The 72,089-nt window shown below is 37.6% G+C and overlaps 1 protein-coding gene and 1 long non-coding RNA gene across 2 annotated transcripts; one reads left to right on the top strand and one right to left on the bottom strand.

Annotated features, from left to right (window-relative positions):
• Positions 1-3,506: 3,506 nt before the first annotated feature.
• Positions 3,507-41,513, bottom strand: LOC128499920 (uncharacterized). Its single transcript, XR_008354837.1, has 3 exons — positions 41,383-41,513; positions 32,117-32,197; positions 3,507-3,843 (listed from the first exon to the last, which is right to left on the bottom strand). It is a non-coding gene; the product is annotated as an uncharacterized LOC128499920 (long non-coding RNA).
• Positions 41,073-51,651, top strand: TBX3 (T-box transcription factor 3). The gene is made up of 7 exons (XM_053468894.1): positions 41,073-42,114; positions 43,320-43,587; positions 44,580-44,726; positions 45,734-45,810; positions 47,035-47,192; positions 48,342-48,988; positions 49,850-51,651. The coding sequence occupies exons 1-7, from the start codon at positions 41,723-41,725 to the stop codon at positions 50,273-50,275; spliced, it is 2,115 nt and encodes a 704-aa protein (XP_053324869.1). The 5' UTR covers positions 41,073-41,722; the 3' UTR covers positions 50,276-51,651.
• Positions 51,652-72,089: the final 20,438 nt, after the last annotated feature.

Here is a 72,089-nt window from a genome sequence, read left to right on the forward strand (position 1 = left end):
CTCCATAAAATTGGTACTATACAAACTGCCAATCCAGTACAATGGATTCTGCTGAGCAATAAAGTGGTAGAGCTACATATAAAGCCAGTGTGTTGTGAATACGCTTGTTTCCTTGTTTCTATTACATAGGAGTTACGTGATGACTTCCAGACTGACTGGCACCACTGGCCATCTCTGTAGGCTATAGTGCTGTCAATTTAAGATGTGGGACAGGTGTAAATCTGTTCTAACATTCCACCCTTCCAGCACTCCTCACCTGAAGCAATCTCATTTATTACACAGAAAGCAAATAGGCAACACAATTGCCCTGCCTCAGAAAACACACCAAGCAGTTAAACATCTTTGGCTCTGAATTTACTGGTCTTAAAGAAAATGCTGTCAGCTGTTTGTTAAAGAAAAGCAAACAAAGGCAACTCCACTTGACAAAAAAATCCATTTATTTGATGTATCTAAAATCTTGTGGTTTTCTTTTTTTTTTCCCCCAGCGCCACACTCCCAACCAAAGTCTGTATCAAATAAAAGCCAAGACAGGAGTACAAGAAAACACGTTGTTATCCTAAATCCCTAGATGTATATTTTGTAATGTTGATTTTGCTTTCTTTGATGTCATTTCAATTACACAATGTTATCAAAACAGTTTACTCATAGAAAAAGTAGGCATCTATAAATACCGCCAAAATCACTTAGAATGTCCCCATATGATACTAATTATTACATTAATGCCCCTTTCCTCTATAACTCAGGTCAAGCTATACCTTTACTTGGTAATTTTCTGATTGGCAATATGAAATGGATTGCTTAAAACTAACAAACATAAATGTATTTGAATGAACATATCAAAGCTTGATTGTTTCAATGGATGTACCACTGACGTCTGTGCAGCGCACAGTCATGCGCAAGGAACAACTAACATTGGGATACTTACTGAAACAGTTTTTGTCAGTGTATGGTAGGATGGATGTGCTTTAATTCTCTTAGGGATGGTGATGAAATTATACCGGTCTCTAGAAACATAAACTTCTACCTTGGCTATTGCAACTCAAGTCTTAGCTGGTGTCCCTCATACGTGTCTGGTTCTTTTACATTCCGTCATGAATGCCGCGGCCAGGCTTATCTTTCCTATCTATTTCTCTAGTAACGCCTCCTGTCTCTGTCAGTCTCTTCACTAGTTGCCTTTTCACATTGTAACTCTTACCAGAGTGGTTCACCTACTAACATCTCCAGGCACAGTGAAAGGCCAATGGTAGGCCTCATTTCAATTAAGGCTTACAATCAAGCATCTCCTAGCCAATGTAAAAGGCACACATGGTTTACCTGGATCTCTTTACCGGCTAAGCAATTAAAACTAAATATCTGAATTAAACTGACTCTTTTGAGCTGAATAAATAGATCTTTTAAATTGAGTCTGTCACACCCATCTACAGTATATGACTGAACAGCTTTTTAGAATCCAACATGGCTACAACGACAATCAAATTGGCCTTCACTAGGCAACATACTGTTTGGTTTTCAAATTACTGAGCGCAATTACCAATAGGGCTCTCCAGTTTAAAAAAGAATAATAGATACAAGTTTAGATGACTATAATGTCACAAACATGCTGAAGAGCATTTAATTACTCTCTAAACAAATTTGCCCTAGCAAACTCGATATTTTCTTTGCTTTTACTACAAATGATCTGCCTGAATCTATACAATAGTAGCTTAAAATGCATTTAAAAATATGTAACAATGCAATTTTTGCCCCTAGTGCATGCATAATAGAAGTACATTTTTTTTAATTTATATTATTACTGCCTTTTTAATTTTACAATAGCTTACATTTACAATAAATTACAAAATAAACTTAAGATAGAATTTGACAAGGGAAAATAAGTTAGACAGAAACAAAATAGTTAAGTCTCACATTAGAAGTCAGTAAAGTCCTAAGAAGGGATTGACAGGCATTGTTTAAGATTCGGAAGCTACCCAGGGGTTTGTCTGGTCTTTACGAACAGGGTGATTTGATTGGCTATTTTAATGTTTTTAATGCAGCTGGCATCTGGATACACATGGCCACATGTTAAGTTTTTATGCTCATGTAGTGTGCTGAGGATATATATATATATATCCTGATGTCCTGATGAAAGTCAGCAATGACTGAAACATCGACTTGACTTTGAATAAAATGAAATTGTCAATTTAAAGACCTGGAGTGCTGACCATCTTTTGAAAATGTTTTATATATATATATATATATATATATATATATATATATATATACATTCAATATAAAAACTAATGAATCTCTTTGTATCAATATTGATGAGTTAACAATTAGGATATAAATATATAGTTTAAATAGCTAGTTTTAGTGAGTATGTTAACATCTTCTTGAGTTTCGCTTTTGCTTTCAGATGTTCAGGTGGACAGCTGTACGGAAGAATGTCAAGGTTGTAAATGTCTCTGGCTGTCAGGGCCTATGTGCTGTATGATAAAAAATGTGTGTATCGACTTCCTAGTTAGGATTTGTTCTACTTCAATCTTCACAAAGAGATAATTTAAAATAGAAAAATATGTACTGCCCTGTCTGACTCATTCTTGTAGGCAACAAAATAGCAACAACACAAGAAATAAATGGGTTTAGTTGTGGATTCATCTATGATTTTATCTTAGATATGAAGAACTGTCATCTTCACAGCTTTCAGCATCTAATTTCATTTATCTGAAAAACTTTTTATGATTGAAAATGTATGAAGCTTCAATGGTAGAGGGAAGAACAACCATTATTTTGTGGTGCAGTGGCCTTGTGGAAAGACAATCTTCCTTTCCAGCAGGTAAGTATGTAAGAGATAAGTGCACGTGCTTCTATTACAGTGGGTTCAAGTTATTGTTAAAATTGTATAGTGTTAATTTTAATATTATTGTTAAACTTGTATTCACCCAAAGTAATAGCACTATGGAATCTGTTGGCAATCTATAAATACAATGTAATAATAAAGATAAAGTGGAAGAATGTATTTTATGTATCTGTGAATTAAATGGTACAGATTAATTAATAGTAAGATGACCAGATTTTCAAAATGAAATCCAGAGAAATGTTTGTTTTACTTTTATGGTTTAATCAGATTATAAAGGAGCAGTATTGCAGTATACTGCTGTATTGTATATTCTCTCAACAGGCAACGAGACAGGGTTCGGCCATGCTAGCCCTGCCCCTACACGTGACTAGCCCAGAAGAGGCAGAGCTCTGGCTAACCTATCTCAGAAAGTTCCCGTATATGTACTTATTTGTTGTATGATTTGCATTAAAACATGTTTTCGGTATGGAAGGTGCTGTAACAGGTTGGTTAGCTCACAAGGTTTCAAGTCATGACTGTATATGCACACTGAACTATGTTGAGTTTCAAGCACATTGTAGATATCACTTTGATGTTATAGCACCATCATATTTCACAGTGTCATGGGGCATTACAAGTATCGCGTCACTTCATTTGGAATTACATACAGAAAAGGTGAGGGGGGCCCTTGTCCAAATGGTTATACTCGTGATGGGGGCAATGTCAATATGGTCGTTAAATTATATTAAAATAAACACACAGACTCTGAGGCATGTAAATAAAAGGCCACAATGTAGCTGAGATCTTGATGACTGGCTGGGGTCCATGATTCGAGATACAAAGGCATAGCCACCGACGTAACATCCCTGTGTTATGGACACGATGCTTGCAAGTCACCAGGGATTCAGCCTACGGTGAGTCTTGCAATTAGCTACTTGTTCTAGTGCCACTCGAATTATCCATACCTCAGACAGACATTTCCGCACGCTTACCAGAGTGGGGCCTCCAGTGCTGATCTTCATGACCTGAAATGCAGAAAAAAAGAAGCAAATCCTTGTGACAGATTTATCCAAAGTCATTGAAGCTCTCCTTTTTAAAAAAATATCATTCTTGCTCATAAGCAACTCCCCTTCATATGTCTAATTTCTTCTGCCCAATCCACAGACCTAAATCCTGGGCACCAGTAGCGTACCTAAAGGGGGATGAGAGGGGCGTGGGGGGGCGGTACACCCCGGGTATCACTCATGATGGCCGCCTAATGCAGGCCCACAGCTTACTGCTCTTGTGTGCCTGTGCACTGTATGAGGAAACTCTTTCCCCGCCCAGGAGCCTATAATTTATTTATGAGTTAATTTATTTTTCCAGATTTCTATTCTTTTCCAGTTGACATACAGATAAAAATTTGTTAAATAAATATTCTGGACAACATTCTTTTTTTTTTGTGTGTGTGGGGGTGCCACATACAGGATCTGCCCCGGGTGCCAAATACTCTAGGTACGCCCATGCTGGGCACTGTGTATGTTAATGATATTCCACACCCAGTCAAGCAGCCCTTCCACTAACCCAGAATCATGGGTTTCTATGTAAACTCAAGAGCCCCTATTGTAAACCGGTAACTTAATGAATTCCCAGTACTCAAGCACACTCATTAATGCTAACTCCTGGGCACAATACCCAGCAAGCTCTAACTACCCCCAAGACATTATATTTACCTGTAAATTATTAAAATGCAGTTGGGCAACCATTTCTTGGTGCTGCCTACTGGTCTATTCTAAGCGTACTGATCCAACCTACCTAACCTGTCCCTACACGGTCAATCCCACTGGGCGCCGATACAGAATTATTGAAGCCTACCTAGTAAGATATCCTGATCATTCTATGCGCTGTCATGCAGTCTTTACATCAATTCTTAATTCAAGAATATTAGGATGACCAAGCAAATGACCCAATTCCTATCATAAATAAAGTATTTTTTTTTACATGCACAAGGTGAGTGATGTTACAATTGTGGAAAGCCTGGCATAATGCTGACCAATATTGCATCACCTGGAATGTTTTGCATAAAAGACAGAAACTACTTTTAACCCTTTCAATACCTTTCTGTTACTCGTCATGCCGGTTCTTGGTTCTTGCTAAGCCAAGAACTTTTATGTGGCTTTATCCAGCACCGTAGTTTCTTTACAGAACATATCATACGGATGCAGGGACTATTAAATGCTATTAAAATAATTGAATTTGGCAGGCTATGTTGTGTGTAGGTGTGATTATAATAACCTTGTATGTTTGCAAAAAACACCCTGAGTCCCTCCTCAAAGAACAGGACCTCCATTGTTCTGCCAGGCAGACTCAAACGGTTGGAGGCCTGAGTTTTGTTTTACAACTAGTGAAGTGTCTGAATCCTTGGAATTCCGCCTTGGTAAGGAGGATTAATCTTCATTCACATTTATATGGTGAGCAAACTAGGAGCATCTGAAAAGCATTGAGGTAGTGCTCATTAAAAGCACGTTCATGATGTCTTCTAAGATATTACATTAGCATAATAGCCAATTGGGCAGAAAGTGGATCCAGCTGTTTTGTGACATTAAGATATAGACTCTTCCATGCAGTCAGTTAATATATACTGTATACACAATTATATTTCACATAAAAAAAACAGATATCTGTGAGAATAGAACAGAAATATACATTTTCATTATATGCCTGTATTCCCATTTATAGACACGGACACATTAATTTGTATGAGTAACTTGTACCTCATCTTCACACCGTTTTCTGTTTTCTCATCTCCTGAAGCCCATGGAGCAGCGCAGATTAGTGGAGTGGGTCCTGACAGAGCTAGTGGGTGTGCACGAAGGAGTGATTTAATTTAATTGGTGCAAGTTTGTTATGGGTGGGGTTAAAACTAAGGGTATATAAGTGGGAGCCATTTTGTAAAGGCTCACTTAACTGTTTTTCCAAATCTGGTTTGTCCCACCCTCCCTCCCTTTGTTAGTGGGTTGTGGAGGTGTCTATCCCGTTATTTCACAGCGGCGGGGATAGTTGGAATAATCTTTTTGGTACACAGGGTTATGGTTTGGTTTTACTAATTATTTTGGTACACTGGGTTTTGGTTTGGTTTTACTAATTTGACTCGGTTCAAGTTAGTTTGGTAGGTTTCGAGCTGGCCTGTTGCTCAGAACCTAGGGTGGTGTAGGGGTGTCTCGGCATGCCCTTGCATGGGTTATTATTTGGTTAACTGGTATGGTGTGGGGGTGTCGTGGTATGCCCCTACAGTAATCAAGGGTTAAGGTGTAGGCACCTGGTATGTGGTGGTGCCCAATGTTATACGGTTAATATGTTTATAATGAGGGGTCATTGTTTATGAAGGGGAAATATGTTATCTCTGTTTAATTGTGATGGTCTGATTTGACGATGACCTTTAAATATTGTAAATGTTAATAAAGAAATTATATTTGCACTCAATAGGGATATCTGTGTCTTTTTTGGGGGAAAGGTGTTGGGAGTTATGGGTACGGTCATCCAGGGGGCACATTCGATTATGTGCCTGTCATAGTATTCATTCTATTGAATGAACATTGAACATATTTACATATTTACCATCCCAATGATTTACTGATTTACATGTAAATTATGTTTTTCTTTGTTAGATTATTCCTAATGTCTTAGACTGCAAACTGTTAAAATACAGGGCAGGTTCTAGGCCCTGTGTAAATTAATTAGAAAAATCATATTCCTTTCCCCTGGCACAAACCCTCTCCAGTCATATTTTATATTCCTCCTAGCTATTCATAACTTTGCTAATCTGTTTGGTGTCATTTAACACATACCTTTCCTTTGGAGAAGGGAAAGCACACCGTGCTACTATAGAGCAGCAAGTAAATATAACTGCTTCATCAAGCCACAACTTTAGCTACTTGTAACAATAAAAAGTCACCTGAGTTTTACCTAAGACCAGCTTACTTGTGGTAGGTGAGCAAGGTAGACATTCTCAAAGTTGGCCAACATTTTGATGACTTTCTGTGACCATGCGCGAAGGTGTGATTCTGGTAATTGTTTAGTAATACACTAGTGTTTGGCATCAGTAATGTTTTTTTATATCTATTGGACTGTTTGGGGAATTTTGTTTTTCTACATTGCTAACAGGAATCTGTGCTCCTATAAATAAAGCAGCAACAAAAGAAACGTTTAAAACAGCATCTGAATAACAATTAAAATCCTGTGAGATTGCTTCAATGATCCCTGAAATGAAAACAGAGAATCAGACATTTTATTTTTATTTTTTCTATACAAGGATATAGTAATTGCAGGAGCCCATGTTATCAATCTAATGAAAATGCTTATTCTAGGCATATAGGGAACATCCCAGGAAAAGGATAGCCTGTAATTTACAAAAAAAGAACTGTTGCAACACTGTGAATTTATATTCTTTTTAGTTTTTTTTTTCTTGGGGGGGGTGAAGAGTGAATGATTGATGTATATTTTTCTTTGTCAAGAAACTGTTGGTTTTGATCGTAGTACAGCGAAAATTGTTAAAGAGAGAGCAATTGTTGGCAAGAGAGGACCCTCCTCATGTACAAATCAATAAATACAATGTCAACATTTTTTATTTTATAATATCTAATGTGTAATGGAGGAGGCTTACAATTGCAGATGTAATCGCTCTATTTTAAGGGACCATGCAGTCTAACCGAGAATGCATATTCTTTTAAGTCACTTTATCTACAGCTCCAACTGAGAACCACAAGTCTTGTTTTGAATGAGCACGTGGTTATTAATTAATCATTTTTTGGTCATTTACAGCTTTTATATGGGATCTTTATGCAAGATGATACAAACATAATTTTGGACTCTATTTCCCTCTCTCTCTTGAAAATTGTCATCCTGCCCTAATAAACCATTACTTCTATTGTGTTGTTTAGATGAAGAGGCTGGAAGTTCATGTCCTTCTATGTTAGTACAAGCAACAATTGGTTTTATAGAAACGCCTTATAAAAATAAGTGTGTATCCTTTTAACTGATTGACTCGTAATATTTTCATATTGACATAGTCATTTTTAGTGAATTCAGAAGCTCTTTCACTTTTCTAATAGAATGAACTTGCAAACCAATCACAGTTTAGCTTATTATAGAGCCCTTTTCGTTTTTTAGCTTGGAAATTTTTCTTCAAGCTCTTAAAATACTAAGGACAACATTGCCTACTATTATGTTCCATAGACAGGAACAGCATGGGCTCTGTCTTCGTATGGTAAAATAAGTAGCCTAAGCCATAGACATTACCCACCAGAGGTCTAATCGTGGTCACAAAAGTTGTGGTTTGGAAAACGGCAACACATCATCATCATTAATACAGAATATACTTACAGTATATATTTCAATTTATTTTTTCTTTTAACCGTACCCATTATTGCTGGTATTTCTCTCAAAGAAACCTTGCTCTCTTATTAAGAAAATCTCCCTGCAAAGTTTTTGTCCAGTTGTAGGGTGCCTAAATAAGCACAAAAAAATTATTACCAATTCATTTTGCTTTTTCACAGCCAAAAGCAGTGCGGAAACATGTTTCTGGCAGAAGTGAGGTTTATAAAGTCCCTTCTTTTTTGCAGTTGCTATTTGTGGGCTGTGTGTAAAAGCCAGTTTTATACGGAAGGCTGTTGTGTTTTCCATATAAATAACTCCATATATTTCCCCTTTGAAGTGACTCTTTTTGCTTTCAAAATGAGGTCATAAAACAGGATAAGTAATGGGTTTTGAAACCAGATGTAGTAAAACATAAAATTTAAACCTACTCAGTTTGGGATTTATGACTTATAGCGAGGCTAATCATTATGGCATGAAACACGGAGAGCTCTTGCAAAAATGTCAGGCATTAGCCAAGGAGTATGCGGTGTAATATTATAGATACTCACGTCCTAGAGGACACAATGCTCCAAATTAAAATGCTTCTGGTATTGTATGATTTTAGAAAATGTTGATCTGGCTATTATTATTGTTATTTCTATGGGTAATAAACCAACCCTCAATGCATATTAATTTAGTTATTGAGAGCTGACACGCTGCTTGTCTACCTGACTGATGTGTCAGATTGTGTCTCATTTTTTTCTAAAGTTTTGGAGTATGTAAATGTTTTTGAGCAATGTGCAGTATTATTATTTATCGGTTTATATACTACCATTATCAAAGACCTGCATCGGTATAAAAAGTTGCACGTTATAGTAAATCAGTTACATAAATCATTAGTACAGGTTCGTAAAAACCTGCCCCCAAACATTTTCTCCATCCCAGTCCCCAAAAAAGAAAAGTGTAATGGGTGCGGGCATGGAGGGAAAACTGATTGCTTAATAAACAGGCTGAGTCAGTTCCACTGTGGTTTTCAGAGCCATAATAATAATTGTTATTATTATTAGTATTGCCTGGTGGATGTGTGACATTAGTAGCTGATGTGGGCAGAATGTGAAGACACACCCAACCTCATTCATCCATAATGGAGATTCACAAGGATGAAAATATTCACCTGGAGAAATATACACCAAGGCCACACAAACATATAACATAATGCAGACTATCTATAGCTTTTATAATTCACAAAACAATATGTACTTCAGTGGTCTAAATGCAGACAGATCATGTCAGTAAGTGCACCCAGAGTCTCTGTTTTGGGGAATGAGTATAGGGCAAGCAAACCCTTGATGGTGTCATCTATTAAAGCTTTCAAATATTTCATCATACCTTAGAGTCCTCCAAGTTGTACGTTGGCAATATCAGTAAGATCAGTCCTAATGATAATTAGACAAGAAGAGGATCCATGATGAGGCTTCAAGGTGGAAAGTATTGATGCACACGTTGTCTATTGAGTATGCATATGAATTATTTTTATGTTATATACATATTAAATGAATAAAGCTATACATATGTAATAGCCCATTACTTTTTTGTCATATGAATAGACCACAAAGAAAGGTCGAGGCGAGGACCCACAAACACAAGGGTTTTGAAAAATGGAAGATGTATACTTTTACATGAATGGCAGAACATTGTTTATACTGGCTTGTCATAGCCTTTAGTTCATCAAGTTCTATACCTGTCATAAAATAGTATATGTATGCATTTATGTATACGTTTATTTTGATTGTTCTGAAATGAGATGCTACATCTCATTTCAGAATATCCTTATGCTCTCTTATCCCTTTATTGCTATAGGCCCTTGAATCCTACAGCACACATACTAGGTACCTGGTTTATGTATGGCTTTGGCAGTCATTTTTTTCTTTCTCACAAAAGAGAGATCTGCAGTTTGTTCCCACGGTTGTCATGAAAGGGTGTATAAGTCAGGTTTAACATATTTAAGTGTCAAAGGGATCAGGAATAGGATTACTGCTTCAGTTAAGTCATTAAGTCTTCTATCTGAAGAAGAGATCTGTGGGGTACAGAAAGCTTATGTAACAGCATATTTTCTGTGTTGGCCCAATAAAAGGTATCAACGTTGGCTACAAGACTCCATTTTCTCTTGGGTTTATATGGCTATATTCTGTTCTCTCCTGTGGTAAACTATCTTTGTTTTATAATCCAACATTCTAGATGCTCTGTAACAACTTTTTTGTGTATCTTTCAGACAAAACCGAGGAAAAGCTTCTAGTAATTTCAGTCAGTACTGACTTTGCTTTATGGCTTCTATGATTGAGTTTAACAGAAATCGCATATGGATGTATCATGCCATGTCTGCAACAGCCTTAGGTTTCTAGAGTGTGGGTGTTACAGGAAAGTGCAACAATCTGTGGTAAATTATTACATGGCCGTTGCCTTGTTATCCAAGCTGCCATCAAACTATATTAAATGTTGTGCTTCCTTTAAAACAGTCCCCAATCTCCATGGATTAACATTTGGACAATTAAGATTTACCCCTGCATAATACACCAATGCTTTCGCCAACCAGAGACATCAGTGGTTTCTTCTTTAGATGGACTCAAAAGTTATGGCATAAACATGTTTGACTAAACATTACAGTAATGATTTTTTTTCATGCGATTTTTATGGAGTGGGGTGTTTGTATTTGCATGACAATTTATGTTCTACTGTAGTTAATGTGCTTTAGGTCAGAGCTGGCTCTTTAACATTTCAAGACAAAGAGACTATGAGCAGGTTACGCTATATGTAAGTTAACATATTTTAAGAAATAACGAACTTAGTTTAGGGGCATTCATTAGGTTGCCTCGTACACAATCTACGGCTATAATAACCTCTAAAATATTCTAACTAGAATTATTATTATTTCCTTTGATCCAAAGAGGAGAGTTTACAGTAGTTTTAATGTGCATAAAAGCTAATGTGCCTATTCTTTGAATGATAATAGCTGTCAGATCTTAGTATCCAACCTCTATCTCTTTTGAAATCAATATATTCTAAATTGCCATAATCATCTATAACTGCATATTTGTTTCTGGACGGCAAAACCGCTGGTGTATTTTGCAGGAGTAAATCTTCATTGTCTAAATGTTAATTTATGGAGATTGGAACTCTTTTAAAAGAAATACAATGTATCTGTGTCTGGATAAAAAAAAATACACATCAACAAGGAATACTTGCCAGATATTGTATCCTTGTTCAATGAAGTCAGCCCTTTTTGAGCAGTGGAAAAAAATATCATATCTAATTTAACCCAATGTTATGTACATGCACGACCTAGTTGCAGGCATTAGGTTCCTTAAAAACTCTATGAAAACAGAAATCCACCAATACGGAATCACTGACCTTATGGAGAAAGGGGGGTCAGGTTCTTGTGGGACCCTGATCACCGTACTCATCGCTTCTGTACCCTTTTTGTGAAAAAAAGACCCCAAACAGGTTATTTATATACTGAGGATTTTGTCATTAAGTACTATTTTTGTTATAGTACAATAGTTACATTTTTTGATGTACCTCACTCACCTATTCCCTCATTTATTTTTTATCATTTCACAAAATGAGTGAACAGACAAAAAATAATTTCAATATTTGTTGTGACCGCCCTTTGCCTTCAAAACAGAATCAATTCTTCTAGGTACACTTGCACAGAGTTTTTTTTTAAAAAAAGTTTGGCAGATAGATTTTCAAAACATCTTGGAGAACTTACCACAGTTCTTCTGTGGATTTAGGCAGCCTCAGTGATCAGGGCTATGTGGGACCCATACCATCGCTTCCAGGACTCCTTGTTCTTCTTTACAGTGAAGATAGTTCTAAATAGACTTGGGCGCCGGCCAACTCTTCGTGTTCGTCTTTGTGGGGGAAAAGATCTTCGTATTCCAGATAGCAGAGGAGGCCATCAACCAATGAAGTACACCTATACTCAGGGCCGGCCCAAGACATAATGTCGACTAGGGCGAAGTTTAAAATGCCCCCCCCCCGGCGGCGGCATTTTAAATTTCGCCCCATTAGTCATTATCTACCCTTCCTCTCCGTCTCTCCTATTATCTACCCTTCCTCTCCCTCTCCCCTATTATCTACCCTTCCTCTTCCTCCCCCCTATTATCCACCCCCCCCTTTGTACTTACCTTGCAGCAGTCCAGCGGTGAGTCTCCCTGCTCTGCCACGGTGCGCACTGCTTTACTGCTGAGCGCCGGAAATTACATCATTTACCGGCGCTCAGCATTACAAGCCGGCACCGAGACCGAGGTGGAGGGCTCGCAGAGGAGAGGGGCGCTGAGTGGTTAAGAGAAAACCACTCGGCGCCCCTCTCTCTCCTCCACTAAATAGCGCTTGGGGCGGCAAAGTGCCTCTTCAAAAGTGCCGCCTGGGGCAATTACCCCACTCTGCTCCATTGTAGGGCCGGCCCTGCCTATACTTCATTGGTTGATGGCAGACGAGCCCCCTGCTGGTGACCAATAGAGTCGCTCACACAGACTTTTAAAATCCTGGTGCAGCAACTTGGCCGGCAGAGACCACTGGTCTCCCCGCTCCAACAGTAAAAGGTCCATACAAGCGACTTTATTGGTCATTTGTACAGACTTTTAACTGTTGGAACAGCCCTGATAGCGAACCTATGGATTTCCGCTCCTGTTACGCAGCATTGCAGGGGTTAACGGGAACGGAAATCCGTAGGTTCTCCGTCAGGAGTTAAAAAGGCTGTGCGAGTGAGCCTATTGGTCGCCTGCAGGGGCCTCCTCTGGGATCAACCAATTTGTTGATGCCAGAGGAGGCCCCTACAGGCTACCAATAGAGTGGTTCGCACGGCCCTTTAACCGAACCAAAACCGAAAATGATCCCCCCTCCTTAAAAAAAAGATAACCACACTTTAAAAGTAATTATTAAAAGTTAGCAACACACAAAAATGGGGCAATAAATGCAGAAACAATATTCATTAATGGGTGGGATGGGCTGTAGAATTTCTGGGTCCCCTTGGATTCTGCCCTGGTTGAACCTGCACTATGAATCCCCATTAATACATCTGTATAGGATCCCTCAGGTCCGGGTTTATGCCTTATGTATAGGCAACCTGTTTTGGTTTAAAAAGCATAATATATTTCCCCGGAACTCCTAGAAAATTGAGTACTTAGCCTTTGGAATTTGCACTTGGCTAAGAGGTTGATGTATCTTCCCTGTATAAACTATCCATGCAGAGATATGTGAAAAAAGTTACACCTACGTAATTCCCAAGCAGCTGTAAAGTCAGTGCTAGCTAATTACCAAACAAACACTAAAAAAACCCAACAGTGCTAAGAAAAATTTTACTAAGCCTTGAAATGTACCAAACACCACAGTAAAAACCTCAACTTTAATTGAACCGGAGACACACAAACACTTCTGCCCAGAAAACTGTGAACAAACTCCTCTAACAGCAGCACATGTTTGATAACCTGGAACTAAGCAACTTTAACAATGAAGGTCCATGATACCTAGTAGTTATTGAAGGAACTACTAAAAAGGGAACATTAGATTTAGGCCAGTAAATTAGACTTTTTAAATATTTGCTTTGTGAAAACAGTTATCTTACAACTTCTGCATAGTATTTCAGTATAAGTCCATCAATTTCAACTTTTCAAACTACCTCCATTTGTTGATTGTTGGTTGTTAATATATCAATTTAGTGGCTACTGCTATGTATGGTTCTACTGAAAATATAGCAAACCTTTTTTTTTTAAAGTACTTTAAGAATTTACCAACAAAACTTATATTCTGAGTAACTCTATATTTTATGTAACTTTACTAATAGGTCTTCATTAGACACACTCCAATCTTTTGCAATCAGTGGATCATGAAGTAATCTAAAGCTCTAGTGGACCTGCACCCAAACCATGGTCTTTTTTGTATAACCAAGACTCCTGACAATTTCAAGTGTTGAAATGTGTACCAATGATAATTACAGCTTCCGTGAGGTTAACAAGAAAAAGTTTTTATCCCTTGAGCATTAAATACAGTGCTTTAATTATTTTCCAATCATTTCCATTTATCTTCAGATCCAGAGGCTGCCATAGTTGTTGCTCATATCATCATTTGGGTGGCCTACCTTGCTCAAGAACCACACTAAGCTGATTCTTTACAGCAATCCTAATGAAGTCTGTTACTCCATATACTTTCATTAGTCAGAACAAAGAGGCAGCTGCCTGAGAACATTATATTAAGTTTAAAAAAACAAAACAGCACACTCTTTTTTAAAACTTGTTTTCAATTTGTCACTAGTAATAATAGAGTGGTGAAAGATCCCCTATAACATCTCCAAAAACAACTACACTGAGTGAACCCCCCCCCACCATCAATAATTTCTGGAGGGTCCTGTATGCACCGATAAAGAATATATATATAAATATATATTGCTGTACTTGTGTCTGAAATAATATATGGAAACTATGTCAATAGCCATTTTCAGTCATTTTCCAGTCAATACTACAAAGAAAACACGGAACAATTAAATAGGAATCCAGGCATAATACAAATAGATTTTTTTGTTAATAATCAGGTGTCATCAACAGAATCAACAGTGTATATCAGAGCTACTGTGAACCAGTGTCAGCTGTCAAACATATAGCACATACTTTCCTGGTTACTGCAACTTATTTCCACTTATTTCAAGAAATGGAAATAAATGTTTGGACAGAAGCTTTGTCTGATCTTCCTGTTGATCTTGATTGTGGTTTTAACTCAAAAAGGAGCATCTGTTGGTGAAGATGTCTGCACAGGTGTGTGGATAAAGTACTTGTATGGGTGTGGATTTTAACATTAATAACTTTCTTAAATGTCTGAAATCATGTCATGAATTATTTCAAGCCTAACATATTCGCATTGTTTGACATTTCAATGCCCTTTTTTTTAATACCATAGTTTGGTGCTTTGTGATTTTTTTTTTTTTTTTTAAATAAATGCAAGTTTAATGAAGTTTATTGAATGTAAAAACACTAAACAGAATAATGACAAAAGAATGAGATAAGAGAGGGGGGCAAAATAAACAAGTATTCTCAATTTGCATTGTATTCACCATTTTCTAAGATAACATTTTTTAGTTGTTGATTCTGTATTTGAAAAGAGAAATCGGTGTTTTAGAATACATTAAATGAACACGGTATTGAGTTAAATGTAGGATTAGAATTTAAGTTAAAATTCTTACATTATAAGTGTAGGGAGCAATGAAGGGAAGTAGAGACATATGGCAGAAGATGGCAAGGCTATCAAACTAATTACTTTCTTTAGCTAACAATTCTCTTTTCCTTAGTTCGACCTTACATAGACTACCAGAGCCAATCACTTTCCAATACCAGAAGTGGATGACTTGATGGTGTCCCAAATCCCTCCATTCCTCTTTCATCCCACGATGGCCCTCTTTTACTATTATCTCAATTTTCTTGGGAATGTATCCCAGTGTGCTAAAGCCCTAAACATTACAATAATGTGTATAGAAAAAGCAGCAATTGGGTTTGTGAGTGAAATGGTGTAAATAAAATACATTATTATTCTTCCAAATGCCTTACTCAGTTAAATAAATAACCGAAATCTAGAGATCACAAAGCCACATAAAGAGTTTTGTTAAAGCCCTGCCCCAGCTACATCCGGAACCGCATTCTCTAAAAAACAGGCCCATCTTTGACCAGTTGAAATGGAGAGTATGGTACTGAACATGTAGGTTTTGAGTAGCTTAATTCAAAATGAATTATTACCTCTGAGGGGAGTCCCTTCCTGGTAGCAGAGCCTCTCAAAGGGGGGCAGCTCCCTCAATAGTACTCGGCTGCATGGGACGCGTGCCTACGAAATGGGACACTTGCACAGAATGAAACCTCTCCAATCCTGTAGGGCATAAGTCTGGAAGCAACTGCTGTAGGGAAAGCACCATGTGAGACAACATGAGAGACCCTTACTGAACGGGGTATCTGCAAAAAAGTCTATCGACCTCTGTTTTATACCCATCAGAAAGTTCAGATTCTGGGTGAGAGAAGCATCGTCAAGGGGTAGGTTAAAAGATGCCCCCCACCTCTCACCAAATGCCAAATGCAAAGTGTAGCCCCCCCAAAATGGGTATGCAGAGAACCACCAACCTAAATGCTTGATCCACAGGCAGTTTTCCAATGTGATCACGGGCCGAAATTATTCTAGTCCACTCCATGATCTGAAGCTAATTAGAGGCCCAATAATATTTCTGTATGTCTGGAAGAGCTAGATCACCATTCTGCTTAGGGAGAGTTAGTACCTTGAAACACAACATAGGGGAAGAGCCTTGCCAGACAAATTTAAGCATTGTCAAATTAAGATCATGGAAGAAGGTAGGCGGAAAGTAGATAGGAATTGTTTGGAATAGGTAAAGGAATCTGGGTAATAAATTCCTTTTAAGAGCATTAATGCACCCATACCATGGGAGATGAGGGATTACCCTGGACTAATGTCTTGTTCGTGAGTGGAAGCCAAGACCCCAAGATTTACTTGAGAACCAGCTGCCCAAATTCCTTGTCCAGATGCCCAGGTACTTTAGTTTCTCCTGGCACCACCTGAAGGGAAAAGAAGAAAGGTAGAAACAGACCAAGGAGAGGTTTAACGTTTCTGATTTGTCCCAATTAGTTTTATAATTTGAAAGGTTCCTGTATTGATCCAATTCAGCCATTGTATTTGGCTTGGAAAGCAGCGGCCGTGATTTTATGATGTTGGTTCCATTCCATTTTTGATAAAATATTTTGCAGGGATTGATATGGTGTGGAATACGTGTATAATGTAAAGCTGTGATGTCCTTAGTTATGTGGTCTATAACACATTATTAGTACTGTTGAATTCTATCCTCAAAAACGTAATTGTCATGTGACACAAAAGACACATGAGAACTGAATAAACGTAAAAAGAACGGTGTTCTTCAGAGGAAGACTGAATAGTGCTGTTAGTGTCTTAATATATCAGATTTATTGGCAGATCAATGACACTTTAGCTTGGGATGCTGAATCTACCAATTTAAAATTCCACTGATGATAGCATTAGTAAATATCAGAAACAAAGCAGAACATGGCTAACTTACCAGCGAGGTCACCTTTGGAAACAGTCATATGCATATGAACCTCTTTTTGTACATGTTTCGGCTCTGTATACAGTTAGCTTTATTTGTGTAACTCTTTTTAAATATCTATTTTAATATTTGTTTAGTCATAATACAATAAGTTAGACAATTAATTGACCAGTAAAGTCAAATTTCCTCATTTTAAATATATTAAAATTACAGAAAAATGCTTTGGAACACATTTCTTTTGCTCCTAATGTCACACCATAAGCATACTGGCAAAATGGTGACTGCTGAGCTTATGCATCAGGTTGGTCAACTGAAAGCATTTAAGCGTGATATCTTTTTTTTTTTTTTACTTAAAATGTTTTGTAGCTTTACATAAATTTTTTCATTTTATGTTTTTCCAATGTAAGGTATAGAACATTTCACATTTCTCATACAGGGATGTGTCCGCTGTCCCACATCACTTGATGACAACTTTTTACATACCCATGCCTATGGCAAAGAAAGAAGACGTTGTATGGAAGGACTCAAGAAGTGTTTGTTTTCTATGATTGTTTATTCACTGGGAATTTAACTCAGTGTTGGCTTTCCAAGTTTCTCATTCACATTATTTATTTTTGTATTAAATTCACAAACTGTGAGTTAGAGCAAGCATACAACTTTGGCTGTTTGCATCAATGTAACTTTTTTTTATAAATATTTAGTTTAAATGTTTATATTAAATGTGTATATTAGTATGTGTGCATGTGTGTTAGTGTTGAGTGTCTCGATGTGTGTGTTAGTGTTGAGTGTCTAGTTGTGATGGTGTGAATGTGTGCGTGTGTTAGTGCAAGTGTCTGGATATGTGTGTCTGGGTGTGTGTTAGTGTGAGTGCCCGTCCCAAGGCCAGGCCCTGGATCCACACCTGGCTCAGCAGGGAAGCTGCGTGTACCGCCACAGAGCAGTGAGAGTGAGGCCTCGCACTCCCACCACAAAACCTCTGCAAGGTAAGTGATGGGGGGCAAAGACAGTGAGAAAGGAGAGAGATAGTAGGAAATTAAGTGTGCAATCTGGGTGCTGGGCACGTCTTATATGTGCAATATGGGTGCCGGGGCTGGCTTTGGGGTGTGCGACCTTTAATCTATGTCTGCAATGTAGGCACCATCAACACAGAAAGGCGGGTCATGTGTATGATGGGTGGTATACAAGGGGCAGCAAAATGAGGGTGGCAAAAATCCTTGCATCAGCCCTGGTGGGATGTTAATATTGCTTATTTTAATCCTTACTGTAGACACTGTTATGTAGGTTTATTTAATGTGTAGTAACTAAAATCTTAGAATTGGGAAAAATGACAGATTTGCTTTAATTTTCTCTGTGATGTTTGGTTAAATAAGTGTAATCATATTTTATTGTGTTTATAATTTGCCTAAGGTCCCAAGGAGCTAACACAGGAATTAGAGCAGTCTCACATTCAGAATGTCAGTCAAATTAGTTATTCCCTCTATACCAGAGGGTCAGGCTGCCAAAAGCCTTGGCAAGGAACACGGTTTACTTTATTTTAATTGCAATACAAATTGGGTCATGGGACATCAGCATTCATGAAATTGTATCAGTTAAATCCAAATTAAATGGCAGGAATATGTTGAGGGATAGTGGGTTAGTGGTCAGCCCAAACCATTATAAAGGATAAACAGAATCAATGTAATTTACCAGAACATGTATAAATCAAAGGTAACAACTGAAAAGATTTTAAGACATTTCATCACCACAATTCCAGAAAGTCATCAGTGAACATTTATTTAAATGACAAACTTGGATTCCAGTGGTTGTGGCCTTGGGCCCAATGGTTTCCTATTTAGGGGCCCAAACGCCTCAGTAATCTGGCTGAAGAACTTCTGTGGTGTGTGCTCCTTGGTTACGGCAGTTATGACGCTAAGGGCTTGTGAGTAAATAATTATTCTGGATTAGTAAAACAAGTCACAACAAAGTATATGATTCTGATTGCATTCAGTGCATTCAGCCTTTTGTATGCAACCGCTAGCATTGGTCTACACTCAATACCATTGGTAAGCTGGACATGGACAGGTCCCTTACTAACATTTGTAATATGTCAAAAACTATTGTGTTGAAGAATAAGAATTCCATGAGATGTAATAATTGTGATCTGCTTTAGATCAGCTTTATGTCGTATAGCAAAATAAATTATTATTTTTACGTTATAAATGAATAGTGTCTTCTGCAATGGAGGGCCTCATACAGGTCATGGACAACTCTCAGGTCTTCCTGTTGACTCTGGAATGGTGGACATATCATGAGTTAGGTGCTACAAAAACATTGGTAAACAGGAAAAGTGTAAAATTATTTTTTTAGACAATTAATTAGAATGTTAGCATTTGCTGTGTTGGTGCTATTGGCAGTTTGATGGCATGTTCATCTTATACTTGGGCGGATCTATTTACTTCACTTATATTGACATGAGTTCATGGACTCTGAAATATGCTTGCATTACATCGAGCCTTTAATGGTGTATATAAAGATATATGGATTAACACCTAGATTGTAAATTCCTGCGGGAACAGGGCCCTTCATTCCTCTTGTATCTGTATGTCAATTGTTGTATTGTATCTGTAACCTTTTCACCTTGTACAGCGCTGTGGAATCTGTCAGCGCTTTAGAAATAAATAATAATAATAATAACACTAAATGGACCATAGCTGGGGCAAGTGGCAGATCTGGTGGTCAACATACAGCTGCCGCAACTAAATGCACATTGAAAATTCCAACACACAATGACACTCGCCAAAGCGAAGTAGATCACAAAAGGACAAAGAAAAAAGGTCAAATTGCCATTGCCCTCCAAGTTTTACTTTTACTCCAAAGCTGTAATTGGAGGGCTATTTAACCCCTCAGAACATAGAGAAACATTGCCTGTGATGGTGCCTTGTGCATTGTGGCATCCATATTTGATTATCATGTTTGTCTGACCTTTGACTTGTTTGTGACCTCCCGCTTTCTCCAGTCCCTAACCTCGGCTGCGTTTTGACCTCGAGACATCTCTACCTGCTACCCGGCTATTGACCTTGGCTACATTTTCACCTTAAGAGATCTCTACCTACTACCCAGCTTCTGACCTCGGCTGCGTTTGACTTCTCCTGCTTTCTCCAGCCCAAGACCTCCACCATACTTAACCTGATGGTCTATCTTGTCCCTGGCTTCAACCAGAGAGTATTTTGTATTTTGCCATGTTATTTCCACCAGGTTGGCTGATGAACATTTACTCTACCCTTCCGTTACAAGATGGTTCTACCCACTACCAACCTCTGGTTACATCACCCTATTGTCTAGGAGACATATACACCTGTCCACAACTAAATGATATAGACAACGAAGGGGCATCTGCGGAAATTGTTCCTATTTTCAAATCTCTACCCACCATTGTCATCTAATGCTATCAGTAAGACTTGCCCGAACAACCTCCAGTCTTCCCTTACAGCTGACCTGTTACCTTTGGCTGTCTCGAGCTCCAAACGGACAGTGACTACACTTTCTCCCAGGATCCTGCATTGTTGGTCCTCCTAGTGTGACAAAATGTTTCTGCTTCTGCTCAAACCTAAAAAGGCTACTTCTGATGGCCATAATCTTCAAATCGTAGCAACTCTCTTGTCAATCACGCCCTCCTCCCTTCTCAACAATGTGCCAGAAAACAGCCAGCTACCATACTTTGTTGACATTCTATGCCACATACTGTACAACCTATAATGTAGACAGCAAATCTTTATAAATAACACCTTTTGGAAACCATAGCTAAGCAAACCTTCAGGCTGCACTGCAATGCTACCACAGGCATACCTTGTTGTTATTTGGTAGTGGCAGTGCTTTAAACTGATGTGTGTCAATATCATCAATGATGCCATAAACTAGAGTGATTTGCCATAGTCGGGTTGGACTGGAACCTTTCCACATAGCACAACTGAAACCATTGATTTCCTGGCAGTGCTAAGAACATGTACTCTTAGGGTTATATATTAAGAATTCCCACAAGACAGGGCGATATTTTTGTCAACTACTACAATATATTTTTTTGAAAAAACGCATTTATTCCACCGCTATTTCTCTTGAAAGAAAATCTCCCAATAAAGGAAATGTTGTAGTTAATTTACTAAGAGGTAGAAAACATCACTTGTTTCTATAAAGTGTATATATACTGAAACTGAATAGGTTCTGTAAACTAGCAGAATCGTTTTCAATTGAACTGTCAATCCTCAGGGTTTTTTTGCCTCTTAGCAAATCAACCACAATATCTCTCAATGGACAAAAGAAGGATTATTAGAAGATCTTGTGGGTGTAGGAAAGGGGGGAGAGACAGTGCTTAGTATTATGATTCCCTGCTAGATCTGTGCGTATATATATATATATAAGTACACACAACACAGGGTTTTTAACCATTTCAGTACCTAAGCTAAATGCTTCTGGCAATAATTTAGAAGATTCAAATGTAGCTTCTCAACTGGCAAGGTGGCAAAAGCCAACAGTGGTAGGGTTAACAAAATAGAGACGTCGGCTTCTTTGAGCCCTCCCTCCCTCCACCAATAGGATAAGACATGAGATAATGAGGCCACAACAGGTTCCTTTGCGGCAATTCTCTCCCTTTTTCCCATGCACCAATTCCGTATCCAGTGTAGAGAGACACTGTGCCGCCCTACTCAAATCCAATTTACCCCAAACAAAAGATGATCGACCAAATCCCCCAGTAACAAACCGGTCACCATAGACAATTCGTATAATGTTTGGTTTTTATTCATTTCGAGACTAATTAACTTGAATCCCCCACTCTTCCCTGTACAGTGCCCAATTAATTTGCAATGCATGTCAAAGGGCTTCGGCCTTTCTGAGTCTCTCAAAAGCTTTGTTGAGAATTGTATTGATCTAACTACAGTTTCCTTCTTAAATTTCCTTTTTTTTTTCTCCTGCATGGACCAAGCTTGAAATTTCTCTGTTAAAAGCTCTGCTTTTCAAACCTTAATAGGATTTTAAAGCCACCGTTTTCCCTCCCCATTTATGTTTGTTTCTAGTGCTCTCCATACACAAACTCCTAAAGGGTCTTAAGAAACCATTGAATTAAACGTATTTATATATGGGAAATCTCTTGATAGAGAGGTGTAAGTATTGTGTCATTTTAAACCTCAATACATTGAAAAGAAACACAAATTATTGATGTATTTAATTCCAAAAGGGATTAGGCCATTTCCTTTAAACTTTTTTTTGCTGCCTAGTAACCCACAGAATCTATTCAGCTTTACCTCCTGGTTATTAAAGCGTTAAAAGTGTACTAGTTATTTTCAGTCTAAAACAACTGAATAGTTAGTGTACATGTATTGATTTTAATAAATAAATATCCAATGTGTTTCTGAACCATGCAATAAACTACAAACATTTTTATCACGTTATGTTGTTGTTTAGGTGTGACATCATCAGAGTTAGAATGTCTCTATGATGTCCATTTGCAGCATTTGTTTTTTTTTTCATTTAGCCATTCGCAGTGTGATAGTTTTAATATTTGTACAAATGCTCTTTAGTGCACAAATCTGCTAGATAAACATGCCAAGGCTCCATCTTCCTGCATTGTGGTAATGTTTTGGTATGGCCTATGGGGAAACAGTAAACATAAAATGTCGTGTTTTTGGGGGGACCCTGGAGGAACCTTTGTCAGATGGAATCCAAAGCATTACATCTAATGTAGGGGCTTCAGATCTAATTTGCCTTTGTGACACTATGTTGGCCAAATAACAATGGACACACAATATTTCTTAATAAATAAATGCTTGCATTTGATGATTAAGTAAGACATTATCAAAAAATGACACAGGAAAATGACGATGGTGCAAATTAAAGAGAAGCCAATATATTGATGAAATAATATCTGCCTTTGTCTCTATATGCGCCCTGTTAATGTCCCATAATGCATGCCATGGTGGATCATTTTCCTGGCGGGCTGAGAATCTGGTGCCTTTTAAGAACAACCTGGCAAGGGTTACATTTGACGGACCCTTTCAGTAGCTTTTCCAGCAACCCAGCTAGAGATTCACGTTCCTATCTCATCATTCATCAGGCGTCAGTGAGCAAGCCAGGACCCTCGGCTTATATAAGACTGTGACCTGGCAAATGCCCTTGGATGATGCCAAGAACTTTATGGGTATAAAGAGAAATAATTATAACTGAAGAGAGAAAATTGTAAGTAAGGGCATAATTTGACCTATTGGGATAGAATAGTAAATCCTATCTGAACTTTCTGGCATACTCACCATTTAATGTATGAGTGTTTGTTTTGTCAAAGCAATATACTGGAAATTGATAGCCATGTAGGGAATTTGTACATATTTTCCATTATGGTGGAAAAGTCACCCAGTGGAAGTATTTAAGGTTAATATAGTAAGGGAATTTAAACATGAATGGTAAAGGCATATACCTATCCTAAATCTGACCAAGGACCGATTAGGGTTTGGGTCTGTAAAGCAATAAAAATGGACAAATTCAACTAGCCTCTAATTGTTTTGATTATTATGATGGTAATATTATTAAAATTACTAGTGATATAAGGGCTGGATTTATGTGTTGTGAGTGAGAGTAAAAACACAAAATAAGGTGGAAAATTCTGGATCTTTAGAGAAGGTGCTCATATATTAGCTCTCAACTGGGAATTAATGAATATTGATTTTACTGACCCAAGTAGGATGTCAGTGACCTTTTGCATAGATCTAGCAAATGAGAGCATAAAGAAGAAAGGTGGGTGGGGAAAGTTGTGGGTTTTCTATGTTTCTAATAGATAGATAGATAGATAGATAGATAGATAGATAGATAGATAGATAGATAGATAGATAGATATAGATAGATAGATAGATAGATAGATAGATAGATAGATAGATAGATAGATACTCTACCTTACAATACAACTGCAAACATTGATAAAAAAGCTTAACAAAACAGAACTTTTAACAGAATAAATGCAATCTGCACAGATGAACAGATTTAAATTAAACATTAGTGGGGATGAAGTATATAAAAAGCCTTTAACTTTTCAATCTGAGTTGCTAATAAATATATCAACCCTTGAGTACAAATTTTAATAGCTTTTTTTTCTCATGCTGTGTTCTGGAAAACCAGTTACCTTGTTTATAGCATATTAGAATTCACAAACTGTTGAATCACTGTAAGAATTGTATCTGCTTTATTTCGTTGGTGGTATTGATGGACTTCTGAGAAGAGTAGGGGGATGTGACACTACATTAATTATTCCGCATCAGGTCTGGGTGGAAGCACTCTCATTAAAAAGTTACTGCCTGAGTATGCATTCTGTGTGTGTGGACATGCAAAGCTGATGGATGGCACCTTAACGCTTTGTCATTTTAATCAATATGAAGTTTTCATTTAGTTGTCTCTCAGATTAACCAGCATTCACTTATAAAAATATAAATGTCACTTAATTATGTATAAAATTATAGCACTGATATAATTAATGTAAAAGGTAGGTTTGTATGAATAACACAAAGGAATAAATCAGCACCTACCCAGTGAATACCATTCATAAAACACCTAAGGCATAAATATGGGGGATTCCGTCAAACTATATGGTCATATATTGCTTAGCTTGCCACTACATCGAAGTCCCTCAAGTGTGGCAAGTCCTTTATAATTTTTCATGGCTATATACAACCTTAGGTTGTGTGCTTACCCTTTTAGTATATTCTTTTTGTGGTGTGCTTTTTTGCAGGTTCTGACCAAACCTTAGGGTTCAACAGCCCCTCCTGCCATACAGGTACCTCATTAATGGTGTCCAGAGTAGCCTATAAATTGGTTGAGAGTCATATTTGGGTTAAAATGCACTGCAGACCCACTGATTCAGCATCTTAGTAAACAATATAGCCGTGAGAATTTAGACTCATCAAACTTGGGATTGTTTGACATAGTGGCGGACTTAGTAATGCATGGCCATATAGTGTAACGGAATGCCCAATATTGATGCCTTGGATTGTTGTGTTTTGAATGGTAATCACTGGGTATGTGATAAATCCACGCTTTGTTTTGTGTATTTATTGGTCATTGTTATTCTAGCAGCAACAAGCAGGGCTCTCTCCACCTAATGTATCGGTTTGTCTTAGTCTGTCAATTCCTGTCTTGTCATATCCCTTGAATTTATGTATTGTATTAAGCGCTGTGTAAACTGTTGGCGCTATATAAATAAAAGATAATAATAATAACCTGGGAATCTGGATGTGTATGACTTTTATGCTTTCTCAGTTGCACGCGCCCCCTTTTTTTGTGTATGCATACCGCCAATGAATTTCTATAGGTTGAAGCATTAAACCTTATGAACATCCGTCATGTCTTAGCATCTAGTACTATATAGTACTATAGCAGTCTAATAGGGTTATGTTTCTTGAAAGGATGCAGATGTTTCTTGAAGAAGAGATGTTTAAAGTTCTGAGAATAATAGAAAAATAAGGTGGATTGTTGTATTAAAAATAGCTTTTACTGTTCTTTTGAAAAAAATACTATTTAAAATTCTAGTGTGAACTAGAGGAATTGATAATATAAGTACTTTGAAGTACTTTGTTAACCTATATTTTACCTTTTCATTATAGTCTGACACTATTAACAGCTCAACAACACTAAATGTGTGAAATGTGACACTCTAATTAGAGAAACAATCTAATTACCCACATGAACAAACACAGCTCTCCTTGGTATTCCTCACGGTACTTTAAAAACAGCCACACAATCACAAAAGAGCAGTGCTGGATAACATAAACACACAAAATAGTGTACTATGCCAATGAAACAGTGAATACATACTGTATACATATATATATATATATATATATATATATATATCTGTATAAAAGCAACACAAGATGATACAATATAGCCCACAAAATGAGAGCCACTTACAATTTAGACAAAAAAGACAAAAGAGTCCACACAGAATAAGTTCTAAGTAGCCAGTAGAGCTAAGGAAATAATATGTAATGCCTCTCAACAGTTTAGCGTCTAGATGCCCCAGCTTCTTCAGGTTTTACATGTGAGACTTTTATTGGGGTCATAACTGACCACCAGGCACACAGGGTAAATTGGGGGCTGGGTACCAGGCCAGAAGGTGTTCATATATACTTGTCATATGTTTAGTTAGATGGGTATGCAGGCTGACATCAAACAATCTAGATCAGTTTCCATGGGGAAGTATAATTCGATTCAATTTAAATTTGGTTATATTATTTACATTATTTGCATTACACAAGTTGAACACCTACATTGACGATCTTTCTGACATTAACAATAGTAATAGTATATATATATACTGTTTTTGCTTTGGACTTTGTAGCAAGTTGAGTAATTACATTTGAAGGTAGGGTGCCATTTTTTCTAAGTAGCCAATGTGTAGACAGGATATTCATTTGTTTAAAAATATGTAGCTCAGATTCATTTATGCAGTATCCTTTTTTAATCTTTTTCCATTGCAGTCTATGTAAAAATACTTGTAATAGATTTATAGCTGGCATTGAATTATATTGAGCAGGGATACCCAAATATATTCAGGTACTCTTAAAGATCTTGCTGAGCAGTTATTTTAAATAGGATCTGTTAACTGCCACAAGCAAGATGTACGTTTTCCAGTGAACTTTCATTATTATAACTGTTCTCTCCAGAAGGTATAATGTGATGCCCAGTCTATCAGGACTATATTTGCCCTTCTCTGGAATAATTATTTGGCTTCCATTTTCCCCCTGAAAAGGGTGTGCAATGTTTCAAAAATGTAAATATGTGTAAATCAGCCTGTACTAAAACATTGCACCTGTATTTCCACCACTATTTTACTATGTTTTGAGAAAAGCAAGGACACAGTTTTCAAGTGTGGCTTTTATTGGCTGGACCCATCACTCATTACCTGTAATCCTTGCTTATGATCAAGGCACTAGATCTGCATTTGGGAGTTTTCTCTGTTGATGTTTACATAGGATTAAAATGCATTACATTTGAGCATAGAGGTCAAAGGTGTTGCTCAGAAGCTCCCATGATGTCTTTTTGGGAGAGGACATAAGACTGTCTGGTATTTAAGGTGATATGGAAAAGTGATAGTATGTGGCCAGGTTTGTATTGCTATAAGTAATGACCTAGGTGTTTAAGCCAGGGATCTGCAACCCGAAATGCTGCTTGGCAGGTCTTCTATGGAATGTGGTACAAATATGAAATTTAAGCTGGAATTTTAATGACAGATAAGTGTTCTCAGCCACCTAAACGTAACAGGTTGCTACTTTTTCTGTAGCATAGTTAACCTTTGAGGTGATTATTAATTATGTTACACTAATATTTTGTGTATATATAATTTAGTGTAACATGGCTCAGAGTGCTGTTTGAAAAGAAATTCCAGATTACAATCTGCTTCCATCCTGTCCCTTTAGCATGTAATATCACAGTTCTATATGGAAAGAAGCAGATTCCAGGAAGCCAACACTTTACCAAATGATATATCCCATGGAAATATATTGATTATCAAAGTATGTCTGCATTTATAAGGGGTAAATGTGCTTCGTCCAATAAAGGCACTGCTTAAATTGTAAAGTTAAAGTTTGTGCTTCATTGATAATGTGTTCAATGCGGATGATATCCCTGGAAAATGAAATCCCATGCTATTAAGAACACATAAAAAAAGTAAAAAGGGTCACTTCTAATATGACTAAATAAACATCCCATTAAATGTGTAACTTGTAGGTTTTGAAAACATATAGAGCGCTACAATGTGTATCCCGTCCATCAAAGCCCTTTATGTAAAGATGTATTGACTCATTACATAGACTTGCCAGACAGGTCCCTCTGTTTGAGGTCATTTGCAACCTTGTTGTCAACAGGTATTGAGATGAATTGTGTGTGGTGGAGTTTGCAGCGAGCCTGACCACAAAGCCTGATACTCCTGTGCAACAACACAGGGCCATTTAACAGTCGGAATCTTGGCTAAATACACCAACACAAAGCAAACAACAGTAAAATAGTATTCATTTCATTTTTTCCTTCCCACATAAGAATATAAGTGATCAAAAATGATTCATAGTATTAAGTGTATAGTACAAAGCCTCTTGGTTGGTTGGATCTATTAAAACCTTAACAACATAATAATAATAATAATAATAATAATAATAATAATAATAATAATATGAGGTCCAGATGTTTAACACTCCCAGCTGTATAGTGTCCCCAATAGACAGATGTCTACTAGCGCAGCAACCCTTTACTTGATGGCCTTTCAATCTGGTATAAGCTTTCTATCTATATGTGTGTGCCTTAAAAGTGAATAGAAAACAATGCCTTTCTATTTACACTTCATAATTCTGTTTATTAATTATACTTCTGTTTGACATCCCAAACCTAGATTTCCCATATATGTACCTCCTCCTTGTGCGATCGATAGAACATTTTGATGATATTGGTGTTTTTTTTTCTATTTTTAATTTTTGACAAACTAGTAATCAGAAAAAAAAATTAAAAGATTGGCAGAAAACCAAAAATCATTGTTATATGAAACGGCAATAATCACCTAGCTACAAAAAAAGTCTCATATACCTTAGTGAAACCGTTTATGTTAGGAACAGATACATTTTAAAACATAGGAAACATTTTAATCCTAATTAAATAATAATACATTTAAAGGTTATGTTTTATATAATATTTTAATGTATGGTTAAGACATTAACCATTAGTATGACTCTAATCATCGTCACAAAATGATATTGCTATGTAGACACAATGTATCGACTGGTATTTAATATCAAATATATCAAATATTTTCACACAATTGTTTTATTTTTAGTTGGCAGGGAAAAAGAATATATGTATATTTCACTCTCTCCGTATTTCATATCTATCTAGCTATCTCGAATAAGCAGAAATATACTTTTTCAGAGCCCTATAATTTCAGGATAGGTCCAGTGCATGTTTAAAGTGTGTAAATTAACTCGTTAATGGCCAGTGAATGAATGCAACAACATGTGTGGGGGACAACAGGGATTGCCTATGTGACAGGCTTGGGATTTTTTTTTAGGAAATACTTAATACTATGTTTTCCCTTCTGTTTAGTTATTTATTAGAATTCACGTGTATTATCAGTTCCTGTGTGACAGACGGGATTATGAATATGTGTATCAGAATGCCATAATGTTAGTGAAGTGGTAAATGCATAAAACATATGTATTTTCCTTCTTAGAAAGGCCTTTAATAGCTTAACAATCACAAACGTCTACTCTTACTGTGTTTAAAAGTTAATTCATACATTATAATAATTTTTCAGACATTAAAAAAATATTTGGAAAAAGTTTTTTTAAAGAAAAAATAGGGATCTACAAACACTTTCATGTGTACTAAAAAAACTGAAAACGGAGAATTTCATGACCACTATAAATGCAGGTCAATATCTCCGGTTTTTTTAGGTAATAGTACCAGATTTATTTATTTTTTTAGTAACCCCCCTCCCTCTCTAAACCTTTCTCTAGTGTCGCCTCCACTGATTCAGTCATGTGAGTCAAGATCCCCCATTAATGGAGCCCAGATCACAAACACGTCACATTATTTGCTTTCTTTAAAGGGCCTGAAAGCTTATATATTGCTGGAATTTTATAGCCTTAGCTGTCATCGCTTGGTCAGGGAAAAATGAGAAAAAAAAATTCGAAAGAATTCATTGTTAATTTATTGACTTCAAAATGTGTGTATATACCGTATATATATATATATATATATATATATATATATATATATATATATATATATATATATATATATATATATATATACATACATAATCGCACACGATTTCCAAATATATATGTATGGATCAGGCTGTTTGCAGAACATATTATTTATTAAATATAATGTGGTGTCTACATATATTATTGTATGTGGGAGTACGAATTGATTATTTCGTAAAAGAGAAATGCAGCAACGTTCTACAACTATATAGTACATAATAAAAAAACATAATTACCATACTTAAATTCTGCATGACAAATGTGCTCATTATATTAATTTACCAAAACTTTAGTAAACCGTATGGACCTCATATCAGCTTAAGAACAACCTTCTCAAATAAATAAATTTGCCTGCCTCTGCCTATTTGTCTCTTTAATAAAGGAAACTTAAAAGAAAAATATAAAAGATCTACAGACGTTTGGCATCGTTGCCTTTTACATTTATCTCTTTTTACTTTAATGAAAAAACGCAATATTTGCCCTAATGCAAGCAGTACAATATTTATCCAAAGAAAACTGATAGGGTTTGTACCTTTCTTTGTTTTTCTTTCGTGAAAGTGAAAGTTCTATTAACGTTTTCCTTCTCGGAACAACCAGCAATGGGGTATTTTTCTTTAAAATAAATAAATAAATACCGATTATTAAGCGCATTATAACCGATTATGGGTTCTGTTTTGTGCTTTTCAGCATTGATTCCAAAAAAATAGATTTTGTTTCGAATGTCCCATGCACTAAAACAGAGCAGCAAAAGCATAACTATTTTCATGTTGTTTGTTTTGTTGTGTTTGTGGTGAACTTAAAATGGAATCCCCTTACTTGTGCTGTTTGTGTGATAAATTACCTTTATCTGGAGAGGTTTGAAAAATTCGGGAATAATGTAAACCAGGTCAATAGAAGGGGAATCTGCTTATTATTTGCAGTGCCTTTTTACAGATTGGAGTCACTGATTACACTCATCAGACATTTATATTAGCTTATTAGCCAGAAATAGATAATCAGATGACAAAATAGGTCTGTCTCACTGCGCTAAAAATCGATTGGAAGTATCACTAAAACATATGGCCAGTTAGTAACTGCGACAGATAGAATTACAAGCCTGAGGAACGGTGAAATAAAACGTATCAATAAGGATTGGTTTAGCTGCTGGAAAGAATTTAAGACGGTCTAAAAGTGTATTTGGGGTGTAATAAACTCTTTAGTCAGACGATCCTTTCTAAAGCTAGAATGCATCACATGGTATCAATGATATGCCTTATTTCGCTACGATACTAGCGTCAACTGGATTTTAATAATGTCAATTATATTTTTGGAATATGTATTACTTATAGAACCCCCCTTTTATTATACACGAATATATATATATATATATATATATATATATATATATATATATATATATATATATATACATAGAAAGATAACTATATATATGTAAAGAGAGAGAAGGAGAGAGGGAAATCTGCACATTGTAATTGTGATCGCTGGTTTTCATTGCTAACTTTAAACAGGATTATGTGTCAGTGCATACTGGCCATTTAGCATGAGAGCCCTCCTTGTGTCAGCCCCTTCTCCAGCCTGATCCCCATTACACATGTTTGTGTCTCTCTAGATGAAACTCAGCAGGAAACTGATATTGGCACCAAATCGAGAAAACGTGTCCAGGGCAACATTATGAGTGTTAGTTCAGCAGTTTTCTAAGAGACCATACTTCTTGTCCCTGTCATCTTCCCATTGACAGCTTGCAGTATTACGTTCTTCATGCCCTTCTGCTAGTGATGGCCCTTTAACCTTTTTTTCTGCACTGCTCCTATGTTCTTCTAAGGTATCAATCGATTGCTTACACAATATGGCATGTGAAACTCTCTTTAAGAACCCATCATCTGCCACAGGATCAAATACCTACTTACCTACTTACTCTGACTACAGGGCAGACTGCTATTAAATAGTATTTCTTTGTGAATGTTAGTGAGGGTCTTAGTCTATTCCCACAGTGCCAGACAAATATGGTTCCAAAAAAGGTGCTGCCCCTCCTGCTCCATAAACGGATAGGGTTAAATCAGAAAGAAATCAAGGAGAATAATATTAAACACTTACCTTGTTACTGCACAAGCCTTGGTCTGTGAGATTGCTTAAATACTTGAGATACAAGATCTGGGCTTTGATCTTCCACTGTGTCTGGAATAGGACAAAAATGTTATCTTTATCTGTTCATGTTAGAGGTGCATAATTTTAGATAACTTTCTACCCTCCCTCTGTCTACTAAAAAAGACTCATACAAATGAGGTAATTTAATATAAATATGAAAAGCGGCACCAGACCACAATTAAGTCATCCTCCTGAAGCATAAAGTCTATTCTTGTGGACTTAGAAGCTGTATGTGCTTACTCAGGGCTAGTGCTGGATGTACTTACATGTGTTCCACTGCTAGCTAGATTGCCCGTGTCCGCTTAAAAGGCACTTGTAAAAAGATGGGAATTGGAGAAAAGAGTGGGTTAAATCGTTTAGTTAAGGAGCAGCCTAAACCTTCTGGCGCCTGTTTCTATAGTCTAAAAATATTGCAGCCTTCATCTAGGCAATTTTGACAATCTGCTGTAAAAATATGCTGGCTGTTGCTGTAAATTGCCTCTGATCAATAATTCAGAGCTTGTCAGAAGCCCATATCACTAAGTTCCAGGAAAAAATGAGTTCTGGCTGAGAGTGTGGGGTTAAACGTGGGTTCTACTGTCATAGATGCAAGTATATATATATATATATATATATATATACACACACACATATAAATATGTGTGTTTATATATATATATACACACATATAAATATGTGTGTGTATATATATATATATATATATATAATATAAATTTATATTTAATAATCTGAAAGTTTTACTTCTTCGAATTCGTTCATATATCTCAATTGTGAAATTATTATAGAACATTTTAATCCTAATTAAATCTCAGATCGCAGTAGCAACCATCTTTAGCTTCAAAGGAGACTATTACTTAACCCTTACGTGCCAATGTCTTTTTGTCACTTATAACGTTATGATGCATTAAGCTGAGACTGCAATAAAAATCTTACATCGTGGACCCTCGTGGAAGCTTATATTGCATGTTTTCAAAATGAATTAATGAATGGGGAAGACATTGTCAGGCAGATGAGATGTTGGTTAGCCTTTCAGATGTGCAATCTCCTGGCCTGTTTGTTTAATTGGTAAGTGGACGTTTTGGAGACACTATCGACAGACACATTGCCATTCTGGGAAATAAAGAGACTTTCTGCTTTCTAGAGAGCTGTATAACTGATTGAGAAGTGTCAATCCATTACATATGGGAAAGTTAATCATTACTTCAAATAACAAGTACACCATCCCCTTTGTCTTCTGATAGAGAGGGGTTTCTAATTATTTTCTGTACGGTATAGTTTCTTTCAGTAGTGCACTAATCCCCTTTAACCCATTGTCTCACAATTAGGGCAATGCATGGTTAACCTAAATCACGTTTCCGTCTATCATCTATCTATCTATCTATCTATCTATCATCTATCTATCTATCTATCTATCTATCTATCTATCTATCATCTATCTATCTATCTATCTATCTATCTATCTATCTATCTATCTATCTATCTATCATCTATCTATCTATCTATCTATCTATCTATCTATCTATCCATCTATCTATCATCTATCTATCTATCTATCTATCTATCTATCTATCATCTATCTATCTATCTATCTATCTATCTATCTATCTATCTATCTATCTATCTATCTATCTATCATGTATACATACTAGAATGGCCAATGATCTTATGCTCCGTTCACTTTAAGGCAATATGGTTGTCTTCTAACAATGAATATCTGATTGTAATCATAAGACAAAGCCGAATTATGGTATGTGATTGTATATAGTAAGCAGAAGTAATGGAGTTTCAATGATCTGTTCATTTTCTCACACAAACATAACCCAATGGATCTTTGTGCATGTATATGGAAACAGACAGTACCTTGAAGCGAAGGCGTTATTTAGTAAATTAACATTGGGACCCTGTAAGAGAAAATGGGGTGGTTGTGTCAACACTGGTTCTTATTTAGTGTCAGCTTCGGTTGAAAAGGAAAGGGTTTGCGAATGGGGTGAGTGTTTAAGAAGAAATAAGCGTGTAATAGACACTGTGCAGACCTCACACACACACACACTGCTGGGTATTTACTGTCCTTCTGCCAAAGTAAACCTGCCCCTCCTTCCACTTGTTCAGATAAAGCACCATCTAACCACCAGGAATGATTGTGGGCAGTAATATGATGTGCCCGTTACAGAAATACCACATACATGCTGGGGAAACACGAGCATTACATATATATATATATATATATATATATATATATATATATATATATATATATATATATATATATATATATATATATATATATATATATAATGTGTGTGTAGAATAAAGTTATACACATTCTTCAGTATTTAACATCCTCAGTATGAACGAATGAGTTATTCTTTCTTATCTCGTGTGTCAAATAATGTATATTTATGGTTTAGAAACCTACACTACATGTGTACTACGGATTTTGATGATAATAATAATAATAATAATAATAATACCTTTTTGTTAAGTTAGTGCTCTTTTCTGGTGTCAACTGATTCGTTTCCACAGGCTTTGTATGCTTATTTTTTTGGCATAGATCTCAGATTTCTAAAACAATTGCAATTTAAAAAAGCACCAGCTATGGGTGTTTTTTGTACATGAATTAAGTTATGCTGACATCTGCCAGGTGACATCTCCTCTTAATTTAGCTCAACGATGGAACAGCAATTGGTCAGACAGGTGCAACGCACTTACCTTCTGTGCCATTAAGTGACTGTCACTGGTAGTGTATATCAGTGTCACTACTGATAGCCCATAGCATAGCTCTGTCACTGGTTTAGTTTGAACTAAATGTATCTTTGTATATTGCTTAAAACTGTAAATAGCTAGTGAGTAGAAAGGTGGCCCACTACCTTATCATTTTGCTTCACATACCACATACATATTGGATTATGATTATCTAGCTCTGTATGGTATTTATATAAAAACAGTTAATCTGTCAATCACAGCTGTATAGAGATAAAGGTCTCTAATCAATCCATAGTGAATTAATTGGAGCCTATAAACTATATGTACTCACAGGTGTCAAACCAAAAGAGCACCATCACAGGCTCATTTTGGTTTAAGATGGTGTGTTGTGACTAGGGGCTGGGGTTTACCTTTTAGTGACCCAATGATGGCTGTTTAAAGAAGACTACCATCAAATGTTATGACTAGTTTTAGAACATTTTTTTTTTTCAAAAAGCAAAGTTTTCAAAAATATTGTTTTAGTTTTTCAAAATAGTTTTTGCTCTTTTGTCTTAGCTAAATCTTCTAGACAAACGCCCTGACTCATCATACTGCCTGTGGTAAATAATAGAATGGCCTAGTCGTATTCACCCATGTAGACTCTCTCACTAATGAAAGTATGTGGATATACAAATTCATTATCTTTGCCATAAGGAAGCAACTCAATAATGGCAACTCAACAATTGCAGTCTACAGGTCTGCAGATATTATTTTTTTCTTGATATATTTTTGTGCTGTTTCTATAGTGATTGTGGTGTTAGGGGTTGTGTATCACTGTACAACAATCATACCCACAAGACATTCTGAGCTCCTACAAAAGAGGGACATCAGGGGAGGAAAGAGTCCCAACAAAAGGCTGCCCACGTGTAGTGTGGAACCACATTTTTAAGGTATGCTTTAAGTATTCAAGTTTTTTATCATTGGTTTACATGGTGCGTGATATATAAGGAGCAACTCTGGTGTAAACAGGTAAATGTAGTGCAATCAAATAAACATTGACTGATCTGGTGATTAAAAACAATCATTTTCAAAGCACTTTTACTACTTTTTATATGGGCTCTTCATATTTGAGGGATAAAATCACAAAAAAATATATAATAACCAACTACCAAGCTACCAAAGCACAGATCATAACAGCTTGTGGTATGCAATATGGTATGGAATGTATCTGATATTTTCCCTTGTATGTGTCCTTTCATTCAGGTTTACCAACTACATAAGCAGGGGGGTTGTAAACAGCACCCTCTACAGTCAATAAAAATATACACTGAGCACAGCTGCATTTTGCCCCCATGCCTGCTGTGGCCTGATCACATGCCCTTCTTGCCCACTCCTACTTAATCTTCTAGAAGCAAGTAATGGCAACTAAATAATGTCTGAGACCTAAAAAGAGACCGTGTCCCTTGATTGAGCAAATAGACTTCCTAGTGGCACTACTACTGGTTGTCTGTGTGTAGTAATCTTGGATAGAGCTGTCTTGTTTTCCTTTTTTGCCTACCTGCAACTTCTCCTTGTGATGAGGACAGTCACCTTAGTAATATAATATTTTCTTCTTCAAACATCTGCTTGCAAAATAGTAATATGACAAAACAAACTTGGCTATTGAAGAGGAAAGCCCACACACTGCCATTTTCTTTGGAGTACAATCAGATAAATGCCATTAAAATAATGAGCTGAGCAGCACTGTTTTGTTCGCTTAAGCTTTGATATTATATACCTTTCCTGGACTTAAACAGATTAAGGAAGGTATGGTTTTACACAGAAAGGTTTGGCAAGGCAGTTAATGTGGCCCTGTGAGAGAAGGAGCTGTGTGACCTACTACACTGTAATTCATTCTGGGGCCTAGTAAGTTGGTTAGTTAATTTTCACAAATGTCTTTCTACATATTCTTATTTATAAAGCTGTATTTACAACTATTAAAAGTGTATCTCGTGGATAGTGGAAGGAGAAAATTGAATGCACTGCTTATATGGATGCAGTATAAAAATAATTGCTGGAAAATGGAGGCCTTGGCTGCCATATTATAAAAAGAGATCCTTTGGGTTAACAATGGTTTAATTGGTTGATGCCAATTGTTATTTCAAATGTAATTGTTTGATTATAAAAGGACATCTGACAATGAGTAGCCTGCTTTGAGAAAGGTTTACATGACCTTGATGCTTTAGTTTACATTTATGGAAAATGATAAAGCTTGTATACAAACAATTTGTTTTACATTCTTAGCTTTAAAATAATACCAAATATACAGGAGTTTACAAAAATTAGCTGTTATTTAGGACAAATGTGGTGTTCATTTTTATTTGCTAAAGGCTGTTAGGACCAGAAACTTAAGTATTTAATACACTTCAGAGAATTGCATCATGCTCCTTATGTTTTGGGCATCATTAGCATGTTTATGCACTGATGGATCATTTTAGAAGGATTAAATGAAATAAAGTAATTTTCTGATTTTAATGATAATAATGATGGCGATGATCATGGTGATGGCAGCGTCCAATCTTTGGTAGACAATCCACGTCACCAGCCGCAATGAGCTACAGCTTTCACCGCGTTCAGTTGAGATGCTGCATAGGTAAGCAAAAATCAGGGGCTGTCTCCCAGACCTATGCAAGCTGTTATTGATTTACGACTCCCATAACTCTAAGTCAAGCCTACAAGAACTGAAGCAACCCAACGTGTCCACATAACCCCTGTGCCACATGCAGATGCGAGCCTTTCCCAGGTTTTTTATACACATTTACTCCGTGGCACAAGTAACAAAACCTCGCATTGTCTGTAAATCTGACATAACCGCAACTTCTACCAAATTACAAAAGTTTGCAGACAATTTGGGCATCTCTGGCTTGTGTCATAAGGGGACGATTGGTTTCCTGCTCAACGATGCATTAGAAACTCCTACTAGACTGTTTAGTGTATTGTAACAATGTTACCGTATCTTTTATACATCTAGAAAATGTAGCGGATTATCTGTACAAGAACAACTAATGTATCCAGAGAGGATTGTAAACATGTCTGACATACAAGAGAGATAATTCGGAACACAGACACAGTATATCCCACTCCAGAACCAACAGACAATCGGGATTAAGCAGACGCTGCGTCCACACACAGCAGAGCCTTAAGGCTTGTGACCGGGTCCGAGATGCTCCTGGACTTTGGCTAATGACTGGAAGGAGGGGTAACAAGTAGCTGGAAGAACTGGCCAATGTTTAACTGGGATGGCTGGCCATCAGATCTTTCTTTGTTTGCTTGCAAATTAATCACCCAGCGCACAGTCGGCGCCAGTGTAGATTTATCGCACTCAGGAGGGTGACTGGGGCGGCCACAGGACACAAAGCCGGTTCGCACCTTCCTGCTTTTGATCCCAGATTAGAGCCGCCTCCCCTTCCAAGGCGAGTCTCCAGAGGTCTGAGGATGGGAGAGGTCACTGGCCTGGGACGGTGGGGATGGCACTGGAAGCGCCAGGGCACAAACCTCAGGGGCAGACAGGGACCAGGGAGACCACTGTGACAGTGATTCTGATTGAATGTGCCCCAGTATTAATAATATATGAAATAATGATATATATAGAGAGTTTATATATAATTTATATATGTATATATATATATATATATAGGGGATGAGCAGTGGGCAGCGGTACACTTTCAGACGCACAGCCCACTTCTTCTAGAATTACCCATCAGAGTGGGCAAGTAGTAACAATGTAACATGCAAACATACAACATTTGGAACCAACTTCTAGGTGTCTGTGTGTTTCACAAATATCTTGTTGTGCTGTCAATTGCCAATCACTTACCCCACCCTCGCCTGCCCTTCCACAAACGCAATCATGTTGTGTGTGTATTCACGCTGTGCACATCCACATCGCAGTAAAGTCAGGGATCCTAAGCAATGCAGATGTTGGGACCCTCGCCCCCCCCCCAGTCATTCTGTAACGTTATTCTTTGTGGCAAGAAGAGGTGAAAATTGGAGCCAATTAAGTGACACACAGCTAAAGGCTACAGACCTCAAATCAATTGTAACCACAAGGATTTACTATTCCTTTCAAAGGGAATCCACGTATACAACCCATCTGAATGAAATGATAAACCTATCAATATCTATAACAGATAATATATTAAAAAAAAGATCAATATTCTATGGTATTATATTCATGTTTGGAGATTTGGAATGCCATAATTACACATTTAACAAACACATCTAATGCATGTGTGACTGTATATGTGGGTGCATATGGATATATATGTATATGTAAACATGTGTAATAAATACACACTTCTATATAATATTGTAAAGCCACACAAGCCCTGGAGAGGATGCGGGCTGTCTCCAGTAGCCCTGATCCCTCTTGTTACAGACTGAGCCCCCTCCCATGCTCTCTGTGCCGGTGAATGAGACTGATCCGAGACTCTGGCCACTAAACAGACTTGACCAGGCTGGCGCCGAATGCTCTTAAGTATGTGAGTCAAAAATGCAATGTTGGGAGAGCTAATCACTTCAGATGTTCCGCTCCTATCTCACTGCATTTAGCTCACAATACTGCTCCTTTCTTCCTCCACTTACAATCTGCTTTTGCATCTACCCCCCCTTTAACCCCTTCAGACGAATGGACTTTGTGTTATGGTAACTGCTGCGGTTTTATTTAACGCATTCCATGCCAGGGGTGAAGGCAAGATTTTAAAGTAAAATTAAATATATCGAATCTATTTTTTGTAGATACATTATATATTTATTAGTGTGGACCCTTATATGTACACACACATAAAAGAAGTATAAGCGCAACATAATTGATATAATATATATATATATATATATATATGTAGATATATATATCTACATATATATATATATTTAATGGATATGCAAATTTTGTTGCATGTATAGAAGTATTATTGTGTTTAGCATATGTAATATATGACCCTCAACTCTATCAGGGCAGACAAGACAATAAAACTGTCTGGCTGGAGGCATTAGTCCCCCTGTTCCCAGCAGGGTAACCCTTTTTCCACCCCACCCCCTCCCGTTTTGTGAAGGATCCAAACAGCAGCAGACCCAGTGACTGGACATTTCACGGTTTGTCTTACAAATGATGTCTTGATTACTGGACAGATAGGATCAGGGTGAAGAAAGGCTACAGGGCTGGCAATCTGTCCGTGTGATCCCAGGGCTAGATATCACACGGAATTAGTGCAAAGAAGAAACAATGATGTCTGGGAGATTACAGGCTTTATCCCTGGAAAATACACTTTCTCCGGTCAAGGGGGTGGGGAGGGGGGTTGGAAGAAGTAAGCATAAGCACGTATGTACACAACAGTATACAACCCCTGCCATGGCCAGATCTGAACGTGTACTGTAATAATCCATATCAATACAAGGTCATAAAATAAAGAGCCATCATATACAGAGATTGTTTTATCACTTTATCAAGGTCGGGGAAACTGAATAGTCTCAGGACTGACTTTCAGTTTTCTATAGGAGTAGGCATTTAATGTACATATTTCTGGATGCATGTATGTCCCTTCATATGGGAGAACCATATAGAGGACATAAACCTATAAACCAGCCAGGGACTGCTTGTGCATAGATGGTGTGTGTGTGTGTCCTGGGGTCTCATCAGTTTCCTCAGCTTCAGAGTCCAGCCCCAGTCCTCTGAACTGCTCGCACTTATCCTTCCTGCCATTGTGCAAAAACAAGGCGATGAAATGGGAGCCCCACTGAGAGGCTGATGATAAGTCAAAATTGGAAGTGGCCAAAGAAAAAAAAAGGTTCTGGAACAGAATCCAGAGTTACAGATGGGGTGAAAAGCCTGCCCTCTGTGGACGCCTGAGTTCGGAGCGCTGCCTGCTCCCCTCCCCCTGAGCTCCCATGCTGCATATTTGATTTTTTTCTCTTTCCTACAAAGCCACCTAGAGGTAACTGACTTTCTCTGCCAGTGATTGAATAGCCTGTTCTGTTCTTCCACCCCCTACACCTTCCTGCTCTATCCCCTCCCATCCGATCATGTTGACATATTCACACGGCATTATGTAGTAGTGATGCTTTGCTGCAACGTTACAGCTTCCGACACCTTCTTTTTATAACTCAACCCTGTCCCCTTCCACCAGACCTGTCAAAACCACGCCTATGGAGCCACACAATTGGTCCAAAAGCGTCAAAGGGCCAATCAAGTGGACTCCTTGCATCGCCACAACACATCCCTAGGATCTGGTGTAAGGAGAGTCTACATTCACGCAGAGAATACTTAGAGCTGGGAGTATCTCTCCTTTTCTCCTTACCTTATATCTCTGTCTCTTTCTCCTCCTGTGTCCCTATCTGCCTTTCTTTTCTCTCCCTTTAGCTGCTGCACAGACAAGTTAACACAGAAGCTCCACACCTTTGAACAAGCAGGGGCACTAGAAAAGTGGACACAATTCTTCAGTGAGAAGGAAACCACAACCCACACTGACAGTCAAACATTGGTGTTGTCTTCTTACCTGATCCCAGCGCTCAGAGGGGGAAGAGGAAAAGTGCTCGATTGCTCGGAGGAACAAGGAATCTACCAGAAGACTTTCTGAATCTTCACAGCTGACGGTGGACTCACTGAAGGAGGATCCTTGGCTTTAACTCTGCGAATTTAAATTTGCCTTTTTTTTTTCTTCTGGAATTCCTATGAAGCAGGAATTCCATCCATCTGGGTATTATTAAGCAAAAGTTCTCCTGCAGCCGGTCTGCTTTATTTATTTACGTTTCGGAAGTTTTCTGTTGTTATGTACCTGTAAAGCTTCATCAGACTGGACTGAGTCCTGCGCTGTGCTATCCATACATTTGGAGTTGATGAGTTTACCCATGAGAGATCCAGTAATTTCGGGGTCAAGCATGGCTTACCACCCTTTTCTATCACACAGGGCACCGGACTTTGCCATGAGTGCAGTTCTAGGACACCAACCTCCCTTTTTCCCAACTCTGGCTCTGCCACCCAATGGGGCTGCCCTTTCCCTTCCTGGTGCCCTGGCCAAACCCATCATGGATCAATTAGTGGGTGCCACAGAGGCTGGCATCCCCTTTTCTTCTCTGGGTCACCAAGCAGCTGCTCATTTGAGGCCTCTCAAAACTCTTGAACCAGAAGAAGAAGTTGAAGACGATCCAAAAGTTCACCTGGAAGCCAAGGATCTCTGGGAACAGTTCCACAAGAGGGGAACTGAGATGGTCATCACAAAATCTGGGAGGTGAGTCATGGCCTTTGTGTTTATTACGTATTAATTGCCCCCCCCAGCCTACACGCTGGCACCAAGTAAATTCGGATTGGGGTTTTTAAAAGATTTAAGGAATCAAATCTGCGTGCAAATTATTATGTCCTGGATCTGCATTTAAGGGGCAGGTTACCTTGGAAATTATACAAATGCCGTATGGAAATGAAACGCTTCCTATTTTATGTTGTTATGATGTTAAGCTTCGTGGCCTTTGTTTTGTGCAAATGTATGAAAAGTACTTACAAGTAAAAGCTCCTTAACTCCATGTTGCATGTATACGCCTTGGAACTCAACTTTGGCGTAAGATCTATATTTAATATACTTATTTTAGTGGGAAACCTGTTGTATGTTGATTCTATCCTTACAAGAGCATATTAGTAAACTGTAATTCCTAACACCTATAACACCTATTGCTGCCATATTCAGCTCTATAACATTTTATTACTGCAATTGTCGATTTTAAAGCAGTCTGTAAAATAAGAGAAGTGAAATCCCTGCACTCACCCCACTCCCTCCTCTCTATCTTTACAGTGGTCAAAGTTTTTTACCAAAGGTTAGCCCAGAATTATGTCTTTATGAAGTCATGTGTTTCCTGGTTTACTAAACCGAAATCATGCGCTTTAACAAAGAACAACTACTTTATTCTGTGCTTCTCTCTTTAGTTCATAAAAAAGATCTCTCTCTGTAAAAATCGCACAGAGGAAATTGAAAGCTACAGAAAAAATATTATGATAGCTACAACAGGGTGCAGTTAACGATTTAGTCTTTTCATTTACATACATCGATTGAAATATTAAAAAAAAGCATTATGCGTAAACTCACTCTCTGCCCTGGAGGCAAGTAAGCACTAGCAATGACAAGGTTAAATATTAATCTGTACAGTGTAAAGTTTTAAGTCGTTTTATAATTTACACTAAAATCGTTACACAAAAAATCGTTACAGTTTATATTATATATGTAATATTATGCACTTATTTATTTTTCAAACTAAAAATAGTAATAATATATATATATATATATATATATATATATACACACACACATCCCTATTTCTATCCCGTTCTTATGGACACACACACACACACACACATACAAATATATATATATATATATATATATATATATATATATATATATATATATATATATATAATCTTTATTTTCATAATTTCTTCCTGTAGGCGAATGTTCCCTCCATTTAAAGTGAGATGCACGGGTCTGGATAAGAAAGCCAAGTACATTCTGCTCATGGACATTGTGGCAGCAGATGATTGCAGATACAAGTTCCATAATTCTCGTTGGATGGTGGCTGGCAAGGCAGACCCCGAGATGCCAAAGCGAATGTATATTCACCCGGACAGCCCGGCTACGGGAGAGCAATGGATGTCCAAAGTAGTCACTTTCCACAAACTCAAGCTCACCAATAACATATCTGACAAACATGGATTTGTGAGTCCTGCTTGCTTACCTTTTTATGCTTTAAAAGTTTATCCATAGATCATTTATGAAATTAGTAGGCCTCTCTATTTCTGGAAATATATTTATGCCCTAAATATATCAATATTAAAGATATAGACTTCTTTAAAATAAATCAGTATTTATCATATTATTATTTACATAAATACTATGCCGTATAACCTGTATATTTAGCAAACATAGACTTAAATGTATATAATATTTTATATTTCAACTTTTAAAAATGAGGATTTTTTTTTATTTCTATTTAAACTGCCATTCCCTCTCGTTATAGTAAATAGTGATTTGTATAAATAAAGTAATGAAGTGCAGAATTTCGGGGGGGTAAAGTATAGATGTGTGTAGATTGAATGAAAATGAATGTAATCCTCTTTATAAGAATTGATGGCTTAGAGCTGCAGCTGATGAAAGGAGTATATTAATTAGATAAAATAAGCGTGCTCATTATTGAGTGGGGTTATAAATAATGTCACGTTCTCTTTGGTCCGTGAAATGTATAGACGTTCCATAAACACACTGCATAAAATATACCGTATGTATGTAATGGTGCTGTGTGCATTTAAAATGATTTGTTTATGCGATCGCATTCATTTAAATATATGAGAAAACCAAAAGTACAGTACATTGATGCAGGGTGTATAGATTGTTGTACCATAATTTATCTTTTACTAGTTTGCAGTTTAATATATATATTTTTTTAACAAAAATATAAACATTATGCTTAAACATTTTTCTACCACTCCCTCACTCTATGTATATAACTAGTAATTCTAGCATTGAATCATCCCTCTCTAGGGTGTCGAAGTATTACTTCACATTTCACATGAGAAAAAATAGATATCAAATTCGGTTATTCCTTTCTAGGTTATCCCTTTCTCTATATGAGTAACTACCGTATATTTTTCTCAAAGTATTACTTTTTTCTAGAGATGTAACATTTTTTTTCTATTTTCTTTTCCTGACAGACTATATTAAATTCCATGCACAAATACCAGCCTAGATTCCACATAGTGCGGGCTAATGACATTTTAAAACTCCCCTATAGCACATTCAGAACCTATGTGTTTCCTGAGACCGAATTCATTGCAGTGACTGCATACCAGAACGATAAGGTAAGTGATGTGTTAAAATTATAGAGGGAGTGCTGTTTCCCCTTAAATACAGTTATTTTGGATTAGTGCGGTCGATATATATATATATTTTTAAATGCCACCCCCCCACTGTCACAATGTCTAGACCAAATAATTATCAATGTTTTCTAGATTTTTTAATTAACCAAACTAAGTAATAGCCTGTAAAGTGAAAGGAAGTTAATGCTATATATATATATATATATATATATATATATATATATATATATATTTATTTATTTTTTATTTTTGTGTGTGTGTGTGAATATTTGTGAAAGTCCCATTTCATAGAACAGGACCATACAAAACTTTCAGAGATGGGTTTGTTTTAAATATAGACAAATTCGAATTTTGGTAGAAAGATGAAACTTCATCAAAAAAAAGACACAGAATACTAGAAAAGTAGATTTGTTTCTGATAATTTTCATATAATAAGTGTGTGTTTGTAGTTTAAGGTATTAGCATTTTAACTGCTTTTGTTTATTTAATGAAAATAAATCTGCCAGTTTATCTATTGCTTACAGAATATAAAGGAAGACATGTAAGGCAATTAATCACTCAGCAGACTTAAACTATTATACTGAAACTCATCTGCACTGGCATAGTATATCATATATAATGTAATGTCAGACAGGGCACATTATTTAGTTGTTTTGCCGTTTTTAATGCCCTCACCTTAAGCATGCATTTTATATCGGTAATTTCAAAATAAATTTGACCCATAAATCATATATATGTAGCTTTTTTGCTGAGTTTAAATACTGGCAAAATAGGGGCATGACCCTTTGCTGTCCAGCTTAATTAAATTTGCTGTCCAGCTTATTAATTAATATAATATACGCATGATTGCATAAATCACTTCTTTAAAACCGCATTCAAGTTTCAGAAATCACTGTACAATTAGCATAAAAAATAATAATACAAATGATCTTGATTTCTCCTAATGTTTTGACCCCCCCCCTTATTTATACCTTCTTTTTCTTCCCCAGATCACTCAATTAAAAATTGATAACAATCCATTTGCCAAAGGCTTCCGTGACACAGGGAATGGGAGAAGAGAGAAGAGGTGAGTGTGTGGAAGAGACGGGCTGCAATTATGTTTGTTTTGCTTTGGCAGGAAGAAGAAATAGATAATATTTACCCTTCACCCCTAGTCATTTACTACAGGGTTAACCCTCTCCTTCCCTGATGTTAAAATTAGCTAGTAATCAACAGAAAAAATACATTTGTTGATTATTTTATTCCCACGCACGTTTGGTTAGTATACTTTTGCAATTATTTAAGTAATAATATATATCTCACACAAATATCACAAATATTTCATATGTGTATTAATACATGCATGCCTGCATGTGTGTAAATGTAAAAATATATATGTTATTAAATACTATACAATTATTACACCACGCAATTAGGAATGGGTTCATAAATGGAAGCAAAGTTCTGAAAAGCTTTGGTGAATGTAATATTGTGAATTTTATTCAGGTCTCATGAAAGTTATGAGGAAATGTTCATTTCTGTTTAACTGCTGGTGAATGAGAAATGTCACGTTTAAACTATGTTCATAAAATCAAAACCAGTTAAATGTTACCAAGCCTACTGATTGAGTGTTTTCAGTGCCCTAGTAATATAAAGTCAAATATTATTTTAGGTCTAGATTAAAATACAGAAACAGAGAAATATCACATATTTTGTAAGTTCTTTAGGATATTTAAAAGTCGATGGCTATAAATGTAGTAATTTCTGTTCCAATGTGTATGTGGGCCAGTGCTCGTGAAATCAGTGCCAGGAGGGCCAATACAATTTATATGAAAACTAGCTTTGGCATTGCTTCTAGTAAAGTGAAACTTCCTATAATTAAGGGGTTTCCAGTTATAGCTGGCATGCATTTTGCATGGTGCGGTCTAGAGAAATCCCTCTTCTTTTATCCCAAGGAATTTCTTACACCTCACATTGAAAAGACAGACTGACACCTTGCTGTCACATACTGCAGCCCCCTCACATTAGAACCTGCTCCTTCTATTTGCTTTCTACCCCTTATGCCAAATGTCTCTTATTTTAACATATATATATATATATATATATATATATATATATATATATATATATACACACAAATATATAGATAGATGGATAGATAGATAGATATATGCCGGATTGTAATAGTTTGTGCCAGCGTACTGACTTTAGGAGGATTATATCAAAGGTCAAACTCTTCAGCCGCCAGGCTTGCTTATTATAACACATGTGGGTATTACGCCCATTAAAAGTGCAATTTGCTTTTTCCAAGGAAACAACTGACCCTGCAGTCCATGCGAGCGTTCGATGAGCAACAGAAGAAAGATAACGCGAGCTCCGACGAGTCCTCGAATGAACAGACCCCGTTTAAATGCTTTGCCCAGACTTCTTCACCCAGCGCATCTGCAGTGGGTTCTTCAAACATTAAAGGTAAATCGTAGACCCCTATTAACCCCATCACTCGATCCTTGCCGTTCTCTGGAGATCAGATGCAGGGTAGTGGGAGTTACTTACCATTCGCTAATCCCTCTCTTTATGTGTTGACTGGTGGGCTTTAGATCAGGACTCTGATCTGGATTGGGGTAAAAAAAAAAAAAAATACTCGTTTTATTAACTAGGACAGTGTTGGAATTTAACCATTTCGGGGGTAGAGAGATAAGCACATAGCGTTCTGGTAATTAAATAGCTAATTCTGTATTATCTTGTTTTTAACTGGAAACATGTATTTGGATGTTGACCAATTCAAGCAGCCTATATAACTATAGTCCTTGTCAGCACGCAGTCCCTGAAATTATTGATTTTCAGTGTCCATTTTGCAGCACTGTTCTCCACTTTTTGTTAATTGGAGAACTTCCTAGTGCAACTGGGGAAGAATTAGCTGGAGCCCGGACACCATTACGTTAATTAAATAATACAGAAGAGCATATAGATTTTTAAACAAGGTGGTGGGGCATAGAAACACCATCAACCGTCAAGCCACAACTGTAGTGAGCTCACCCATAGTCTGTAGAAAGAATGGACGCATTTTCGATATATTTTAACCAAATCACAATATTTCGTTATTTGTTTCTGACATTATGTAAAAAATATCAATATATAATATCAAGTCAATATATAAAAGACATAAAAAACAAAAGAAATAAAAAAAAGAAAATTGGAAAAACTGTGTGTATTTAATTTTTTTGTTAAAAAAAAAGCTAAAAGATCATAGTAATTATAGTAATAAATTGTCTCATGGCTGTATCGCCTTGCTGAGACCTTTGGATGTTCTGATTTAACCATTTCAGCGCTATGTGCCATTGTGAAGGCTCTTCTAAGTTCTAACCGTGTTAGATGCGCGTGTTCTATAACCATTCGAGTACCAAAAGGGTTTGGTGCTCTGTGCATTTTATTTTCTAGCTTTGAATGGTAAATATCTGCTATCAATTTAATAATACTCCTTAAATAAAATAGCATGATTGTCAGATAGGTTATTCTTACGCATATAAAAATAATTGTCCCACAGGCTAAGCATATATAACGTTTATAAATTGTGTAATATTATTAAATATGCTTACATTAGTCTATCCCTAATTTTAGATATTTGTCAAAGCGAGGGGGAAAGTGATGAGGAGAGTAAGGATGAAGCCCTGCAAGATACTAGTGATTCTGCCAAAATCTCAACCACTACCGCTGGAGATGTAAAAGACAGAGGAAGTCCATCCAGTGGCCGCCTGTTTCAGTCCGATGTGAGAAGCAGGGAACAAGGCAGTAAGACTGGGAAGAGCTCCCCAGATTCCAGACACAGCCCGGGACACATCTCCTCCAGTAGCAGGGTCCATAGCATTGACGATCTGAAGACCCCTACCAGGGATTCTCTCAAACTGGATGACTCAAAGCTCTCCAAGGAGCCGTACCCTCCATTATCTGTACAAACAGACAGTAGCCCTCACCATCTTAGCCATGGACATCTGCAGAATTTAGGATTCCCTCCAGGGTTAACTGGGCAACAGTTCTTTAACCCCCTGGGTGCTTCACACCCTCTACTGCTTCACCCCAGCCAGTTTGCTATGGGAGGGGCTTTCTCCAGCATGGCAGCTGGCATGAGCCCGTTGTTGGCCAGCGTCTCAGGAGCAACACCGGGGGTGAACAGCATTGAGTCCACAGTTATGGCCTCTTCCTCGCAAGGACTATCAGCAGCCTCTGCTTTACCTTTCCATCTCCAGCAACATGTCCTCGCCTCCCAGGTAATAAGGTCACCTTGTCTACAATGTTATGTGTTTAATGACCCATGAGTATCCCTGAAACATTTACCAAACCCTTCCCATTATATCGGCCCCAACTCCAGGCCTGGGGGCCACAGACTGGCTAGGAATTTTGTGTACCTTTCATGGAACACAAGTAATTTAATCAATTTCAGACATCTTTTTGAGCTGTCTGTTCAAGTTGGTCAACCGGTCTTATTTGGCCTTCTGTGCCTGGAGCTTTACACCCCTTGGTCTAGATGTTCACCCAGCATTTATAAAAGAGAGTCTGCTGGTTCATGTCTTAATTCCCTACAAACTAAAACATTATTTATACTTCCTTAACCCGAAAGTATAGATATACCCCACCAAACATAGCCTCCTAAGTGTGGTTGCGGGGTCTTTTTATGTCTAGACAAATTAACCCTTTCAAGGCAGCTGATTTCTGTTGTTGATTATGTTATGATGGAGCCAGTGAAAGTGAACATATTTATTTCTATTAATTTTCTTAGTTTGATACATATTTATTGTATTTTTTTTTACCCATAAGCTATGTTTTTGTTTTGATGTATTTACATCAGACGTACCTTTTTCTGTAAATTAAATTCCTATTTTCATTTTATGTTTATAGGTTTACTTTGTATGTATGTATGTATGTATATGTATATATATATATATCTATATATATACATATATAGATATATATATATATATATATATATAGTGTGTGTATCTAGAAAAACTAGAAAAACCTAATATTCATATTGCTTTATGAATCTCTAGAACAGTTGAGGAATCATGCATTGTTCCTACAGGGTATTGAGACTTGTGACTAATATGATCCAATGTGTACTTATATTTCAGGGCCTGGCAATGTCCCCATTTGGAGGACTTTTTTCATACCCCTACACGTACATGGCCGCAGCTGCAGCAGCCTCATCAGCTGTCCACAGACACCCTTTCCTTAATGCTGTGCGCCCCAGGCTGAGATATAACCCTTACTCATTCCCAATATCTATCCCAGAAAACAGCAGCTTACTGACCACTGCCCTTCACTCATTACCCAATGGCACAGTGGATGGAAAAGCCAGCAGCCTGATACCCAGTCCTGCCTCTGCAGCTCTCGATTCTGAACTGGCCAGCAGATCTTCAACACTTTCTTCGGGATCTGTGTCCTTATCTCCCAAGCTATGTCCAGAAAAAGAACCCAGCAGCGAACTACAAAGTATTCAGCGTCTTGTGAGTGGACTGGACTCCAAACAAGACCGATCTAGAAGTGGTTCTCCCTGAACGGACACAACACACAGCCATGTCTGGAAAAGGGATGCGATTTTTTTTTATTTCTCATTCCAAGCTCAGTCTTTCAGTGCACTTTTTTTGTTCCAAAAGGTCCCTTCGCCATTTTGTTCCTGACAAACTTACACCACCCACTGTTTCCACTCAAATTGGACAGTCGAAGGCAATGCCTTACAAGCTGCTTATCATACTTTATCGACATGCACAGTACCACTTCTTCATCCTTTCAAGGGGCAAGTGGCTACCTACATGCTCACCAAGAGGGTGTTTTCATTCTGCAACCAGGGAACGCATACATAGGACTGCAGATGAAAGAACTTGAAAATCAGTAAAAATATAATTCATACAGATATTTGACTTTAATTATATATGCTCAATTGATACCCTTATTGGTGTGAATTAGTGTTAAAAAATAAAAAAAAATAAAAATCAGGCACACAAAAGGCTTCTGCATGCAAAACAGTTGTTTGCTTTAAGTTCTCTGAATATCTGGTTAGTAGCCTGGGAAGAGCAAATTTAGCCACCCTATTGCAACAGCGAGTTTAAATAATATAATTACTAAAACAAATGAATACATCGGATTTTTTCTTTTTTATGGAAACTCGACGTTGTTTATCGTTTAAGCACCCAGTCTACATATATGCAATAACAGGGAAGAAAAGAAAGGGAGGGTATTATAAAAGTATTTATGTAATTGTTTGATATCTCCTGTAAATAAACTAAAAATACAAATACTGAATATTAAACTTTAATTTATTTTTATTGTATATATATATGTAAATAATATTTCAGTTGTCTTTATTTTATTTGTGTATTTAACCTAGTGAGTGCCCAAATCGACAGCATGGTATGAATTAGAAACCCATGTGGCACACAAATGGTTAAGATTGTTCCATTTCAATCATTCATTAGTTGTTTCCAGTACTGTTTTTGTAAGAGTGTTGGGGGTATCTGAAACGGGGATCTATATATATTTCTGGGATAAGTATGTGTCTACCGTTTTGTTTATTATGTATATAGCAGAAGAGACTCTAGAATTAGGCACATACACACCATGTGCCAATATTATCCCTGGCTGAATTTACCAGCGTCCCCCTGACTGTTCTCTGATTGACCAAGAGTGACTATAGCCTCTGTGGCTGTCTTTCTGAAGGGTTCATTACAAAACAGATTTTTTAAACTAGATTCTGCCTTAGTTTCATGCTGGTATTTGCTCAGCTTCTCTCTCAGTTGTGACAGTGATAATATATGAAGGTATAAATCTATATAAAATATATGATGTAATGAATGTTGAATAGGTCTTGTTTTCTCTGTATTCTTGTTTCTTTTCAACATCACCAAGTTTCAATAAATTTTTTTATTGAATTGTATCGTAGTTCTATGTTTTCCGACAAATACACACACACATATATATATACATATATTTATACACACTTTAAAATATTCTGGAATCTTTAATGGTCGGTCACGGAGATATTCATTTTATGTGAGTATGTATAAATAATTATAATAATATGTATTAACATTAATATATATATATATATATATATATATATATATATATATTTGTATATGTATGTCTACACATGCACATATATGTCCTGATGCCAATAAAATGCATATGTTCAAACTATTCACAGAAAGGGGCAGCGAAGTCGGGGAAACAAACTGGTCTGTGTTATGCATTAAGTAATGATCTAGTTAATACCACAATCACTGGGCAATCTTAGGAGAAAACAGCTGTTTTTTTAACCCCTGAAAAGTCACAAGTTTTATATATTAGAGGTAAGATATGCTTTATTGTTTTCCCAAAAACAGAGATCTGTATTTCCTCTAACCAGACAAAAAATTAAAATGAGCCTATTGTTGAAGGAAAAGAAAAATTGTTGGACTATAGAAATAATTGGTATGTTATGTATTTAGTAAGTAACTGAACGTTTCCTGTTCATAAAATCAGATTTTGGCTCACAAGGAATAGAACTTTGCCAGACTTCAAATAACAATCAGATGAATTACTCTGATTTTATTTCTTACTAGTAACCATTGTCTCAAGAGTTTTGTGATGTGGGTTATCGACAAGAATGTAACATTGTAATTATTTTTATCTTTTCACTGTGTGTAAAATAAATTCCATACATGCAAGGATAATTTATCGAAAAATGTAACTTCGTTTAAAGAAATACGCAACCCAACAACAATATCGAGTTCATTTTAGAATTCCAATGCAGTTTTTCAACTTCTGCAATCGAAATTTCATGATCTATGTTTAAAATAAAACATGGTTTTAGATGTTGTTTCAAGATTTTTACTATTGTTTAGGATTCAGATAAAAAGTTACCATTACGGAAATCCTCGTCAAAACAAAATTCAGGATTTATAAAGTACATTACGGCTTAGATTCACGGTATAAACGGTAAAACACAGCCAAGATAAAGGCGTCTGGATATTAATGCATTAACCTCTGTGTTTAACACAATTCTTTTATTAAATATAAACTATTTATTGATCGAAACAGCAATATATCATTAAAAACTAAAGACACGACTAAAATTGCTATTTTATATACTAACCAAACCGTTTTAGAGAAATATAGTTAAAATATAGTTTTAATTTCACATAATAGTTGGAATATCCGTGTTGAAGCAGATAAAAAAAAAGGAAATTAGGAAGTGTAAATGATTGTAAATGATGAATAACATTTAATCATTTCCATATAATATAATATCTTATTATATCATTATTAGGGTTATTGAGTATTAATAATAATATTAATAATAATTATTATTATTATTATTATAATTATTATTATTAGCTAGGAATTGTGAGCTAATCAGTATTAGTAATCGGTATTCTGTATGCCAAAAAGTGTCTAATACTATAATATAAAAAGAATGATAAAGAATGATAAGAAATCGGAAAAACTTTTTCCATATAGTCTGCAGTGCTGTACAAGAGATGGGATGAAGATGATGGTGCCAGTAGAAGCAAAATTAGGGCCTGCAGAGTTTACAATCTAATAAAAAGTTGCTTGGTTCACATGATGGATCTGTGATAACAACGCATGCAAGATATGACTGATATGAGCATTAATATGAGAGACGCCAGAATTAGCATTAATTGACGTCATAACCACAATAATCTAATAATCAAAACTACACTGGAGGTGCACATCCCGGGTGAAAATCTAAATCCACAAGAAGTGATTTGGGATGTTAGCTGGTTTAATCTGGAGCTACCCCTTCATTGGTTTAGCAGATTAAACTCTCATATCTGGTTCCTTCGGCTTCAGCTCAGCCTCTCCTCTATACAAACCAGGATCCTCTGCTCCATACCACACCTCAGCCCGGAGCCAAAGCATTTATTTATATATCTAACACAGTAACTCTTCTTTGGTTAAATGAAAAAAAAAAACCTTGAAGATCCCAAATACCATATATCTTATTCAAAATACTAAATATAAGAAATAAGAAATAAGGGACAAGAAAACCAAAAAATTAAAACAATGAAGCGCCATTAAACCAAGTCCTTTGAGCATTGAAGGGGTTAATTAAAAACAAATATTTATTTGAGACTGTGCCAAACAGGTAGAGGCTGGCTCCAAACTGCTCGTCCCTGCATCTTATTTGTATATAGAAAGGTTAATGAGTAACTATAATGGCGCTGGGAGGTAGAGGTAAAAAGAGAGACATATCTCTGGATTATCCTGTGTATTACTCACCTGGCGCCTGGCTTGATATCCCCCAATCATTTTACGACTCTTTCTATTGTGCAAAACTGAGAGTGGGGGAGGATTAGGTTAAATGTAGCTGTCCCCCACTGCCCCCTAGTGGTAAACGCTAGGATCCGCCTTGACAAGGTCTCTGGGTTGCTATCTGTTGATTGTCACCCACTGAGTAAACACTTAATGTTAGTCACCCGATCACACACAGTCTGGTAAAAGCAGACACAAACACACACGGTCTCTCGGCAGTTTTCCCTAGACAGAGCTGAATGCCTGTAAGAAGTGATTTACAATAGATTGTATTAGTTTAGGTGTGTTCTGATAAATCCGAAAATATTGGATTATTTGTCCATTCACTTTCTTATCTGGACATCATGTAAATCACAGTTTCTCAGGTCTCCTGTCTGATTACCTGTCTCCGGATTTTGTCGTTATGGAAGCACTAAAATGTAGTTTGTAATTTCAATTTAACACCATGACTATCATTAACAAAGAAAAATGACAATGCACTGTCTACAACTTTATCTCCTCCTAGACTGTAAGCTTGTTTAAGAAGGTCCCTCCTTTACCTTTTGTTTCTGTAAATCCAAATTGTTATGCACTTTCTGTTATGACCTGTTTATCCATTGTACACCGCTGTGGAATATGATGTCGCAATATAAAACAACAACAACAAAAAAACGTAGCTAGGTATTATTGGTTTCTGGAATTTGATTTTTAGTGGTAGTATAACACAATATTAATTTATCAATGTAGCTGTGCTGGGTTGATGTACTGGTTCTCTCTCTCTAGTTTAAGGCTCTAACCCCTCTTTTCAAAGGTGGAGGGGAGATCAACTCTCTTACAGCACTGAAATAGTTACACTTTATCTTGTTTCATTTTTTTTAATGTATGCTCTTATGCTGAAAATCCTTCTACATAATACACACCTATTTCATGTTTGCACAGATTCACATTGCACTGGGACACACAGAACCCCATGTTTGTAGTTCAGATTATGAAAATGTATCCAGAATGAAAGGTTTAGAGTGTGACCTTTCTAAGGTCAATATTAAGGTTGCCTTCTGTGTGTACTAGGTGCTCAAATGACGAAATATCAGTAGCTATTACCTGAGTTTATAATTATCACTATAATTACATTTTTATTATTTATGGATAGTTATGCTTTCACTAATAAAATATGTAATCATTTACAACATCACACCTACCTGTGGTTTCAACATGGGTCATATATTTTGTGGCAGATTATGATAACACATATTAACGCTGACAGAATTAGATAACACCCGACATTATTGGAAACAAATATGTCCAGTACACAAATATAATATTGAAAAGGACACATAAATAAATCAGTTAAAATTCTAAAACAGTTTCAGGACTGATAGTAAGAACTCACACCACCCTTACTTTGCCTTATACTATTTAATAGGTAGAATAAAAACTTTAGGTACGAATAAAATCTTTGTTGGCGATTAAGTTTAAGGTTTGTATATATATATATACAAACCTTAATATATATATATATATATATATATATATATATAGATATATATATATATATCTATATATATATATATATATATATATATATATATATATAAAAGAAACAATAATATTATAACATTAATAAGAGAATTATCCGATTTTTTTTGAGCTCCAGTTTACTTCATTCATTTTAATATATATTAGGAATTTGATCATGAGATTAATTTATCAGTTATTTTGTATGTGCTATCTATGTATTGACGAATGCGTTTTTTTTGGCCTATCTATCTATCTATCTATCTATCTATCTATCTATCTATCTATCTATCTATCTATCTATCTATCCATTCATTCATTTATCTATCCAGCTCGGTCTCCCACATGTTCCGATCTGGCTATTTAACAGAGCTGGGAGCATTAGAGTTGCTTTTTTCTGGATAACCGGATTATTACATGATACTGCCCTTCCAGACAGATCTGGAGAGGCTATGCAAATGCACTTTCTGTGTTCTTTATTCCAGTGCTCCTTGTTAGACCTTAGTGGTTTTATTTCAAACAACTTGTCTGTAAAGACACAAAACCTCGCATGCCTGGCTTATTTCCTTATTAAATAATTCATTTGAAGGGATTTCTAAATACACCTTTTAGTGTAACGCGATATTTTTCCTGTAACATTTTCTGTGTGCGGATATTTTTTTTAAAATAAACATTATAAACAGTTTGTCTGCCTGTCTGACTTTGTCTGTGAGTTGCCGTTATAATTACATTTCTGTATTTTACCTCAATTTAACCAAAGCTTTGCCACCACTTGGCCTTTGAAGGGTTAATGGATATAGTTCGTCAGTAGCAACCCCCCCCCCAGTGACGAGGCCTATGGAACAATTAACCCTTCGCAGTCTTTTGATATATCAAAATATATACCGGTTGGAATCATTTCTATTATTTTGCAGTCTGGTTTATCCATGTGCCTCTGTGCAGAATATTTACAGCGCTGGCGATTATGATGGCGCTATAGAAATCGATAAATAATATTGCATATGTTTTATGTATTCTTTTACTTGGCATTGCAAATACCTTACCCTAACCCCCACCCCTTTTTTTTTTCCATAGTGCCTGGACAGGACAGCTACAGGTGATCCATCTTTATGTGTCTTCTGTAAGGTTGTGTGGTCAGGGCTATTACTCTAGAGGGTAGATAGAGAGATATGGAAGAGGAGCCTCAGACTGACAGACACAGACTGATCCACTCAGAGCAGACTCCTGATCGCCCATCAGTCACTGGGTCCACAGATCACTGTCTCTACCTGAGTAAGAACTCGGACAGCAATCAGCTAGAGATCTGTGAGCCATTTTACATACCACTCAGCTTTTATGGTGGACAATATCTATACCTATCCTTCTATCTATCTATCTATCTATCTATCTATCTATCTATCTATCTATCTATCTATCTATCTATCTATCTATCTATCTATCTATCTGTAGATAAGTGCACTTTATATAGTATAATAGACCGACTATATAAAATTATGTTTCGAGTTCTATTTCAATATTTTTTTTAGTATCTAATTATGTATATATATACATGTTCATAAAACATTAAATATCGTATTTAGCTCTTGTAGCTTACAGTGGCTAACAAATGTGCAACATGTAGAAAAACAATGTAGTTATCCGAAATGATTTAAACTGAAGTTTAAATAAGCTAAATACGGAACAAAATCTCAAAAATAAACAAATGTTAGGAATTTTGTCTGCCCCAAACTGTCAGAGCCCACGACAGAATTGGAACATATGCCCTCTGCATACATGGCTGATTGTCTGCAGGAAGTGCTGCTTTGTATGACTAGGACATTTCCAATGAATCTTTGAAATGAAACCCACCTCTTATTTAACGTGTGGCACTCTAGCTTCATCATGCCTGCTCTGCTTCATGTTATTTGGCTTTTTTCGTTTCAAACATACATTAATAAAAAAGGGGAGCCAGAATGCCTGGTTTAGTAAATCATGAAAATGTTTCCAAATTGTAATATTATTATCCAATTCTTGCTTGTATAATATATATATATATATATATATATATATATATATATATATATATATATATATACATATAATATTATATTTATATATATATGTATATAATATATATTTTTAATTATTTAAAATTACTCATTCCACTCTACGAATCATGTAAAAGTAGACTGCATTCGTTTTTAACATTAACTACTGAACCGAATCTCAATTGTCAGTAAATATTTCATTTCCGAAACAAAACTTGGCAAATATGTTGGGCGAGTTTGATACAAACCATAGGACATAATAATGCATTCGTCTTTAAAAGTGTAGTTTTTTTTAAATGTAGTTCGTAACTGATCTTTCTATCAAGGTAGATAATTGGGGTCTGGTATCCAGTTGTGCATTTTCTTCCCCAGGAAATGTAAAGTCTGCATTTAGAGTCTAGTTTGACAGATATACCTCTCCTTTCTCTGCTTTAGCAGACAACAATGCTTGGACCTTCAATGTGATATTAGCTGTGTGTTTGTTAAATGGCTCTGCTACATCGGTTTATGTTTGCTCAGTAGAACATGCTGTCAAGTCTCATTGAAGGGGACAGGACACTACTGTAAATATCCACCATACACACCCCGTCTTCCTTAGTCTTTTGTTTCTGTTCAACAACCGAGGTGGAAACTTTCAAAACGTAGTAAGATAAGTAGAAAAATGGTCCCAGGCTGCTGTTTTTCCATCTAACCCAGTGACATTGACCTTGCTATTTACTTTTACATATTTTAATGGATCCAAAGCATACATACGTATAGTCACACCAATGTCGGGCATCATTTATAAAGTAATAACCTTTATAAAAGAGGTCTGCAAATAACAAATGATGAGGTCTTTAATAAGTTTAATACAACTAAAGAACAACAACTTATTTTTTTAGTATCTGGTGTTCAGTTATATGTGGAAAACATAAAAATGGTTACAATAATGTAATCTCGGAAAGTTACAAAAATGTAGTATAGCTATTTAATAGCACATCTAGGACTGGAATTATAGAGGCGGGTTTTTTTTTTAACATAGAGGTATGTTAAATAATCTACAAAATACCTAATTTAAATTAGCATTATATTTATCCATCTACTGTTTTATTTAATGACGGTATACACACTATGTTCCTTGAATCATTTAGTCTGTATTTGTTTTCAATTATTATTACTTTTATTGTTGTTATTATTATTATGATTATTATCTACTCTTAATGCAATGTGGCATCATTTTGTACAACATAATTGCGGCTAAATTAACGCACTTAAACGGTATAGCATTTATTTTATTTGTTTGCCTTTTTTTCTGCACCCAACATAATTGTCATTCACAAAGTTTTATAATTTTACGTTTAATAAGGTTAACCGCGCCGCAAAAACAATTAAAAGAAAAAAATCGAAACCAATTAGTAACATCTTTCAACAAATATATTTAATATTTCATTACCCATGCTTATACTTTTTTTTTTCAAAAAAATCGGGTATGCCCGTGAAAAGGAAAAACGAAGAGAAGCATGGTTATTTCATCGCTTTTACTACAGATTGCATTGCGGATTAAAATATATATATTTGTGCATACTTTTTATGGTTTATTCAATTCAATGAAAGCACCAAAGTATGTCTTATTTATTTATTTAATACCATTTATCAATGTGTATTCATTTTATGTTATTGGTAATCTTAGTTTGTCATTCGTTTTATGATATCAGCGAACTTAAATGTCTATCGCCCCTGTCTGTGACATGTGAAATAAACTATTTATTGTTATATACGAATTCTAAATAATGCGGCTGGTTGTTATTTTTAAAAAATGTATATTATAATATAATTATAATATAATGCTAATACTTCTGACTATTTGATGTCTGTGCACTGAGACTCCTATCACCTACTACCACCTTTTACATAGGTGAGTGAGGGTGACAGGAATTATTTTGCACATGCACTGGATTACCAAAGACTATTTATGTTCTCAATACCTTTTAGGGATTCTAGTAAGAGTTATCTGAGGTATAACAGCTGCAGAGTTCACCTGTTTGAAAGAAACTACTGAAAGTTGGCATCTTCCAAGTGTAATTAATCCTCCTTTAAGTCCTGGTACAGGGGTGCCACCTGCTGGCCAAATGTCTTGTTCAGTATTGTGAAAGAAAAATCATGATTGCCCGACTGCATACACTGGGGAATTCACTAAAAACGGTGTAAACCCCCAATATTTAGTAGCTGCCCATCAGCATGGAAATGTAACTCCATAAAATAAAATATATCTATTCAATTGGATTTTGTCCAAGTGTGTACAGGTTCATCTCTTAGTATATCTTCAAACTGAAATTTACCAATACATATAGCCCAAAAAAGTAAAAGGATGGTCAGTGTTCACACTTTCCAAATGGGTCTTCAAATGAGTCTGAATCTAAAACCTATATATATATATATATATATTGTATAAAGTAATACCAATAAATTTAAATAGGTGTGTAATGCATTACAAACTGGTAATCTACCCCATTAACAGATATAAGAACAAAATGTCACGCAAAAACTATTGCACAATGTGGAAATTATATATCCAAGGATCATATATAGTAGGATAAATGAACCTGAAAATTCTAAGATTTTACTATTATCATGACGTAAAGTCATGATTTTATTAATGACACGGAGGCGAGTATTATGCAATCTCTTTCTTTATTACTCCCTCAGCAGCAAAGAATGAGGGCAAAAAACTTTTGACTGAAAGAGTTAACCAAATCCAACCAACAAACATGAATCTGCCTAGAGATAGGCCAGCCAATGAACAGGTCTCTTCAGCATCAAAGGGAGTGCAATCCTGTAGAACTTCCTCTTTCTTTGCAGAACCAGGCGAACCGAATCAAGGAACAGAAGAACAGGATACCAAACTCCAATCCATCTTGAAGCACCGGCAACCAAACCATGCAGAGAAGGTCAAACTAGAAAGAAGAAAAAGAGGTAACGGTAGCGACCATGTAATGCAGCATACCAAATGAGGTCATAAATCACAGATATCACATAAATATAGGGACATCATGAAATATAATAAAATGAATACAAATGTCATCATCCTTACCGTAACCAAAAGGAAACATTTCTCACGTCCCCTGGGAGGGAAAAAACAAAGGGAGGGAATAATACTCGCCTCCGTGTCATTAATAAAATCATGACTTTACGTCATGATAATAGTAAAATCTTAGAATTTTATTAATGACACGGAGGCTCCTATTATGCAATTTCAAAGCTGATCTACCAGACGTGCAGAGAAATGTTGAACAGGATGAAGGTAGAATTCCTTAAAGGTAGAATCTGAGGACCAATCAGCCGCCTTGAGAATATCTTCCATACGACAACCAATAGAAGATGCCTTGGACGCCGAGGCACCACGAACCGAGTGAGGGGAGAAAATGGACATATCAATGCCTGCCAGCTGAAGTATCCACTTAAGCCATCTGGAAAGAGTAGACGTGGAAACTGGGTGATGCGGAGGTTTGAAGGAGATGAACAAAGGAGGAGATAAGGGATCCCGTAAGGACTGGGTGCGAAGCTCATATTCCCTGAGACAAAGAACAGGGCATAAAAGAGGTCTATGAGGAAAAGCTGGGTAAAAGACAGATTTAATGTTGGTCTTCGTTCTCCTAGAAATATCGAATAAGACTCCATCAGGTCTATAAACTTTGGCAAAGAAGTCTAAAGCCCTGACATCCGAAACTCGCTTACAAGATAATACACAGAACAGGAGCAAAAGCTTAGCGGACAATTCCTTGAGCGAAAGGGCCCGATTGGGAGACCAGTTCTCCAAAAAACGTAGGACGACATCAACATCCCATGTGGAAGAATAGCGGGGTAAAGGGGGTCTGGACAACCGGATACCCCGAAGGAGACGACAGATCAACGGATGCTGACCAATCGGAACCCCGTCTAGGTGAACATGCCCCGCCGAAATAGCAGAACGGTATAAATTAACCGTACGATAGGCTTTCTGATTTTCAAAAAGGTCAGTAAGAAACGATAAAACCGAACTTAAAGGGGCAGAAACGGGATCCAATGATCTGTCCAGGCACCAGCGAGACCAGGAACGCCAGGCTGAAGAATAGGCTCGTCTAGTCCCTGGGGCCCAAGCATCGGCCAGGAGGAGGAGAGTCTGTTGTGAAACTCCCTCGACAGACCAGGGACCCCTGAAATGTGCCATGCTATCAGCTGGAGCTTGCCCTGAAGAATCAGGTCGTGAGGACGAAGATCCGGGTCGAGCAAGAGATCCTGAAAGAGAGGAAGGATCCTGGGGAAGTCCACCGACGTTTCTAGAAGTCTGGGAAACCAAGGTTGGGACTTCCACAGTGGCGTCACCAGCACTAATGACGTCTGAAAGCGAAGCATCTGCAAAATCGCCCTTGCAATCATGTTGAAAGGAGGGAACGCATAAAGCAGAGCCTGAGGCCATGGTTGGAGAAAAGCGTCTGTGGCCAACGCGTCGGGATCCGGTCTCCAGCTGAAAAACCTCGGTAGTTGGGTGTTGAGACGAGACGCGAATAAATCCAGAACCATCGGTCCCCACAGATGTTGGAGCTTGAGGAAGACGGATGGATGAAGACGCCAGTCCCCGGAGTCCCTGAGGAAGCGCGAGTTCCAATCCGCTGTGTAATTGGATAGGCCGGGAATATGAACGGCAGTGACTGAAATCCCATGAAGAAGGCAGTATTTCCAAAAATCCCTGGCGAGACAAGCTAGCGTCTTGGATTTCGTGCCACCCAGGTGATTGATATAACGTACCGCTGCTACGTTGTCCATCTTGAGTAGAATGGAGCAAGAGGCTCCAGTGGGAGCAAGACTGCGGATGGCAAAAGATCCTGCCAAGAGTTCTAGGCAGTTGATATGAAGGAAAGACTCCTCTGTGGACCATCTGCCACCTGTAGATACGGTTCCGCAATGCGCTCCCCAACCGTGTAAGCTGGCATCCGATTCTATGGACACCTCCGGAACGGTGCCAAAAATGGCCCTGCCGTTCCATGCTTCCATGTGGGACAACCACCAGGTCAGTTCGTCTCTGGATTCTTCGTCGAGAGATATGCAAGTTTCGTAAGAACGAGTAGAAGAGAGCGCGGAATTTCTTAGCCTTTGAAGAGCTCTGTAGTGAAGGGGGCCCGGGAATATGGCCTGGATGGAGGAGGATAATAGACCTATCATCCGTGCGATCTGACGAATGGTTATGACCTCGAGACGTAGCAACTTCCTGATTTCCTTCTTGATCGCCATTATTTTCGGCTGAGGAAGGCAAAGGGACTGATGAATGGAGTCCACCTGGAAACCCAGAAATTCGATTGATTGAGAAGGAGTAAGACAGGATTTGTCCCAATTGATCAAGAAACCGAGCGACTGAAGGAGGTGTAGAGTCCAGTCGAGGTGAGTTTGAAGGACCAGAGGAGACTGAGCCATGAGGAGCATGTCGTCCAGGTAAATGATCAGACGAACACCTCGGGAACGAAGAAACGCCACCACCGGTTTCATGACCTTGGTGAAGCACCACGGGGCTGACGAGAGGCCGAATGGCAGGCACGTAAATCTCCATTTCCGATCCTCCCAAAGGAACTGCAAAAGGTCCTGATGTTCCAGAGCGATAGGAACGGTGAAATAGGCGTCCTGAAGGTCCAGCTTCACCATCCAGTCCTCCGGCAACAGCAGGTCTCTGAGGCAATGAATACCCTCCATTTTGAAATGACGGTATACGACAAAAGCGTTGAGAGGACGCAGATTGATGACCGGACGGACGCCTCCTCCCTTCTTCGGTACGAGGAAGAGCGTACTGACAAAACCTGGAGTGTCCCTGGGAACGCTGAGAATGGCACCTTTGTTTGAAAGAGATTGAATCTCTTGAGAAATCAGGAGACTTTGAGGAAATTGAAATTGAGCAGTGAGAGGAATGCGAGTCTGGAGAGGCAAAGCCGTAAGTTCTATCTGGTAACCCCTGATAGTGTTTAATACCCATGCGTCGGAAGTAATGGAAGCCCAGGCCTGATAAAAATGAGCTAGACGACCACCCACTAGAGGAGGATAGGAAGGGAACAAGGTACTTACCGTAAGGACGTCTGGAAGCGGTGAATCCTCGGGAACCTCGAGAGGAGGCAGGTCTCCCTCGTGACGGGAAGAAGGGAGTGGGCCGCTGCTCGGCAAAGGCTTGGCGCTGTGTGAAGGAGCCTCTGTAGGTCCCGTGAAACCTGGTACCACGGCCGGACGAACGGCCCCTGCTTCGTCCAGCCCCTGCGAAAACCTTAGGGGCAAAAACCCGTTTCATGGAGGATTGAGCCTTGTCTAAGGCCGTAAAGGTTTTAACAAATGAGCCAACATCCTTAACAAAGGAATCGCCAAATAAGAGGCCGTTAGCTGCCTGGCCAGGTTCTTTAGTAGCCATGTTCACCAGTTTAGGCTCAATTTTGATTAAGATGGATTTGCGCCGTTCGGCACAGAGAGCCGAATTAGCATTGCCCGTCAAGCAGACCAGGCGCTGAAGCCAACCCAGGGCCTCGTCAAAATTGAAAGCAGCCGGAGAAGCTTTGCCAGCTTCCAATAATTCAAACAACTTGGTAACAGGACCAAGGGTATCTAAAAGCTTGTCCTGACAATTACGCAGGGAAAATTCCAAACCCTTCCTGGGTTTCCAGCCGGTCTTAGATAAGAACTGAATAATCTGAGGGTCAACCTCAGGAGTTTTGCAGACACCATCCGGCACCAGTGGACGAGGGCATTCGGCCCTAAGTTTGCGCCTAGTCTCCTTGGAGAGGGGTTTGCGCACTCGAAGTGCCAAGTACCGAGCAATGTGGGCAGGAGGGTCCCATTCAGCTGACCGTGGGTGGCGTAAATCATCAGGGTCAAAGAGGGGAGTACCCTGAGGGTCTTTGACACCAAAATCTTCCCCAGCGGCCATAGGGGCCGAGTCTGCTTCATCCCCAGGAGAGGAAAAAGAGGGCCCAGGAGAGTCCTCATCAGCAGACATATCTGATTCCGATTCTCTATAGGAATCTAAATCTCCATCACTCTCGTCAGATGCTGACGAATCCAATTGAGCTTTAGCCCGTTTCCAATTTCTGGCCGCTTTTGTCCGGCCAGTGACTCTTTTGCGCGGTGCACCAGCGCTCTCTGAGACAGGAGTATAACCCTTGTCCATCTTGACAGATGTATGACTGTCACTAGGGAGTGATGTTATATGTTTAGATTTACGCAGGGCCTTCTTGCCTGAAGGCACTGGGGCTGTAACAGTAGAAACAGTGGGTGCAGCTAAAGGAGCCTGCAGCAAAGCTTGCTGTATAGAATGGCCTATGGAATGGGACATAACACCCATAACTGAAGATAAAGCCTTGGAAATAGAATGCGACATAGTGGCATCTAACATACACTGAAAATCCTCTGATGACAGAGGATGAGAATCCTCAGGCTGATTGATAATGGCTGCACCAGACTCCACTGAAGGAGCTACAGATTCCCTATGAGGATCCATGCTGAGCCAAACAGGTAAGACCAGCAAGGAACAATAAGTAAACTGAAAGAAAAACAAAAAATAGACAAAACGAGGGTTGATTAACCCAAGGTAACGCAGGGAGGAGAGCAGGAAGACCGGTAAGACAGCTCACCGACCGTAGATATCGCCAAAAGCCCGCGAAACACGAGTGGAATAAACGGAGCTGACAAAAGATGGCCGCCGCGTGCGTAAATGCGCATGCGCGGCAGCCAGAGCTGCCGGCTGAAATAGCCGATAACGCGGCTAACAGCCGAAAGGAACCGCAATAAGGAGAAGAAGGCGGCACGGAAGAACACACGAAAGGTACGGGAAACGGCAGCAGGGAAACACAGAAAGAATCCGAGAGGAAAAATAAAATAAAAAGTAAACGCCGATAAAACGGACTAAAAGAACAGCGCAACACAAAGGAAACAGGTAACAATCGACAGAAAAAATAATAGCAATAACATAAAAGCAGAATATTAAATATATTAAATATATATATATATATATATGAGGAGAAAAATATACTTAACTGTCCGATGAGGGAGCAGCAAAGAAAGAGGAAGTTCTACAGGATTGCACTCCCTTTGATGCTGAAGAGACCTGTTCATTGGCTGGCCTATCTCTAGGCAGATTCATGTTTGTTGGTTGGATTTGGTTAACTCTTTCAGTCAAAAGTTTTTTGCCCTCATTCTTTGCTGCTGAGGGAGTAATAAAGAAAGAGATTGCATAATAGGAGCCTCCGTGTCATTAATAAAATCAGTATTGCTACACTCGGTTCATGGCGTATTTGAGTGCTCTCACGGTTCTAGGACATGGGAAAACTAGAATCCTGGAATTATAAACAAAACTATTTAGGCAGCAACACCTGTTGAGCAGCCAGTAGGTCCATAGCATCCCCTAAATGGGGCAGCGTAAAAGAGTGATCCCATTGGCCATCCTTTCAAGGACACATATATACATTTCACATATTGCTGACTAATGCATGTAAAGTACTGCCCCACAATATGTGAGCTGTATAACTGAGTATATCTTGTCCTATCTTAATATTTTGTATCTCACGGATGGAAACAAGACAAGTCAAAGACAAAAAAAGGACATATCTAAGAAGAAATCCAATGAGCTAAACAGAAAAAAGTATGAAAGATTGTAATTAGTATACATTGGTCTTTCTTTCAGCTTCCTCGCATAATAATTTATATCTTACAGTGGGTATCAGGAAAATCACAGCTCATAACATATATGAGTCATACGTTTTCATCCAAGAATTTATACACCCCACAAACTTCTGGGCATCAATATGTCATCATTATATGTGACATCAAGGCTGATGTGGTCGCCGTAATGGGTAATATTTACAATAAGGAAAAGGCACCAATTCACCAATTCAACCGATTGCTGGGTTCAATAGATGTTCCTGTTGATTTACATTGAAGGCGCTAAGGGTTGGAGTGGGTGAATACTGGGTAGAAAAGAGTTATGTTTAAACAATATACTGAATCATTAGCATTAATCTATAATGTTTGTGAATGTGCCTGTCAGTAATTGTAATCATTTTGAAATATGTAATTATCTTTGTGAGTCTTCATTCAATAAATGTACATGTAGAATTAATACGGGATAAAGGGTGAGCTGAACAGGTGCCTCAAATGCTCATAATCCTGCACCTTAGTTAATACGTGGCTAAGAGGTTTGGGGAGAGGTTCTACAACATAAAGCATTGTAAATTATGAGATTCCATAGGAAATAAGTAAAGCTAATGCTAACATGCTGTGATATACACAGTATTGTTATACGTGTAAATGGCCATATGAGAAAGGAGCACACAGTATACATAACGAATATACCGGTAATAACAAATTTGAATTCAAATTGATAAGAGGAGACGGTAAGGTGCATTCATGTATTTTGTCCAGTATTGCTAACCCAGTGTACAGCTCTGAGGATTGAGATCTTGGCTATGTGTAACCTTTCTATATAGATATTATAAGATATTATACAACAGCACATTACGGGTTTTCCATTAATACATGGCAAATGCACATTTTACAGAACTGCCATTTGATCTTCTTCTGTCTGTTCCTGTAGGTGCAACCATGTTTATACTATCCTTTGGCCTGGATACACCTCATCTGTACGAAGAGAGAAGCCGTCTGTTGCCTACGTGTGTGTATGGATGTATGCTACATATGCAATGGAAGCAAATGCATGCATGTATGTACATACATCAGTACTTGTATGCAGGCTCCTACCTTCAGTTGGAAGAGAAGTAACCATAAAGGAAAACAAACATGAGTTCAAGATGGAAAGCCTCATAAACCAAGTTCTCTAAAATCTGCATTTATATTTAACAATATATAGAAAACACATTTTTAAAATAATTCTAGAATTAATATTGTACTGTCCCCCATAATAGCATGTTATTAAAACCCTGTGCAACAAGTTTATAGCTTTTATGTACACACCTTTAACATTTCCTCTTTCTCTACCAATTTCCTCTGCCAATTTCGAGCAGGGTGATTTCAGGCCAATGATGCAGTTAGTTTTAGGGACTGGTTTGCAGTTGAAGGACCTCCCTTCACAGACCATTTAAGGTTTGCAGTTTAAAGGCTCCTGCAGCACTGAGTAACAGTACAGGTTGGGTTGACCTGGTATGTTCTTTAGTTAAGTATATCTTACATGGATGTTTAACTTATCTCATTACTTTGTCACTGCCTGGCTGAGGATATGAGAGTTAAGTGAATGAAGTGATCCACAGCAGCTGTAAAGCCCCGGTGACTACTAAAGAGTCAACTCTATTCTAAATTCATGATTATAAATAATAATAATATTAATAATAATAATAAAATAATAATTGGTGCCCACCTGACATTTTGCTTGGAACTCTGGACACCATATCATAGTTCCACATCCACTTTGGTAAACTGTGTACAAGACGCACAAATATCCTACATATCTAAAGTTTAACAGCGGCAACATGGGCCTCTTCTATTCCTGGCTAGTAACTTAGCAACACATGACGTTAACAGGATTGCAATGATCTTGAAATTCAGATTTAAAATGTAGCTCAGTCTCCAAAATAATAAATCATTTGTGCAACTGTGTGTTACATGCTGTTCTGCCGAGAGTAGGGAGCAGCTAGTATCTCCCGTGATAACTTCATGGCACTTCCCAGAACTGATACACATTAATAATTTCTTCAGTCACATCTTGTGCAATATTGATGAGCAGCCCTGCTTCTGTTCCAGATTTGAATACTGTCCTCTTTCTTTGACCTGCCTCAGCAAATGACCTTAAGCAGCTAAGTCCCCGATGACACCTGTAGCGTTATCTGACTCAACTCTTCTTGGCAATATGACACTCGATAAAACATTGAAGGATCACGCCGATGTATCAAAAACATTAAAGCTTTATTTTGAGTTTAAAGGAAAATCATATTAAAAATATGTGATGCTTTGAACTTTTACATTTTTGGTGATGTTCTAGAATCTATAGTAATGAGAAACCGATTATTTAAATTTTAAACATTTTATTCTGTTCTGCAGTTAAGGTTGGCATGGGTTCATTTTTGTAAGTCAGCCCAGGGGTTACATATTAATAAGAGGTGTACATGATGAAGTATCTTCTTTTGAGGGTTTGGACAGGAGCCCTTAGCCTCATAACATGGACGAATGTCTTGTGAGTCTGTACATGATAGGCATTGATAGGGTTAAACTACAGCAGTAAGCTATGCACAGGACTCCCTGTGGGTTGAGTTCTTTGTGACAAAGTAATGTGGCTACCAAGCAGGAGGCTGTACTCTAGTATTATACATATGCCATACTCTCAAGGACCCCATTCCATAACAACAGTTTAAAAGGCGTATATTCAGTTAGTACGCCTGATGATAAATTATTATTTTAGATGTTGGCATAATACTATGTCATGTTTGCAATACAAGTCAATACATCTAGCATGGCTCTATTTGAATTGATGTATAGTGTGAATGTTTAATGGCATTATGGACATTAAGTCAGGGATGTGCACCTCTATTCATTGGAAGCTGCAGATGTACCAGGGTATTCAGTAAAAGTGCCCAAACACATGTGCCTCATTGCCATGAGGTAGACAGGGGCAGAATTCCAATAAGGCAGAATACGTACAGAGTCCTCCACTAATACGTTTAACACGTTAGTTAGCTTTTTGCTACCTACCTTTGCCAAGATAACAGCTCTGACTCTTTTCCTTCTGCATGGTGAGGTTGGAGAATACATGGCAAGGGATCTGAGACCATTACTCTATACAGAATCTCTCCAGATCCTTCAAAATTCAAGGTCGACGCTGATGGACTTGACTCTGCAGTTCACCCTACATGTTTTCTATAGGGTTCAAGTCAGGGGACTGGGATGACCATAATATGACCTTGATTTTGTGGTCAGTAAAAATTTTTTCTGTTGATTTTGATGTATGTTTTGCATCATTGCCCTGCTGAAAGATCCAAGCATGGCCTATTTCAAGCTTTCTGGCAGAGGCAGTCAGGTGTTCATTAAATATCTGTTGATATTTAATAGAGTTCATGATGCCATGTATCCTAAGAAAATGTCCAGTTCCTCTGGCACAAAAACAACCCCAAAACATTAAAGAGCCACCACCATATTTAACCGTTGACATGGGGTACTTTTCCACATGGTTACCTCTCTGTGTGCACCAAACCCATCCCAGGTGCTTATTGCCAAAAAACTCTATTTCGGTTTTATCTGACCATAGATCCCAATCCCATGTGAAGTTCCAGTAGTGTCTGGCAAACCGTATGGAAGTTTTTCCCTTTAAATCCTTCCAAACAATTTATAGCGACTTATAGCAACTTATAGCGATGTTTTGTGTAACGTGCAATATTTTTCTGTCACATATGACCCATTTTCAAGAGTATCTTACATATTTTTGGTTAAGGATATAATCTTCTGCCTATTTCTCAGAAACTATGAATATGGAATATGGAATATTGGTTAGTAAACTAGAAGAACTAGGTAAGAAAAAGTAAGCAACTTAATCTTCCCGAAGAAGAATCCTAGATAGTCTTGAAAGCTTGCAATCCATTATCCGTCAGTTAGCCAATAAAGATATAATCATATTTTTACCAAATTTGCTTTCTCTCTTCCTATGGTACAACTCCATACTTAATAGCATAGCAATAAATTAACAATTTACTTTCCCTTTAGTATTCCATCAGCTATGGTGATGTTTACAGTAATGTCCTTTAGCAATTAATAAAGTTAAGTTGTATTTAATATTGTTTTAATAAACTTCCTTTACACACAGACCTATAGGTCACCATTGTAGGCTGTTGGAGTATTTTGGGTTAGCTAAATCATCACACCAAGCTAATTATTAATGGCAATGCTAATTAAGTACTTTCGTACACAGAGTTTAAGAAGTGTAAGGGTTGTTTTGTTTATTAAAACTGAGACAATCTGTTGTATACCGGTGTGTTTGCCCAGCAGATTGATTTAAGACTAGACTTGGGCGCCGGCCAACTCTTCGTGTTTGTTTTCGTGTTTCGTCTTCGTGGGGGAAAAAAATCTTCGCATTCCGCGAATATTCGCCGGTTCCTGTGCACGGTTCGGGTGAATATTCGTGTACATTCTTCGTGTTCGTTTTTTTCTTCTTTTTTTTGCCGTTTTTTTTGTAAAAGGGGTTAATACGGGGTTAACACGGTACGGACTACACAGCAGCTTTGGTGCCAGGATTTTAAATGTCGGTACGAACTGGTCTCCCCGCTCCAAGAGTTAAAAGTCTGTACGACGACCAATAAAGTCGCTTGTACAGACCTTTAACTCTTGGAGCAGGCCAAGTTGCACCATCAGGAGTTAAAGGGCTGTGCGAGTGAGCCTATTGGTCACCTGCAGGAGCCTCCTCTGGCATCAACCAATTGGTTGATGCCAGAGGAGGCCCCTACAGGCAACCAATAGAGTTGCTTGCGTGGCCATTTAACTCCTGACGGGGAACTTGGCCCGCTCCAAGTTTTACTCCTGACGCGAACCTACAGATTTCCCCTCCGTTATCTACGCAGCATTGCAATTGGTTGATGCCAGAGGAGGCCCCTGCAGGCGACCAATAGGCTCACTCGCACAGCCCTTTATCTCCTGACGGCCAACCTACGGATTTTCACTTCCGTTAAACCCTGCGATGCTGCATAGATAAGGTAGGCTAGATGGGGAAGGGACCAGGGAGATTAGTAGACAAAGACGGACACAAAGATTCTTTGTGTTGTGTGTCTTCGTTTACGTTTTGCCGCCGCCATGTTCGTATGTTTGGTATTCGGGCTGAACAACGAAAATGCACCCTTCGTGTTCGTTTTAATGTTCGCCCAAATACGAATGCACAAGTCTAGTTAAGACAACAGCTAGACACACACATGAAAACCAGAACCCCTTTAAAACAGAATGTAATACTATAATTGTTTTTAAAACTTGTTATTAATGTGATACCAGTAAATTAAAAAATGTGGGGGTTTTCCATGTAAATGGGGGTGCTTTAAAATACTAGAAATTATTGGAATGAAATTAATATAACCTTGAAGCTACTAGGTCACCTTATCATATAGCCAATTCCTTGGATGATGGTCAATATAACATGACATGATGATGAAACTTGTAGTTTTTATTCACAAGTTAAATAAAATAAACATGTTATAATAACTTGTCTTGGGAAACCCAAGTAAACAGTATACACATGTCATAGGACTATACAATAATATATGAAAATCTGCACAACATCACACTGTGTTACACATTAAACAAGAAAATTTAACACATTTGCTTACTGATCACATAAATTACCGTATACTTAACCCCTTAACGACAATCCACGTACATGTACGGGGTTGCCGTGCAAGGGGTTAACGACAATGCCCGTACATGTACGGGCTGCCGTTAAATAGCTGCATCGCCGCGATCGCGGCGTTTTCGCCGCGATCGGCGGCTTTGCAGCATCCACGGAAGCCTCCCAAGTGAGGCTGACCGTGGATCCGGGGAGGGCAGCCCTCGGCAGCCCTCCCCGGAAGAAAAATGG

Source organism: Spea bombifrons, chromosome 1 (genome assembly GCF_027358695.1).
Source record: "Spea bombifrons isolate aSpeBom1 chromosome 1, aSpeBom1.2.pri, whole genome shotgun sequence".
In the NCBI taxonomy this organism is placed as follows: Eukaryota; Metazoa; Chordata; class Amphibia; order Anura; family Pelobatidae; genus Spea; species Spea bombifrons.

Coding starts and splice junctions, on each gene's coding strand:
- TBX3 (XM_053468894.1), top strand. CDS start 41,723: ATGAGTTTACCCATGAGAGATCCAGTAATTTCGGGGTCAAGCATGGCT. Junction 44,727..45,733: donor CTGCATACCAGAACGATAAG/GTAAGTGATGTG, acceptor TTTCTTCCCCAG/ATCACTCAATTAAAAATTGA. Junction 48,989..49,849: donor AACATGTCCTCGCCTCCCAG/GTAATAAGGTCA, acceptor CTTATATTTCAG/GGCCTGGCAATGTCCCCATT.